The 72089-nt window shown below is 34.0% G+C and overlaps 5 protein-coding genes, 1 long non-coding RNA gene and 1 pseudogene across 6 annotated transcripts; 4 read left to right on the top strand and 3 right to left on the bottom strand.

Annotated features, from left to right (window-relative positions):
- The first annotated feature begins 4947 nt into the window (after window positions 1-4947).
- On the top strand, window positions 4948-5921 carry LOC122587814 (annotated as a pseudogene).
- Window positions 5922-6836: 915 nt separating this feature from the next.
- LOC122587813 (CSC1-like protein RXW8) lies at window positions 6837-12240 on the top strand. The gene is made up of 11 exons (XM_043759979.1): window positions 6837-7119; window positions 7236-7379; window positions 7870-7933; window positions 8128-8337; window positions 8802-8984; window positions 9652-9950; window positions 10038-10317; window positions 10973-11248; window positions 11334-11567; window positions 11635-11801; window positions 12228-12240. Exons 1-11 carry the CDS (start codon window positions 6839-6841, stop codon window positions 12238-12240), a joined length of 2151 nt encoding a protein of 716 aa, XP_043615914.1. The 5' UTR covers window positions 6837-6838.
- Window positions 12241-23511: 11271 nt separating this feature from the next.
- On the bottom strand, window positions 23512-24231 carry LOC122587812. Its single transcript, XM_043759977.1, has 2 exons — window positions 24045-24231; window positions 23512-23783 (listed from the first exon to the last, which is right to left on the bottom strand). The coding sequence occupies exons 1-2, from the start codon at window positions 24229-24231 to the stop codon at window positions 23512-23514; spliced, it is 459 nt and encodes a 152-aa protein (XP_043615912.1).
- Window positions 24232-26146: 1915 nt separating this feature from the next.
- Window positions 26147-28056, bottom strand: LOC122589690 (transcription factor RAX3-like). The gene is made up of 3 exons (XM_043762013.1): window positions 27762-28056; window positions 27305-27434; window positions 26147-27161 (listed from the first exon to the last, which is right to left on the bottom strand). Exons 1-3 carry the CDS (start codon window positions 27895-27897, stop codon window positions 26303-26305), a joined length of 1125 nt encoding a protein of 374 aa, XP_043617948.1. The 5' UTR covers window positions 27898-28056; the 3' UTR covers window positions 26147-26302.
- A 7885-nt stretch (window positions 28057-35941) lies between these two features.
- Window positions 35942-41831, bottom strand: LOC122589409 (endo-1,4-beta-xylanase 1-like). Its single transcript, XM_043761703.1, has 8 exons — window positions 41766-41831; window positions 41614-41700; window positions 39839-40197; window positions 39179-39320; window positions 38732-39084; window positions 38128-38305; window positions 37366-37905; window positions 35942-37191 (listed from the first exon to the last, which is right to left on the bottom strand). The coding sequence occupies exons 1-8, from the start codon at window positions 41829-41831 to the stop codon at window positions 36076-36078; spliced, it is 2841 nt and encodes a 946-aa protein (XP_043617638.1). The 3' UTR covers window positions 35942-36075.
- Window positions 41832-42705: 874 nt separating this feature from the next.
- Window positions 42706-46035, top strand: LOC122588895. Its single transcript, XR_006322194.1, has 2 exons — window positions 42706-43283; window positions 45713-46035. It is a non-coding gene; the product is annotated as an uncharacterized LOC122588895 (long non-coding RNA).
- Window positions 46036-58026: 11991 nt separating this feature from the next.
- LOC122587811 lies at window positions 58027-61202 on the top strand. The gene is made up of 7 exons (XM_043759976.1): window positions 58027-58139; window positions 58252-58541; window positions 58674-58762; window positions 59133-59867; window positions 60025-60075; window positions 60406-60659; window positions 60818-61202. Exons 1-7 carry the CDS (start codon window positions 58027-58029, stop codon window positions 61200-61202), a joined length of 1917 nt encoding a protein of 638 aa, XP_043615911.1.
- Window positions 61203-72089: the final 10887 nt, after the last annotated feature.

The following is a 72089-nucleotide window of genomic DNA, read 5'->3' as shown; positions in this document are numbered from 1 at the left end:
GTATTTGACAAGGTAAGTTGAATTCAACATAAGAGGTTGATAAGTGAGTCGAACTAAATATATAAATTAAGGTTCGATAAATAAGTCGAACTTCAATAAAGTAAATCAATTTCGACATTTTATGGCATGTAAGGTCTAGTTAGACATGCTTCGGGTCAAAATAGACTAGCTTAAGGTCTAACTCAATTTTGAAGAAATGTCGAATTCAATAAAGACTAAATCAAATTCAACTTAACATAATGTTGAATTCAATAAAGATTAAATCAAAATTAACTTAAAATAAGGTCGAATTTAATAAGGATTAAATCAAAATCAACTTAAAATAATGTTGAATTCAATATAGACTAAACCAAAATCTTAAAATAAGGTGGAATTCAATAATGAAATAAGGTCGAATTCAATAAAGACTAAATCAAAATTGACAATTATGGTCGAATGCAATAACGAAATAAAGTCGAATTCAATAAAGAAATAAGGTTGAATTCAATAAAGACTAAATCAAAATCGACTTAAAATAATGTCGAATTTAATAAATAGTAAATCAAAATCAACTTAAAATAATGACAAATTCAATAAAGACTAAATCAAAATCGACTTAAAATAATGCCGAATTCAATAAAGACTAAATCAAAGTTCAACTTATAATAACGTCGAATTCAATAAAAACTAAATCAAAATCTTAAAAGAAGGTCCAATTCAATAATGAAATAAGGTCGAATTCAATAGAGACTAAATCAAAATAATCGACTTAGTTGAATTCAATAAAGACTAAATCAAAATTGACTTGAAATAATGTCGAATTCAATAAAATTTAAATCAAAATCAATTTAAAATAATATCGAATTCAATAACGAATAAATTAGAAAACAACAATTAAAAAATAAGATTATCTAAACCCGACGATTAGAATTCGACATATATGGTGAACAATATATTGAACCAAAATTGAAGATTCTCTTGTTTTGCATCTATATATGTACTTCGCATAAATTAAATATGAAGTTGCCGACATATCAATGAAACAAATAAAAAAAAAACAAATTAAGTTGATTTAGGTCAGAGAACCGAACCTCAAAAAACATTAAAAAAAACTTTTCTGACGGTTGCTAAATCATATTTTCGTTTCAAAGTTCCAAACATTTACGGAACAAATAAGATGCAAATACGAATCAATAGATCGATTATGAACCATTGGTTCATGATATCACATATTGGAATAATTATGATTCATATTGTAAACATAATGAAAATATGATGATAATAATGTGTACCTGACGATCTAGAGGACCTTATGACAACAAGAATTATTGTAACTCCCCTAACTTACTGAACGTACAAAATGATAACAAATGGAACTTATTCAAAAGTCAAACCAAATTCAAACCGAAGTCAAGCTAAAGTCAACTTCACAAAATATAAAAGGTCTTTATATAACAAATATAAAGTGCTTATTCATAAATTAAACTCTAAGGCAAAGGTGCTAGATCCACTCTAGTCTACGCTCTTCTCTCACTCCCAACGCCCCCTTGATCACCTGCCGTATAAGAAAAAGGAATACGGCTGAGCAAAAAGCCAAGTGAAACGGATATGACAGAAGCTGAATAATATAATATGACATGAAAATATATATATATTTCAAAGAGAAACTTATTTTCAAAACAAACTTATTACTTAATTCAAATCAAAATACAAATTTCGTATACTTAACAAACAAAAATATTATAAATCCAAATTTCATAAAATAATGCACTAAGAGACTTAACAAATAACTTATCAAAAGGGTCGAATGAATTCATAGGGTAGCTACTCCACTAATCATTCATTTTATGGTGCCAAACGTTTTGTATGACACTACGAGAAACGTCCACCTCAAACTTATCACTCATATAGCTAGGACCGATCCATACGCCTCCTATCTTAATACAATAATAATGAGCTCTAACCACTCCTAGGTTATCAAAAGGAGACGCCGTAGATATCACTTAATACACCGCTACGGTTAATGCCACGTCATCGGTGTCACAATGACGCGCCCATTGGACCTCCATGGATAGGTTTCTCTTAGGCACATTTTAAGAAACCGTTTTGACTACTTATACGCTTATATATATAAGATAAATTTTCAAATGACAAGATTAATTTTCGTACAAAAATATATATTTTAAAGGTATATATATTTTGAGACAATTAAAAATATATCGACTTAAAACCACATCTCCGTCCACCCGATATGATTATCTTATACTTTCGGGGACAATACTCGAGGGATATATGAGTGTACAAATTTGGGAAACACTTGTACGAATCACCGCATCAAATGTAACCCAAACGTACCTCTTTCGGAACAATTTTTAAATTGGGTTTCGAGAGATGGTTTTGACACACTTATAGATAACAATATTATGATTCCCCAATCCACAATTATGAAGGTAACCTTGTTGATACATCAAAAATAGAGAAATCATAAACTTATACAAAGGCTGACAAACAAATAATATTTCAAATAATATATATATACTTATACAAATAATACGAAGTTTTGAGAAGAAAGATTTTACTGGAAGAAATCCTAATACCACCTAGAATACCGTACCTTAACTTGATCACAAGAATCGCAAAAACTGAAGAACCGTCAAAGGAATGCGATCACCGAATTGAATATAATTTATACTATATTATAAAGCAGATTTTCCCTAAATTTTCAACATTGAACTTGAAATTTTCAATATTGATTTTAAGTACATTCCCAAAATGCCCCTCCTATTTATTCTATATTTATCTAAAATAACTATAATACTCTTTCTCTCTCCTCAAATCTCAACCAATCATCTTTTTTCTCTCTCCTCCATAAATCATGTATTCTTTCAATTCATTCAAAATCTTTTATCTCAAAAATCGTATATCGATAAATTATAAAAGTTGTATGGGTGTTCTTAAAATTTCATGTTCTTTCATTAGAGATGTCATTCGATTTACTTTCGACAAATTTTTAAATCCGAGGGCGGAGCCCGTACGGCTAAGGCATTTGACTATCATACTCTATGACATATCAACTCCTATAACCTATTATACTCTATGACCTAGGTATCACCCACCATCTCACCGCCACAACGTGCGGGTACTTGCTCTCGGAAATACAAATGTATAAGCACAAAAGACATTTAAATAGAGAGTATGTAATATCTTTAATTTTATTTTATTGTTCTTATTTTTAGGAAATATTAAGACATACTATTCGATCTTCTGTACCCCGAAATCTTTATGTTTTAAGACGACAATTTAGTTTACGAATCATGCTATAATATGTTAGTGACTTACATTAATTATTGAAATTGTGATATCTACATATTAAGTTAAAGTATATATAAAAATGGAAAATGTTATATACAGTCTTTAGAGCTGTATTTAACGTACATAAAAAAATTTGTACCTTCTATATTAAAAGTCCGCCCCCTAATTTTCATGGTAAATGTACAAACAATTTATGCACCTTAAACACAGCCCTAAAAGCTGTATTTAGCTAATTCAAAATAAGAATTATAAATTTTGGTTTAAACAAATCCATATTTTTGATCTTTATTGGTCTTAACATAATAACACACTGATAGTTTACACCTCTACGTATTATAAAAATCGAATGGAATTTTGATGTTTAAAGAAAATCATTGTTACAAAATAAGCAACCTACCTCAAAGTATACTTTTATTCTTTTATTCGATTGATGTACGAGAACCGATTTCTCCTTCACTGCATCAATTGTATACTAAATCTCTCTTTAATATTTTATCTCTAGTCTCTTTAATATTTGGGAAATGTTAAATACAGCCCTACAGCCCTAAAGGGCTGTATTTAACGTGCATAAGAAAACTAGTATTTTCCATATTAAAAGTCTGTCCCCTGATTTTAATGGTAAATATACAAATAATTTGTGCACCTTAAACATAGCCCTAAGGGTTTCCCTTAATATTTTATCTCAGTATTTGCAGAAGATGGATTTAACTTGTCTGTATTTATATAGGCTAATTATATGTAAGATTGTTTCTAACTTGTCATGTTGATCCTAGTTAAATTCTTATCTTTTCTTTTTGTTCCTATCCGTAAATTACTACAACTCAGCAAGACTCATGTGGTTAATTATAGATGTTAAGTCTAGTCATTTTATTTATTGTTCTCTTACCCACCATAATCCTATTTCATACAAGTTTTTATTGTTAATTATCATTTTATCATTGTCATATACAATTACTAAATAATCACGTTACTAATTTTGATTCACTTTTTATTGTTATCCAATTCTGAATACAATATATATCCATTGTATTACCATCATTAATTTATAATTAAATAATTAGTAATTAGACCACGAGTACAACCATTTATATAAACGTGGTGATTGAACTATTTATTATATTATTAGTTATCTAATTATCACGTAGTTATTATTATTATCACTATTTCTTTAAAGAGTTTTATTATGTCAAATTCACATAGTTTTACTGACAAAACGAATAGGCCGTAATATTAGATAATATTATTTTTAACTTAACATTATATTTTAAGTTATGTTTTATATTTAGATGCATATTAATTTAGGGTATTATAATTATTGTCAATGATGTCGGGTTCTCAAAACGAGATGATTGTTTAGAGATGGGTATAAGTATGGAGAGAAAAAATACACACAAAGAGGGTGCAAGATTAGCTTTAGAAATATTGTACATGTCTCTCTATTTATAAAGAGAGCATTTACAACTTTAGCCCCTGGTGTTTAGTATGTGCAATATAAGTCCTATAGTTTCAATCATCTACTGGAAAACCCTATAATATATCTTTAAGAGTAAAGATATTTACTAGACATAGGGATTTCAGTTATTGTCAATTATCATATCACGAATGGTAAACGATAAGTGACGGTCACATTTAAGGTGGTTCCAACATAGATATGATAAAGATTTACAATGGCGAACCGGAGTACAAATCGTTCCAATCCAATGCTCAAGTTCAAATCATTTTAGGATCACTAAAAGTGCATTAAAAGAAGCATACAAACATGCCCAGAAGCTTAATAATGTCAAAGGGGTTTTGATCACAAACTCTTCAAACCCTTTGGGCACAACCATGAGTCAAGAAGAAATCGATATTATTATGAACTTCATCATGGAGAAATTAATCGATCCACATAGTGAGCGACGAAATATTTTCAGCGTCCGTTTTTGGTTCCCCAAGCTTCATAAGTATACTTGAAGCATCACATAAAAGAAATCTCAACGATTCGGTGGTTAAGAATCTTGTACATGTTGTTTATAGCCTCTCAAAAGACTTGGGCGTCTCAGGGATTCAGAGTAGGAATGATTTACTCAAATAACGAAATGGTCATATCCGTGAATGTCTAGTTTTGGGCTCATGTCATCTCAAACTCAACATCTTGTCTCCAACATCCTTGGAGACAAAAAGTTCATTAAGAATTACTTGGAAGAAAATGCAATAAGATTGAAGAAAAGACATCTAATGCTTGTTTCTAAGTTAAAAAGTATAGGCATCCAATGTCTCAAAAGCAATGCAGGATTGTTTTGTAGTTCGACATGAGACATTTGTTAACTTCCAACACATTTGAAGCTGAAGTTGAGTTATGGAACAAGATCCTTTCCAGTACTAAAATAAATATTTCTCCAGGATCATCGTGTCATTGTAGCGAACCCGGATGGTTTAGAATTTGTTTCGCGAATCTTTCAGAGGAAACATTACATGTTTCAATGCAAAGGATGAAGCTCTTTACACAGACTTTTCATTCTGATCATCACTATAACCCGAACCATCATCATCAAAATTCGATTTCAGTTTCACGAAAGTTTTCTGTGCTGAAATGGGTGCTTGGATCATCAATATTCGATTGCCAAACATACCACGAAACAGACTGCTAGACGTGTAACGTTTTATATATGTAACTATAGCTACATGTTATATGTCTTTCTTATGGTATTTATCCGTAAGGTCTTGTACATATAGATGTAACTATAGTTGGATGGTTATGTATTTTGTTATTTAATTTATTACGAGTATGAAGGTTTTCTAATAATTACTTTTTATTGGTTTAATGTGTTAATGGACAGCCAACTATATTCGAACGTTATTATGATTTCCCCGCGATTATCTTGCTTAATTACAAAAAAAAATAAAATAAAATAAAAATAATAGAATAACAAAATCCACCCAATAAAACCATTATTTCTGTTTTTTTTTTTCCTTGTAAATTAACAAAAACAATTGTCCCTCAATCTCATTTTCCAACCCATAATTCTGTTTGTGCATGTTCTCCTTTGATTTCTTTCACAATTTTGCTCTCAATGTTTTCGAATTAATGATATTATCTGGTTTACAAAGTTCAGAATCACCAGGTTTGTTTATTTGAATCGTCTGCACACTTTATTTCTGCAATTATAAGATCAGGTTACGGGTTTGAGCTTTTCTAATCCTTTTTCACGTATTTTTATGGATATTTAACGTTAAAATAACAAGAACATAAGAACACGTTGTAGGAAATATTGCTTGCATCGGGTTATAATTATATTGTAAAAATAATTTGAATGACTAATTTTTAGAATCATAATATATGCCTTGACATTTTGTATTTGTATTTGTAATTGTATTTGAGTATTTCAAAGATTCTGATGATTAAAGAAATGAGTACTAATTAGACTCAGATTATTATCTCTCGTTACTAATGCAGGTTTTAGCCTTTTATATTAGAAGAAGCAGAATCTTGTAATAATTAGTAAGAGCTTCAAAGCATTGCCTTTGATATTACATATCGGTTCAGTAACGTAAATAGGAGTCAGAAATGATCCTACCAGCATTACTCACTTCTGCCGGTTTCAATATTGTGATATGCGTGGGGTTTATGTCACTATATTCGATATTGAGGAAGCAACCCATTAATTTGAAAGTGTATTTCGGGCAGAGGCTAGCTCAATTGCAGCCGGGCCAAAAGAATCATTATTTCTTTGATAGACTTATCCCCTCTGCTGGATGGTTAGTCAAGGCTTGGGAAGCAACAGATGATGATATCTATACTTGCGGGGGTTTAGATGGACTTGTATTCATCAGAATGATTGTTTTCTGGTGAGAAAGAAACTTTAATAAGTTTTTGTCATTCAATATCCTTTAACATTGTGAAATGCCGTATGTTTAATCTATTATAATAGAGTCATTTTAATTTATATTTGTTATTTGTGCAGCATACGCATTTTTTCTGTTGCTGCTGTTCTTTGCATATTTATTGTGCTTCCTGTTAATTTGTTTGGGCAAGGTGTAGAACAGAGGACTCCAGAGTCACAAATGGACATATTCACTATTGCAAATGTTCAAGAAGGATCAACAGGGTATGGTTTGTGGTTGTGGATGTATGTACCTAAATATATACGTATATATGTTGTCTCCTTGACTATAAGAGGAGTTATATCGTTCTCCTATATATAGAGGTGGCAGATAACCGGGCCTGTCTGGTTTGGTAATGGTTAAAAACGTGTTTGGTAAAGTGATTTACGAGGTTGTATGCACTAATTATAAACTTTGGGTAGCTTTCAGCCTTTTTTTATTCGTTCCTTTTTAATAGCTAACTTCTTTATATGACCCATTGAAGTAAAAACACAAGGAAAATTAAGGCATTTATTGAGGTCGAAATTTCCCCCTCTTGTGTCAATTCAATGATCTTTTCGACCATAGTTCTTCATATGACCAACTTGAGATAAAAACACAAGGCAAAATCAATACATTTGTACGGGTGGATATTGTCATGTCCTCTGCTGAATTGAATGTTTGAAATCATTTCCCCATTAACTCGTATCCTTATTATTCGTCTTTTTCATTCAGGCTATGGGCTCACTTCTTCGCCCTGTATATGATATCTATATGTGCTTATGCTCTTCTATACATTGTAAGGATATAAACCCTATACTATTGTTGAACAAATGGATGATTAACTTTTGAAACCATGTTGTATTGATTTCATTGCAAACAAATTTCTCTGTTTCACAAAGAAAAGCAATCGGTACTTTTAAAGAATAGTTAAATTTGGGACGGTTTCCACTGCTATTTTTCTATTCATAAATAGCCTTGTGTAAAACTCAGGAGTTCAAGAATGTCGCAAGGATGAGGCTAGAGCAAGTAATCAGGTATCCAACAAAGCCAAGCCATTTCACAGTTCTTGTTCGGGGTATCCCATGGGCTGAAGGAGAATCATATAGTGAAGCTGTCAAAAAGCACTTCAGCGATTATTATAATTCAAGCTACCTTGCACACCAAATGGTTTATCGATCTGGTGCAGTTCAGAGATTAATGGTATGCATTTCTTTTTTGTCCTGATATTTTTCCACTCTAACATATGGTTCAGATGCATCTTTTTTTTTCTTTAAAATTTAGTTGTTCTATCAAATTTGTTTGACATATGTTGCATAATATTCAATTTAGTCCCATTAAGTTTTATTTATTTATTTTGATTTCTTTTAACAAATCCAACCTCTGAAATAACTTGAAAGGAAATTGTTGAAATGGGCCGTATGGGTGAAAGTTAACCAAAGTGTTCTCTTAAAGCCAAAAAAGTTTGTAATCACTATGTTATCTTAGACGATCTTATTTCTTTAATGTATATGCTATCATTCATGGGACAATTGTATTTTTTAATTTTTTATTTTCCAAAATAAAGAAGTTAGCCAGCAAAGTGTTACAGCGTAACCTAGCCTGGATTGGCCCGATATTGATCATCGTTTTTTACTCTTAGCTTTGGTATTGACTTTGTCACTCAGATGGAAACAGAGAAGATGTATAAGGTGCTCACAGAGACTCCTATAAATGAATATGTCCAACCAATTACTCAACCAATTACAGTGGGGTGTAGCCATATTGGAGGGATACCGGTTCCTTTTAAAACGCCAGAAGGTTCTACCAAAAAACGTAAACATGATGATAAACAAGACATGAAAGATCAGGTTAGAAGTTTTTCATCTAAATCATTCCCATCGTTGTTAACTTCGAACTATGCTTCATTTTTTATTTGACTTTGTTAACTAATAACTTTGCTTCTTGCATCTAGATATTGCAATGTTGATCCATTTACTGATTAGTTCATCTAATTGGAGGAATATTCTATCTCTAACAGGTCCAACAGATCCAATGAAAACAAACTTCAAATGAAATCAATCAGTGGAGTGGGTTGATTGGGTCAAATAAAATGTTGAAAGTGTATTTCCTATTTCCTAAATCATTTTTGTGAAAATTCTGATTTTTTCATTCTCACAGTTTTGAATGGGAAACTCACACATCGTTAGCTAATCTATATATTTTTCTCAGATGGTACTTGTACCTTCAGGGCACCTTAACTGCACCTTGATACAGCCAGGTCAAAGGCCTCATTTTGTGATCACATGTAGACAGTTTACTTGAACTTTAAAAAAGTCTGTGTTAGAGATGCATCTAACCCTTTTTTGACCCATACCAAAAGTTACCCTTTTTGGCTTTTATCCATCCTGCCCAACCTCTAACATAAGTTATTGTGATGTCAAGCTATTTGTGGTATACATATCTGTCTTTCGCTTGCGAATGGTGTATGCTTCTAGTGATATAGTCATCCTTGTCTGATTTCTTATGTTAATACAGGAAGTCGCAGCTGCATTTGTATTTTTTAGGACCCGATACGCTGCTATGGTGGCTTCACACTCCATCCAATCAAAAGATCCTATGTTATGGGTCATAGACTTTGCACCAGAACCACATGATGTTTTCTGGGCAAATCTTTGTGTTCCTCATAGATTGCTTTGGATCCGTAAAACATTAGTTTTTATTGGCTCTATTCTCTTTAGCCTGTGGTTTCTCTTGCCTACGACATTAGTTCAAGGTCTCGTCAATATCGAAAAGCTAGAGAACATGTTCCCAGTCCTCAGGGGGATATCAGAAACGTTAGGATCATCTGATTATTTTTTATGGCTGTAATATATTAAGAAAACTATGATACCATCAATAACTTAGTTTCTTGAATGTTGCAGACAGTACGCAAATATTATTTCGGGGTACCTACCGAGTCTGGTACTGATGTGTTTTGTTCTACTCGTTCCGCCTGTGATGATGATGTTTGCTACACTCGAAGGAGCTGTGTCTCGCAGTGGGAGGAAAAAGAGTGCTTGTTGCAAAGCTATAATATTCTTCTTTTGGAATATCTTCTTCTACAACCTTTTTACAGGAACTTGGTGGGATCGTATGAGTAAACTTACTGTTACCGGTCTCAAAGATATGGCTACCCTACTTGGAAACTTGATTCCAGGCCAGGTAAGGTTTTTTCTTAATCATTTTCAAATCTTCTTTCGTTGCTATAGTTAGCGATTGTGGCAGTTGTACAGTTTTATTAAATGATAAAAACATATAGTTTCACAAGTACGTTTTCTTCATTACGCAACATTCTGTCACATGTTCTTCCAAGTTACAAGATTAATGGCATATATATAGTACAAGTCATTCAGCATTTCTGAATCCTTCTATCAAATGATGAGAATCAAATTAGACTTTATGCCCTGTCATGGAGCATCATTTCCTTTGAATACAAGACTAATAATGTTATCAAACCGACTTTACAACAGACGCTCCACAGGCAATATTGTAACGAGTGACAGTAATGGATTTCACCATCTTCTTCATCTTACATTTTGTATATTAGAACTTAGAAGCATCACACCTCAACGAACTGGCATCATTCAACCAACCTTGTTGGATGAAAATTCCAAGTTCCAACCTTAGCTTATATACTGGATACCTAGTTTCCCAATTCTGAATACTATTTGTTAATGGGATGAAAAATGTGATATAACAACATCCCTCCAAAGATATGCTAGTTTTAAAAGTATATATCAAACTGTATACACACTTTGTATTGTTAACTGGTGGATACAATCTCTTACCCAAATCGTTATTTCAAACTTTTTTGCAGGCACCCTTCTTTATGACTTACATTATGACTTCAGGTTGGGCAAGTTTGGCGTATGAACTGATGCAACCATTTGTACTTATTGTTAATTGGATCTTTCAAGTCATTTTAATGCGGAAAGAAGGCTTTGGTGATCTCTACACTTTCCCATACCACACTGAAGTTCCAAGGGTTCTTTTATTTAGTCTCCTTGGATTCACATTCTCCATTTTAGCACCCTTGATATTACCTTTCCTGCTTGTCTACTATTTCTTCGCCTATTTTGTATACAGAAATCAGGTTCGTATTACATTTTGTGGTTATATCTCATTACCTTGTTTCACCTACATGGATGACAAGAAGATGACGTTTTTGATACTAACAGATGCTGAATGTATATATTACGAGATACAATACAAATGGAAGTTATTGGCCTGTTGCACATAATGCTGCAATTTTTGGTTTAATAGTGATGCAAAGTGTAGCTTCAATAATCTTTGGAATGAAAAACTTTGGAACTGGATCGTCACTGGCATTCATATTGATCATTTTCACGTCGCTTTTCAACCTATATTGCCGCCATAAGTTCTTACCACTTTTTTCAAATAAAGCTGCACAGGTATTTGCTCAAAACGCCTCACCCTCTTTATTACTTTCTCAACTTTTGATATGGTGATCTTTTGTAGGATCTTATTGAGATGGACCGACATGATGAGCATTCTGGAAAGCTTGAAGAGATTCTTTCTCGATTATTATCATCATATAATAAGTTTGGACCACGCTCTGGTAATCATCCGAATGATCTACTATCAGCCGAGTACAAAGTCACAGGAAGTAAAGACTCAGAAACAAGGTTCGGAATAGTTTTTTTTTTTTTCTTTTTTTCTGCGCTTTACTAACTAGAAATGGAAAGGTGGTGGGGTGGTTGAAGGGGAAGAGGGATAGTTGGGCGGATTTGGCAATAGAACTTCGATATATTTTATACTTGATCTTGGCCCAAATAGACGAACGAGCCCAGCCCTGAGAAGAATTAAACATTCGACAATGATTTTTTTTTTTCGGCACCACTACCCAAAATGTCTTAATCCGCCCCTGAGGTCAATTATTATCAAACTCTTGAATTCGTTTTACCCGTTCAACCCATTCTGCCCAATTTCCCTTTTAGCCAATTTATGATCCAATGATATCATTCATGAGTAGCTGGGTCAAAATCGCTACTCTCAGCTTATTGAAGTGCCATTAAGTACTATTCTCATGTTCTTTGATGTTCAATTTTCAGCCGAAAACGCTGAGCAGGGATCGGCACACCTGTGGCTTAAAGCTGTGATGCAGAGAATAATTAAACCAATGCATTAGGTAAAAGTGTTCATATCTAATTAGTCAAATATACGTTTTAGTTTCATATCCGGAGAACAAAACCAAAAAAGAAATCCATGTACAGAAAATGGTACGCCAGCGACTTTTGAACGGAATAGACAATCCTTAGTTTGCAACACAAAGATAGAATAGGTAACTTGTTACTTGAATGTCAGATTATGTACAAAGTTCTTTTTTTTGATCCGGGTGATTCTTTTTTATAGATACGACTTACTACTCTATTTGATAACTTGTAGATTCTGTACGATAAAACACATTGGATGATTTGTCTTGATTTTTCTGGTTATGAAATTCAAATTATAGCTCAAAGTCACTTGGGTTTTTTGCATTGTCGATGAGAAAAGGTGTTCTTTATTGTGTGGATTGGCCGGGGTATCAACCAAATGGGTTGTGTGTTCTTTTATTGTGTGGATTGGTCGTTAGATAATTACCTTAAACCGTTAACACATGTTATGCGGAATCATATTAGATCACTCATCGCTTTAGTTGTATTCTTTAGGGATAATGTCACCGGAGTGTAACCAACTATGACCAAAAGGTTATGTAATGTAACCAACTACTCGATTAGCTATCTAGTGTAACCACCTTTGATTTTTGAGTTATGTCATGTAAGTTAACGGCTACTTCAAGTTTCCATCCGGTTAAGCCAAGAATAAAGTTAGGGATAATGGCACCAGAGTGTAATTAACTATGAAAAAAATGTTATGTTGTGTAACCAACTATGACTAAAAGGTTATGTAATGTAGTGTAACCACCTTTGTAATTCCACTAACAAAAATAAAGTTATAGAATTATTCATTTCTTTTGCTTCATTAACCTTCTTCATTTCATCATACGGACTATGAAACACAACCCAAAATGGGAATGTAAAACCAAATATATTAACCCACCCGATTTATTATATCATCAATCAATATATCCTTCTATCTATCACTATATGTCTATATCTATATAAATCTCTCCTTCGTCGTCGTAGACAAATGGTTTCACCACGCCGATTCATTCTATAATATTAATCACCGCACTATACCATGATTAGATACCTCAATGGGTTTGCTTTATTAGATTTCACAACTATTGTTAAAATCTGAATGGCAATGGCTCAACAAAGGATGCAAAAGCTAAAAAAAAAGTCTGATCATGTCGCCAGAATCTGCTGCTGTTCTTTACTGTCGCCAAAATCTGTTGATGTTCTTCAAAAATGAAAATGATAACCGACAACTTGTTTTCCATCCGGTTGCTTACATTACATAACCCAACAAACAAAGGTGGTTACACTACATAGCTAGTTGAGTAACTGGTTACATTACATAACCTTTTGGTCATAGTTGGTTACACTCCGATGCCATTATCCCATAAAAATAAGGAAAATGATAATGACAGCCCTAAGGGTTGTCATTAACAGCTTATTACATGCATAAAAAGTAGTATTTTATATATCAATAGCCGCCCCCCTGAATTTTCGCAAGACAAAGTACAAATTTTAATGCATCAAATTAACTAATACTGACAGCCCTTAGGGTTGTCATTAACAAAACTCTACAAATAAAAGTGGTAACCGGCAACTTGTTTTGTATCCGGTTGCTTACATTACATAACCTAAAAAACAAAGTTGGTTACACTACATAACTAGTCGAGTAGTTAGTTACATTACATAACCTTTTAGTCATAGTTGGTTACATTCCCGTTCCATTATCCCTATACTTTACCAACTTTCATCTAAAACGGTTGTTTTGCGCAAGACTCAACACGGCTGTTCATACTATTATTGTTGTCTTTCATGACGTCATATATGTGTTATTTTGCAAAGATCTTTTTGCTTGATATGTTGGGATCTAAATCCTACTCAATTAGTCTTGGGCAATGGTATTGAGAGACAAATACATTACTTAAATTTGCTCCATTAGTGCTAGAAATGCATCACGATGCAGAATTGTATAGCTATTAAAAACACTTAAATACACAAAGCAAAACATATCAAGTTTATTAACACTCAATGAAAAGGAAGCAGCGTGGTGGTTTTAATCAGTGGTAAACATCCTGTACTCTTGACAAAGGCCAGATAAAAAGGCTGGAGGTCTTTTTCTTGGCAGTTCCTTTCTCTTTTTCTTTTGCTATCAGTTAAGATGCCAATATATGATGAATTAGTCCCAAAAATATGTTTGAATTTGAATGATTTTAGCGATTGAACTATTCGTGGAGCATTTAGTGATACAAAGAATAAGTGTAGCTCAATTGATAGATATGCTTATTACAATAAAAATTTTAAATTGATATCACACAAATAAATTAATAAATACTGTAACTCAATAGAACATGCCTCCCATTGCAAAAAGATCCAACTTACTAAACCCTCTACAGAGACAAAATCTGAAGGAATTTATGGTACTAGTGTACTTATTTTAATGAATAAAACCATTTTTATATTCTATGATAATAAGTTAATTAATTGATTACAATAAAAAAGAATCATAGATTATGTAACACCTGGGTTATTATCTTAATAATTAATTAGTACCATATTAGACAATTATACATTATGTAGAGCCGTTTGATCGATCCGAGTGACAAGGGAGGGTTTACAGGCTCGTCCGTTCTTGACTAATTGTGTTCTTGAATTTCCGTGTTAAATGATTCGAACTCTAGATAGTTGACAGGTCAAAAATAATGATCAAAGTTTCTACACATTATTAAGCCAATTGGACATTAAAAAAATATATATTTTAGTACCACGTATAGAAACAAAAAGTGAATAGTAACCTTAGTTTTATATATATTTTTGGTGGATGTAGAGGGGCTCTATCTAGTTTGCCTTCTTCAGAAGGGTATATTCTTCATGATTTTGACAGAGAATTTATGTTTGATGCTAATTAACTTTTTATTTAGTCATTAGTTTCAGCGTTATTGTTGTAATCTGTCTCTGATTATGCCCTTCTCTATCTGACATGCTTTTTGGTCAGCTTTCAACTCTTAATTCTGAAAAGCTGATTTTAGGTACGGTTTAGATTTATTTAATTTTATCTCTATCTAAAGTTAAAAACACTTGACAAAATAAGTAAGTAAGTAACTCTTAATGTCGTCTTTTACGGGTTTTGGGTCCCAATACCGTCTTCGACGGTGTATGGGGGAGGTTGATATATAGACAGCCTTACCCCTACCAAAGGTAGAGAGGCTGCTTCCAAGTTTCACCATAGGTAGAAAAGGACCTCCAGCCTTGCTGGGCATGAGGATCGAACTCATGACCTCTGTTTCCAGAGGCCAGAGGCATGAGCTCTAACCACTGATCCAACCCAGTTGGTTATTAAAAGAAGCACACAACTTAAAAACACTTAGACAAACTTAAAAGGGTTTAATGGCATACAAATGTAACCACATATGACCGAATGGTTATGTAATGTAGTGACCTATTCATTTGGCTATGTAATGTATGCACTTATGTTTTCTTGGATATACTATGTAAAATATGTACGGACTTTACATAGTATAGCCAAAAAAAATACATAGGTTCTTACATTGATTGACCCAAATAAAAAGAACCTTACATAGTATAGCCAAAAAAACATAAGTGCATACATTACATAGCCACCTGAATAGGTCACTACATTACATAACCATTTGGTCATAGGTGGTTACATTCGCATGCCATTATCCCAACTTAAAATGAAATATACACTAGTAGGCCATCGATCTTGAGTTAGTTTAGACACATGCATCCACTTAAACGTACCCAACTGAAATTGATAAATACGTACATACTGCTAGTAATCGTACACAAAGATTGATTGTTTAACAAAATAGCACCATATAAGAATGATCCGGCGAATACGGTTAGTGACTTGCTAATGGTACTTTCAGAGTAGTGGTAACTATTCAATGCATTCACTAAGACAAACATTCTAAGTTTCTAACAAAGCGTATAGTTATGTTTGATCACACTACTAAAAAACTAACTTTCAGCGACGACAAAATTCGTCGAAAATTCGTAGAAAAACGGCTTTACCGATGAATTTCCGACGACAATGGTCCGTTTGAAAAACCCTCATCGGAAACAACCACTGACCAAATTTTTCGACGAAAGTTTTATTTTCCGACGATTTTTTTCGTCGGAAATCCCTCACTTTAGACATTTAAAATAAGGGATAATGGCACCGGAGTGTAACCAACTATGACCAAAAGGTTATGTAATGTAACCAATTACTCGAGTAGCTATGTACCGTAACCACCTTTGTTTTATGGATTATATCATGTAAGTTACCGGCTACTTCAAGTTTCCATCCGGTTAAGCAAAAAATAAAGTTAGGGATAATGGCACGGGAGTGTAACCAACTATGACCAAAAGGTTATGTAGTGTAACCAACTATGACCAAAAGGTTATATAATATAGTGAACTACTCGACTAGCTATGTAGTGTAACCACCTTAAATTCCACTAACAAAAATAAAGTTATAGAATTATTCATTTCTTTTGCTTCTTTTATCTTCTTTATTTTATCACACGGACTATGCAACACAACCCAAAATGAGAATCTAAACCCAAATATATTAACCCACCTCATTTATCATGTCATCTTCAATCAATATATCTTCTTCTATCTATCACTATATATTTATATCTATGTATCTATATAAATTTCTCCTTCGTCATCGTAGACAAATGGTTTCACTATGCCGATTCATTCTATAATATTAATCACCACACTATACCATGATCAGATACACGGGTTTTGCTTTATTGGATTCCACAACTATTGTTAAAGATTTGAATGGCAATGGCTCAACGAAGGATGCAAAAGCTAAAAAAAAGTCTGATCATGTCGCCGGAATCTGCTGATGTTCTTCGCTGATATAATATATAGTGACCAATATATAAAGATAAAAGTGGTGTATTTGATAGAGAAAAGAGGTGCATATATATATATAATTGTTTATATATGAATAATTAGAAAAATATATATATTCTTAATATATGTGACACGTGGCTTTTTTTTTAATAAAAAAATAATAAAAATAAAAGTGGTAACCGACAACTTGTTTCCCATCCAGTTGCTTACATTACATAACGAAACAAACAAAGCTGGTTACACTACATAGCTAGTCGAGTAGTTGGTTACATTACATAACCTTTTGGTTATATTTGGTCACACCCCGATGCCATTATTCCATAAAAATAAAAAAGGTAACCGACAACTTGTTTCGTATCCGGTTGCTTACATTACATAACCCAAAAAACAAAGTTGGTTACACTACATAACTAGTCGAGTAATTGGTTACATTACATAACCTTTTGGTCATAGTTGGTTACACTCCCGTGCCATTATCCCTTAAAATAACTAACAAAATGTCCAAAAATGAGCTATTTAGCAATGCATTTCCGACAAAAATTCTATTGCTAATTCATTGGAATTATATTTAACATTTCCGATAACTTTCTATCAAACACTTGTATCGGATATTCGTCGGTAATGTATCTTATCTTTCGATGAATTTCCAAAGAACTTGATACGATGAATTTCCGACGATATTAATACCGTTGAATTTCCGATGAAATTAATACCGATAACTTTCCGAAGAAATTAACCCATAACTTTCCGGCGAAGTTAATCGGAAACCACATCGGTCGTAATATATTTTGAATCCAAAAGTGAAAAAAAGTGTCATCCAACATATAATTAGCAGAGATCGAAATACTAGGCATTTATTAAAAGATCAACAAACAAAAACTTTCCATTTCATAGCATATTGCAGGAGATTACAAAAAAAAAAAGATACGTTTAATCTAAAATGGATAGCTCTTCTAGATCTACAATTAGAATATATAAACTCCCGAGCTTCATGTAACTGCTTGTAATCTTGGTGACACTTCTTGCTCCTCGATGATGTAGATCCTGTATGTTTCCACCCTCCACAAACTTCTTGTGTCTCGTTGATCTTTTTTGCATCCTTAAGGAGTTTGTTTTCAAATAATGTCTCTTGGTTTTAGGGGTCTTCTCCGTAAATAGAGATGGAGTTGTAAAAAGGAACTTTAGAGTTTGAATGAGTAATGTGATTGTGGTGGTCAGATTTCAATTTCAGGGAAGTTCGCTTCAATTGTATAGGATGTTGGTAAGAAGTTTTCATTGGCTGTTTTTGAGGCACAAGGATCGTAATGATCAACCATTGATTGTGATGAGACTATATATTTTAACGGTGTAGATTGAGTGTAAAAGACTACTTTTATTGCCTTCTAGAACCAATGTTTATCACTTAAGTCCTTATTTGTTAATAATGAATAATTGATAAATATAAATAATAGTAAGTTAAAACTTTATCGACTAACTATAAATAATAATAATAATAATTTTAACATTTGCCAATATTCATATAATGTATATAAAGTATTGCAAAAATAACATACATATGACTTACACCTAAACATACTCAAATTATACACATGTATATTAACGTAATGTATAAGAACACCAATACGTATACATATGATTGTGTATATTACTATTTTAATAACTAGTAAAGCATATAGTAATGTATTTGCTTTAAACTATTTGAGATACATTAAATTTAATTTTTTTTATTTTTTGGAAGGATATCTGTAGGAAACTATTTATGTTTCCGACGAATTACCTAGAAATAATCTTATCTTTTTATAAACACAAATTTTCGTCAGAAATTAGTTGGAAATATTTATGTTTTCCTATGAATTTCCAATAAAAATTATAAAACATGTTCGATTTTCATTGTAAATAAAGAAAAAAGACTTCGTCGGAAATTCATTAACACATTAATTCCGGTTTCGACACTTTTTTTTACTTTTTGAAAATACATATATTTCGTCGTATATTCCTTAGAAACTTAATTTTTTCCTACAAATTTCTGAGGAAATCTTTTATTTGAAATTGTTGTTTTTTTAAACTAAATGATTCTAAGGTATTTCCAACGAAATAATTTTTTGACATTAATTCCTCTATATTTTGTCGCTACTGTGTGTATTTTAGTGTCGAATTTCCGATGAAAATTAGTTTGTGGTAAATTCGTAGGAAATTTGTCACAAATGAGACAGTTTTCTCTTCATGTTTTGTTTGTTTGAAATTCGTCGGTAAATCCTTGGAAAATTTCCGACCAAAAATATTCATCGGAAATTTCGTCGGTGATACCCAGTTTTCTAGTAGTGAGGAACAAGGCAACTATTCGTGCTTCTTTTGTTGTCCTTTCTATCATCATACGTGTACTATGCTGCAGTAGCCTTTAATTAGTCATCCCATCTGCATTTTAAGTTCTCTCGTCTTTATGTGATTAGCACACACCTAAATGTTGATTTGTAAGGCTATTAGGAATAAGGGGTTCCAAGAACCCCATCCCTTCCATCTTTTTTGGCCACGTGGATGAACATCAAAATTGAGGGGTTCCCTTGTAGCAAGGGGTTTCCACATGAGGGGTTCTTGGCTTTTTTTTTTTTATTTTTTTATTTTTTCTAGGTTTGACTTTCATTATTTTTATTAAAATTTATAATTAAACATACAATTTTTAATCCAAACTCAAATAAAACTTATAAAATACATACCAAACTTATTAAAAATCACATAATACATCATTATTTAAATAAAAAACAAACAAGCTACTCATCGTCGTAACTAACGTACTCGTTGAGATCCGGGAGAACCACGTTATCGGGATCAAAGTCATGTGCTTGGGTCAACCAAAGATGATCAATCAAATCCACCGTAAGCATGTTGTGTGCTTCTCGGCTTTTAATGGCATGACGATTTTGAATTCGTTGTTCGAGCGGTGTCATTTGTTCCCAATAACCCAGTACTAGAGAAGGTTCATCCAGATTGTAGTCCTGACATATGACCTTGCCCTCGTCCTCCAAAATCATGTTATGCAAGATGATACAACCATAAATCACATATTGCATGAGTACTTTGTCCCAATAATGAGCCGGATAATTAAGGACCTTCCATCTCTTTTTTAACACACCGAAAGCCCTTTCTATACCCTTACGTGCCGACTCTTGCTTTTTCTTAAAAAGCTTTCTCTTCTCGTCAATTGGATCGGTAAAAGTCTTGATGAATGATGTGCAAAATCGAGTCTTAAAAATATAAAACTGGTTTCACCTAAAAACTAACTACTACACACTCACGGGCAATGGACCCGATCATTTGTAATATAGTTAAGAGGTAAGACCGTGTTCGTTCGCGGGGATTGGTTTGAATCAATTGTTTAGTAAAGTAGTTTGGAAAACCGGGTGTTACTCAAATCTCCTTTTTGACAAAAAATAAAATTTGTTTTGAACAAGAACATAAAATGAAGTGAACTTCAGACAATATAATTAAAAGTCATCCACCTTAACTTTCCTCGACTTCAAATGTGATTGTATTTAATTAAGATCAAATTCACAAGAACTGACAAGATAATCATGACTAGTTAAATACTCATGTGGTACCACCAACCATGAACACATCACCAAATCACCTAGATTACTAGATAAATTACCCCAAACCGGTACCACCAGTTCCAAGACAACTTTTTCCAATAACTAGTTTGACTGAATATCAAATTACCAATTGAACCTATGTAAAAATAACGTGGTACCACCAACCATTACAAATTACGTTGACAAAATTAATTCTTTTATTAAAATAATATTCACTGTCATATCATGAACTAGTGACAATTGCTTATAGACAAACAACTCTTTTCAAATCATATATCAATTCAACTAGTACCACTAACGAAGAATTAATACATAACCAATATTATAATAATTATTTAAAAGAATCAAATCACCAAGATCTCATAACAACAGTAAATAAAGATCAATCCTTTGGATTAAAATATTGCAATCACATCATCTGTCTCGTTTCATCAAGGTGGATGATTAAACGTTTAGCCACTCATGATCAATCCAAAATAATAATTAAAATAAAAGAGAAACATGATGTACCAATCATTTGAAGAAAATAAATTGCAAGACAGTAAGTAGATACGATCTAGATGGGTGCCCGTGAATCTTCAATGAATCCGCCTAAGAAATTATCTTGATTGGAGAGTGAAGAAACCTTGTAAACAGCTCCTAGAAAGACTTTTGACAGCCCTATTTTCGACCTAAGCTCGTGTATCCACCACTGCGGCGCAGTTCAAATCCATGTCCTAGTTTCTTCCTTTAGTGACTGCGGCGCAGTCACTTCATGCCTTCCCGACTGCGGCGCAGTCGGATGATTTCAATTAATCTCCGTGGATCTGGGCTGCGGCGCAGTGGACTAGGTACATCTCCACTGTGGCGCAGTCATATACTTGTGTGGAAATTCCGCTTTCGATCATGAACTTGCTTAATTCACCGTCACTTCTACTCTAATCAACTCTCGTTATCATGAATCACTTCTTGGGCCAATAAGTCTTCCGAACATGCACCAAATGAACGTGTAACCTGTTTAGAGCCTGAAAACACTAACAAACACCATAAACGCTCCAAATGCATACGAAAACGACTTAAAACATATATAAAAAATGGCCAATAATGATGTGGGTAATGGGTATAAATTAGTCACATCAATGAATGTAGCATACTCAGGGTATATCCCGTCACCTAGGTAGTACCCCCTCTGATAGAAGTTACCGTTTGCATAAAAGGAAGCTACACATTAGTAAATGATGTGTGAAATCTAGCTTTAAATTTATAAATACGATTTACCAAAAGACTGACTACTACACACTCACAGGAAGTGTACCCGTTCGTATGCAGTATAGTTAAAACTGGTAAGCCAAGATCGTTCGCAAGGACTTAAATAAGCAATTGTAAACATTCAATGATTCAAGTAAAATATGGGGGGTTTTGTGGCCGAATTGCCACGTTGCAAGCAGTTAGTTTGAAAAGTTAGTAATCCCAAAGGATTAATCGAAAGAGAAGTTTGTTGTTAAAAACAATAATTTAAAAGGTCACCCATCTTGATTTCGCTCGACAAAATGTTAAGATTGCACGTTTGATGAAGTTCAAATTCAATTTAGTGATTAAATGACTGAGACTCAAATTAATCGCCAACCCCGTACCCGTCAAGTTAACAACTTATTTGACTCTCTTGTATAAACTGGTTTCATTATTAAGACCGGTACCCCGAGACGCCTTTTTATAACCTTCCTAGTTTTACAATGGTTTTGGTCATTTCAGATAACAATTTTGCCTATTGATTGTACCCAACCATCAACCCGTTAATTCTTATCAAATATTAATTACCCTCTACCGTACCCGTCATAGAACCAATTGCTTCTAACCAAGCAATCAAAATAACTTATACCCAAATCCTAGTTGTCACTAGGCAATGAATACAAATTATCCGCAATCAATAATTGAATAACAAAGAATTAATAGATTAAGTTCGTGACAAAACGTTAAATCAAATCACTTGAATTAATAAAAATTGTGTAACCCCTACATAATGTCTCACTTCATCAAGATGGATGAAAAGACGATTAGCCACTCATATTAAATATGAAATAACAAATCAAAATGAAGGAATTCATTGTTACCGAATGATGATAAATGAAAACAATGAACGAAATAAATCCAATCGTAATCTTGATCTTCAAAGGTAGAAGAACTGATGAAAAGTCTCCTTTTTGATCTTCAAAAACGGCTGGAAAAATAGAATAGGGTTTTGGAATGAAAAAAAAACTATTTATATGTTTCCAAAAAATCTTATGCAGAATCGTCCTTAAGCTGCGTGGCAACTTAGTAGCTGCGGCGCACCTCACTTTTGACCGCTGTTGACTCTTTGACTCTCCTTGACTTCGCATGGGACAAAACTGGACGAGCTGTTGCGCAGCTTAGACCTTCTGTTTCACAGCTGCGGCGCACCTTATAAGCTGCTGCGCAGCTTACTTGACTCCAGGTTTGACTTTTGTTGACTTTCACCAAACTTCATCCAAACGACCCGGTAATCATCCGTAAGCACTTATTTCACTTCAAGAATGTCGTTTTCTTCAGAAATACGCTCAAGTATCTGCTATTAACCTGAAACACTAACAAATACCATAAACGCAACAAATGTATACGAAAACGACTCATTAACATGCTAACTTAACTATATAAACCGTGAGAAATGGGTATAAAATACGACATATCAGTAAATAAAAACGTATTAGTAAATAACAATATAAATGAAATAAATTGGCAAATAACTATATAAATTAAACGTACTAGTAAATAACTATACTTAAGGGCGCCAAACCAGATATAAGATCTTCAAGCACAGGAGATGACTCGAATACGTTGATGTCATTATGAGACCCTTGTGGCCCAAAGTAAGCATTCCAAATCCATAGATCATACGATGCAACTGCTTGAAGAATCAACGAAGGCCTACCTATGTCACCACGTGTGTGGGTGCCTCGCCAAGCCGTCGGACACATCTCCCACGACCAATACATACAGTCAATACTACCAATCATACCGGGAAAACCATGAACTCCTTCATGCACATCGTATATACGTTGAAGATTAGTTCATGTTGATCTACGTAGGTATGTACGTCCATACAATTGAATTACACCTAAAAAGATATATACTAACATATACGTAAAGTGATATATACAAAGTAAAATATATATATATATATATATAGTATACAAACTAATATGTACAAACTAATACGTAAACTAATATATACAAAATAAAAAATATATATATATAATAAAAAACGTAATATATATATAAAAAAATAACAACGTACCACTACAAAAATGGCCAAGCGCCTCTCGTGCGGTCCTCTCCGACATTTGCAAGTACTCGTCTAGCAAATCGCTCGCCACGTTGTATGCTAGTTGTCGAATTGCGGCTGTACACTTTTGAAGTGCGGTACAACCCAACTTTCCCGCGGCGTTCACTCGTTGTTGAAAATATCTATACTCCACTTCCATGTCGCCTACAATCTTTAAAAATAAACCCTTATGCATTCTAAACCGTCGTCTAAATTGTCTCGGGGTGTAAGTCGGTTGATCCACGAAGTAGTCTCACATCAAGTTCTCTTGTGCCTCTGCCCGATTACGTACAAGAACCACCCTTCTTCTAAAACATGGTCTTTCTTCTTCTTCTTCCCCCTCCTCCTCTTCCGCGATCCTCACAGCCAAAGTAATGGCGGCAACAACCGCACTTTCGACTGCATCATCGTAATCATGGGAACCGAATGAATCAAAAGACGATGATGATGATGATGAAGACGACCTCATTCTAATATATGTATTTTAGTATGTATATATGATGTAGTATGTTTTGTGTGTGTGTTATGTATATATATAATGTGTGTATATATAGAGAGGAAGGAAGAAAAGAAAAAAAAAATTAAAAAAAAAAAAATTTTTGGTCAAAGATGCCGTTGGGATAGCCGTTACTCACATCTTCCAAGTTCTTTGTCTCCTGTCATTACGCGGCTAGGGTTCCCTCTTTTTTCTCCAAAAACGCCGGCCGGGGCAATGTTCACGGGGTTTCGCCGGGGTTCTCAGGCGTCCCCAACCACTTTTTGGCCGAGGAACGCTCTGTTCCGTTTAGTCTAAGGGATCGCCAATACCATTATTTAGCTTTCATATTGCTTGAACCTTTTATCAAGATATAAATTAGAAGATCAACAATAATATACTCTTTGAACTACATATATACACGGGGAACAATTATTCATATTTTTTGATCCAATCTTAATATATACTATAAGACAGTTGAACTAATTACTAATTAACCAATCACATCGTTCGATTTCATCAAATTGACTTTTGATGATGTCATTATTTAGATAAACTACAAATTAAAAATCCTAATAATCATTATCCAAATATATTATTATATTAATATTTATATTAATTTGCAGAAAGAGTCTTATTAATTTACACTTTTTTGTTTTCCATCAATAATTTACATTTTTTAGCCCTGATACTTAATTTATATTTATTTTTAGCCATCAACTTGAGAGAATTTTTTAAAATTTACAATCATTTAATTAAATAAAAAAAATTTAACATGTGAAATATTTTCTACAAAAAATTATTTAAAAACCTAATAACTTATTAACAAATATTTGAAGAGTCCTAATTGTTATCAAAAATATAAAAATAATCCTAATTGTTATCATATTATCATAGAACAAGTGATTGAAAATAAACATATGCGTGTTATGAACGCGTATCATAATTAAATACATATACTTGAATGTCAAGTTCGGGATCACACATATGTTTATATTTTAATTCTTAATTATTTTTCCTAATAATATCACATTATGAGTAAATTTGTTTCAAAATATATTATAATGGAGAAATTATTATATATAGCATGTGTCTTGTGGAATGACTACGACAAACAATTCCATCAATATGTCTAGGCTAATAATGACAGTGAGTAACCTATGATTATTATACTACAACTTGCAAAATATAACACTTAAAACCGTGTTTTTTTTTTTAAATTGTAAGCTTTTATGATTTAAATATATGAAGATCTAATATTGTTAATATCGTAAATCTCGTGTCTAGTGTTGGACACGGGTATAAAATCTAGTATAAGCTATAAGATGTAAAGAATTTTTTTTATATATGTATTTTTTATTTATTTTTTTGTAAGGAGAAAAGGTGTAGAATTTTGAAGTGATACGTTTACTATTGCTATATTTTGATTACGTTTTTTACATGCATCTCTACTTTATGTACTAAATTTATGTACTAGTATATATCGAACACATTATTGTGGTACTCTTTGTCGCAAAAAGAGCTTATTACTTAATCTCATCGTTAATTGATTCTTAATGACATGACAAATGTACCAATTCAAACAGCACTACAAATCAAATAGATGTAACTGTTACTGTGACAAACAATATAAACACACTCAAATACACTTGGTTATGTTCTCACACATTTTTGTGTGTGGAATAACTCGCTCCGTACAAGTTTGCAAAAGTAAAAGTAGCAATTTAAACTAAAGGAATATTGTCCTTACAATGAATCATAGAGTAAATGTTTCTTTGATCATAACCTCTTCACACGTATCTGCAGCATGCGTCACTGTATTGATATCTTCATTATAAGCACAATCTTGCAATAAAACTCCTTGTTGAATGGATCCTTGATATGCGGATGAGTTCATAAGATTACTAGCCGCGGTGTTGCTAATTAGTGAATTCATCTCAACCCAATCCATGCTATCTCCGCATGTAACAATGCTACTGCTTCCACTTCTGTTTACATCACACATTTCACCATATAGGAACTCCAATCCATCCAACTTTTGAGTGTTGGTATACGTTTCATGAAACATGGATGGAAAAGTATCACTAGGTCCCTCGTGCGTAGGGAATATGTTGTAGTGGCTATTTAACAATATTGAAGAAGAAGAAGAAGAAACGGGCGTTGTACTAGCAATAAACTTGTGATTGTTGTACGATGATGTCAGAAGATCATTTGAAACATCAATATTGGGAATGTGTGAGACCATGTTCATGGATTGGTTTCCATTATTATGATCAGAAGCAAACTTTCCTCCAAGCTTGATGAGTAGTTTCCGTATGGATGTATGATCATTGACAAAACATGGGTGTTGAATCGAGGGGCGCATAGGTGGCATTACTGGCAACTCTGGCCAATAAGGATCTTGGGAATGATTGTTGTGGTTGCCACTAACAACTATGGATGATGGAATTTCTGATGGTGATGATCTCCCTTTCCTCATTAGCAACTCTCCTTTTCTACGACAAATTTGTTCCTTTCGCTGCTTACCCAAGAGTTTCTTCTTCAGCTTTGTATTCCAATAGTTTTTAATATCATTATCGGTTCGTCCAGGCAATTGTGCTGCTATTATAGACCACCTGATCATGGAATTAATATGTATATAATATACATATTAATTATGACATCAAAAGAGAAGTTGAAACTAACTAATAATCATCTTCAGGTTCATGTGTATTATATTTAATATATTCTTCTAATAAAGGTGTTAAAGTATAGATACCTGCTCCCTATGCTAACATATAGGCTGCAAATTATACGATCTTCTTCTTCCGAAAATCCTCCATGCTTGATATTTGGCCGGAGATAATTTAGCCAACGGAGACGACAACTTTTCCCACATCTCTTAAGCCCTAATTGTTAAATCATATATATATAAAGTGATCAATTCATCACATGAATACATAAACTTCTTCATATCCTCTAAGAGTTCTTTCTAAAACAACTATTGTTATATCTAATATAGTCAAAGTGTTTCAAACACTATATATATTAAATGATTATAACCAAATAAACAAAATTAGTGAACAAGCATTAGCAGAAATTTGAACGCTTTAGGAAGCCAAACATGTAAAAAAACAAATTATATCCATAACTACTAATCAAAACTTACACTAATATCTCAAACCTTTTGAGGGTAAACAGGTAAGTACACATATATAATCACAAACACAATTTACCGATTTTCAGAGGCAAAGCTATCCAGTTACCACCTGTTCCATGTTCGTCGATATACGCTTTAAGCTTGGCATCTTCTTCAGGCGCCCATGGACCTTTTTTCACATTGGCTTTGTCACAACATGGTGCTCTTCCCATCCCTTTCCCAGAGCTAGCTAGCTCCTTAATAATTTTTAATATAGCACTAATGTCTATAATTTCTATGTATCTTTCTTTCTAAAACTTGATTTATGAATATAGAAACTAGAATCATGATAAGTGAAAGAGATCTGCAAAATAGAAAGGGATAAACATGTCTTCTTGAGCAACAGTTTAATAATAAAAAAATAAGACTTTATGTTTTATTATTATTGGGTGTGGTACGTATAAAGATTAGAGTAATTAATTGCCAGAATAGGGATAGGTTTTTTTCTGCTTGTCTTTCATTGTAAAGAATCATTTGTTAATATCTCGGGACTATGACATTTTGGAAGTTTCCAGGCTCAAATTGTGCTACATTCTCTGTAAAATCTTAAGTTGTGGAATTTTTTTATCGATGAAACGATATTTTTATATTTTAATAAGATTTCACGCTCTAAAAGTATATTAGAACATGGAATTTTCCTGATTTAATTACTTCAATACAAGGTACTACTTTAGTAGTATAATATACTAAAACTTGTTTACATTAGAATATTACTTTCTAGTCTGTTAGCCTTGTGATCTAAATTATTTTAGTCATAACTTGTCAGTTTGGTATAAGTATTGATTAGTTTTAGGGTTCGTGTTGAAATCGACCAAAAACTGATAAACATATATACACACTATATATATATATATATATACTGTTGGGGAAATTCGCGAATAACGAACAGATAACCGGATATAATTAAACTCTGAAAGGCGTGTGATCACTTTCAGATTGAATCAATTTGGCGGTTCACCCAAACTATTCAATCAGATACAATTAAGATAATTAAGAATTTTATGTGTGTTATTATTTGAGAGAAGAACCAGAAAAAGAGAAGGAAAAGGAATGATCAGATAATCCTGTTACGGGATGTTTTAATAGGCCCAATAACTGCAGTTTAGGCAGTTAATTGTCATGTTTCGAATTTGGCAAATTTAGCTTGACCCCGGCCAGGGGTTGCCGCCCCTTGGATCCCGCTCCCACAAGTGATTATTCGTGCACATGTGATCAAGAATCCAAATCTTCACATAATTGTATAACGGATGATAATCCATGCTCCACACAATTATAAACATCAAAATTACACATAAGTTATTCAGAAAACAATTAAAAAACAATTTTCATGTAAAGAACAATCATCGGTTGGGCTTAATTTGAAAAGTTCTCAAAGGTTCTCGCAAAAAAAGGGTTCTCAAAACAACTTTTCACTATATAGGGATAATATATATATATAGTTAGGACTTAGGAGTACACAAAACATGTTGAACTTTATATACAAAACTAAAATAAATTAGAAAAAGTGTAAATATCCAATTTTTATTAGTAAAACATAACATATACCCGATAGGATAACGACGGGTTGAATTTTGTTTCATTGTCGGGTATCGGGTTTTGCACGGCTCTGGCCGGGTTTTGACCCATGCTCATGCCTAACAACGCTATCGCCACCGCAGCCTTCCGTTATGACGCCACCGCTGCGACCCATTACCAATGCCGCATTGCACGGGTGCCCCGTTAGTATAATAATAACAATGCATATATGACTTAAAATATTTTTACTTTTGATTTGAAATTATATGTTTAAAACCTCATTTTATGAATCCTTCTTTCTTTCTATATGTCTCTACCGGAAATCCCACACGACAAAACTTATTCACACTTGACACAAAGATTTTTAGATGAAAAGTACTTTAAGCTTTTTTGAATTCTTTCCTTTTTATAGGTTCTTCAAATCTAACACCATTTTAATTTCATTAGCTATGTATAATATTTAAATTTAAATTGAAAACAGTAAATGCATGTCATAATTAGAAAATGTATATATATAACATTAAAAAGTTACCATGTTTAACAAAAGACTGACTTCTTAATTTTAAGGGCTAGGATTGTTTTGTGTATTATTTTAAATGACCTAGATCAAAACTTGAATTTAGTAAAATGGTGTTGATATGTTGAGTATGATGATAACAAATACAACGTTGATAATAGATCGACCCATTAACTCATTTGATCCAACAACCTACAACCCATTTGATTTAAACTTAAACTTAAGAGTAAACCTCACTTTTTACACAATGGATGACCAAATAAAAAAAGTTTATATATGTATCACACATTCGACCGGCAAACCCACATTACTCAAAACAATCCATTTGATCCAAAACCAGCCAATTTGACATGTCAACGAAAAATAACTCATTGGCCTAAAACAACTCGTTTGACGTGTCAACTCATGTATTAATTGGGTCGAACATATATCATAAATCGCTCAACATATTTAAAAACTAAAAAAAAAAAAACACAAAAATGTATTCATTCCGTTCCTCTCATGAGGGTCTTGGGCTTAGGAGATCCAAGTTCAAGTCCTGACTACTAAGTAGGCAAGATTTACTCTCATTAATCGTCGTGTTGTTTGACGAATTAATAGGCGGTTTTTCTCACTATGTGGTTACCGGAATAAAACTTAATCTGTATTTTTTATAATAAATAAAAAGTTAAAAGTTAAAGTAACATATAAGTATGTACACGAACTTTAAAAAAAATGTTTTAAATTTAGACATCATGACTATCTTGTTCAGTTAACAAAATTACCCTTAAAATGTGGGTGTAGATTAATAAAAAGTAATATGCATGGACTTTTAATTAGTTTTTCTCTATATTAATTAAATAGCATATAAAAAGTAAGTGTTCCATCTTACATTGATTAGTCTATCAATTAATTAAATTAGATTATGCATGAGAGTTTTTGTAAAAACATTACGTTCTTAGACTCCTACCCATTTTACTTCTATGTCAGTTGTAGACTTTTATGAAGTATTAATTGTAGTTTGACTTTTAATTTTAAGGGTTAAGATTGTTTTGTTTATGAATTTCAATGGTCTAGATCAATAGTTAAAATTATTTTTTTCTCTTAGTTGTGGTGGCCATATAAATATATAATTGTTTTGCTAGTTCGTATAAAACATACCAGCAGACTCCTCAAGTAGTACCCCTTATAAATAAAGATTGCCTTGGCGGTAGTCTTACATTTAGCGCAACATCTCCAGAAATAGAAAGAAATAGAAACAGTTATTAATTTTGATTATAATTTATATTTTTTTTTAATTTTCATCACAAATTTATCCTTTTTAATCAAAAATTCTAATATAATAAATAAATAAAAAATACCTAATACATATCCAATAATATAATATTTAATATATATTCAATAAAATAAAAGTTAATATATATTATAACAGTACGTTCTATTATATAAATATAAATTTGATTAATTAAAAGTTAATAAAAATTAATGTAAATATATTAAGATTTTTAAAAGTAATTGTACTATTATTTTTTTTAAAAATAATTATTTAGTAATTTTCATAACACATATAAAAAACATATAAAAATACAATATTTATAGAAAACACATAAAATATTGTCATATTCTAATTAATATATTTAAAATATGTTTCATCTAAAAATAAAATATTATTTTTAATTATGTAAACAAAAATGTAATACATCATATGTAACAATAAAACAATAATACAACTTTGATGGACATACTATAATTTTGTAAACCCGTGATCCCATTTACTATTTGGTACCCACTAATCCCCTAGTCAGGCTAGTCTCCAGGTGTTTCTCAACCACTTAATAATCCCCTGATTATCTCAAGTTTGCCTTTAATAAGACTTGAACCCAAGACCTCCCCTCAAAGATGATGGTTGGTGCCCACTGGGCTATTACCTAATGGTTCCATGGATATATTTTTAAAAAACATTTCAATATAAAACTCAAAGTTTTGATATATAGATCAATGTTTTATTACTCAAAATAGTAAATCAAATTTTAAACCATATAAAATTAAAATATAATATTGACAATGTTGTACATCCTGTGTATTGGATACGAGTCTAAAATTTAGTTGTACATTGTATGAATTTTCACGGCTTTCTTTCCATCTCTTTTTATGCTTATACATAAAATCTTTGATGCCGAGAAAAATAAAATGCGTAACTTATGTTATCAATTAACTTAACATTAATTAGCACTCTAGCATAATCCGTACTTAATGCAAAGGGTTTAATAATAGAAAGATAACGCAACTTGTGAGATGTATCATTTTTGAAAGAAAAAAAAGGATCACTTTAGTTAATTAAGTTACATCACATTTTTCTAAGTTCATTAAGATTTAAAATTTCATATGGGACAAACAAAATGTTAAATTGATATAATATTGTATATAACCTTATATGAATGATATATATGAACAAATATATTCATATATGAACGTACTAAATTATAATTGTATTAGCTAATAAGCCTGGGTTTAACTCGTGTATTTTTAATAAAACTTTTGCTAATTTTTACTTGATCTTTGTGTAATTCACATAGACTTGATAATGATTAATGGGTTACCGTTATCACCTTTATGAGACTAACCATCTTTTCTATTCTGAAAAAAAATATATTTTTTTATATACACATTATAAAGATAAATTTTCAAATTTAAAATATTAAGGTTAAAAAATAAATGAGAAATATAAAAAAAACAAATTTAAAATGCAAAATATTTCATGATGCCATGTTTTTATAAAAGGCAAATAAAAATGAATATTGAATTGACACATTGGTGTTTTTCTAAAAATAGTTTATGTAAACAATCTTGCTTTATTAATAAACTAGCTAATCACTCCGGGTGACTACCCGAGTATGAGAAGCAAAATATAAATTAACTTTTATATTTAAATACTATTAATCTAATTAAAACTTTTATATCTCACATCTTTATACTTAAGGTAATGCATCAGATTAATAAATAATAGCTCCCAATAAAATCATTACCGCATGTTTACAACTCGAAACTTGTTAGTGCGTTTATTTAGTCAACTACGACATTTATCCAAAATCAATCATAATGAAAAATTAATAGTCATGTGCAACACAATAAAAAGTACAAAAATAGCGAAATTATCTAACCATGCAATCTGGAAATCAAACTATATAAAAAAGTCTTAATCAAACATGAAAATATGAACATGACGCCTGTGGTAATGAGAAGTATTTGAAACTTCTCTAGCTTTGTGATTTTCATTTTTTGAAAATCTGGATCTAGATCATCATGTTTGGCCACTTTCTTTTAACATGCACTCGATGCAGTACTTTTCTTTGCTTGAATAACGCATCCGGTAGCCTGCCCAATTCATGTAATGGTAGCAAAATTGGATCTAAACACAACTAAATTAATTATTTGATGTAACTCTCATATGGAGAGTTTCTCATAATTTAAGTACATGGCCTATCTTAAAGTCTTGATACTCTTCGTATTTTTGGTACACCTATTACACTTAAATACAACCTTAACCATAAAGAAATTGGCCACTTAGCTAAAGAAAACATGTACTCACCTGTTTGATGTACATCAGCTCATCAATATCCTTGAATTGATATATTTTCCAATAGTCATCATTTAAGTAGACAGTGGTTGATGACAAAAACCTCCCAGCATGAATGAAATAACGTGATTAAATAGATATTATTTTGGCAATATAAAGTAAGTGTTGAACTTTTATTTAAAATTTAGCAGTTGTTTTTGTGTTTGGATACAACATGAATGGTGTTCAATTGAGTCAACACTTATTTCGGCTTTGTTTATTATCTTGATATCATTTGGCCCACTGGATAAATAACAACAAAATTCAACCCACCTGCAAGTAAATGGGTTGTAATTGTTGCTTCTATTTATCTGTTACTAATTAAGTGCCTAGTGCCTACAATGACCTCTACTTGCATAACTCAAAGGAGAATCTCATTGATAGTCAACTTTAATTGCTTATCTGAGCTATGCTATAATACACATACACTCACAATTGTAGTCCTAACACCACAGTTACTTTTTTAATATGTTTTGTAAAACGTTTTTTATAAAATGTCTAGATTCAACCGGGTTGATTAACTATTAACAATATAAACAACAAATGTTAAAAACGTTTGTAAAAAATAATGTGGGTGAGTGTACCTACTTGTCATAACCATCTCAATACTCGCCAAAATCAAAGGATTGATGCTACAATTCTTCTTCCAAAGCATGATTATCTTAACATTCGTCCTTCAGGCTTCAGTTCCCCAATGTATTTCATTGAGCAAAGATAGGTTTTCAACAGCCATTTCCGTTTGATATAGACGTAATTGATCCTGACATTGATATGAGATACAGAGATAGTAAAACGAAAGGCGTAATTGGTATGGTAATCAAGATTGGTATAAAACTGAGTGATATATATATATATATAGGTGTTAATATTAATCTTTATATATTTGATAAAAATCAGTAGGTTGATTTTAGTTAAACCTTGAAGGATATTAGTGTCAGCATTATTGATTAAGCATTATTGGGTTTTAAAAAATATATATTTATAGTTCCATTGATTAAGTTGCTTAGTGTGATCGGATTAAAACATGAACTGATGGATTTCATGGTCACATTACATATAAAATATACAGGAAAAATCAACATTCTAAAACCCTTCACTGGATATAATTTGTTAAAACTATCCTATTTATATAAAATTTAACTCACTTCACTGGAGCATTACTGAAAAAATCAGTCAAACAGTTGCTATTCATATAAACTATCACTCGTGAATTAATTCTAACCTTTTTTAAATCCATCCATACAAGCCAACACTGGAACCAAGGTTGGAGAACTCGTGACTTAGACTCGACTCAGTAAAAGGGGGAGTTGGGAGTTTTTGGAGACTCGGACTCGACTCGGGGAGAACTCGGATTGCAATTTTATATACAAACATAAGTATTTTTGAAATTATATGTAATAAAACTTTAAAAATATCTTCCAAACATCAAATTTTAACATAATTGTTTAAAAAAGGTAACATAATAATTCAAAACTTAAAAATTAAACGTAAGATTAGTTACGCTTCATCATCATTTTGTCCGTATCGAGGTAAGAGAACTCGACTCGGCGAGATGAGAAGTCAGGAGTTTATTTTGGGTATCCAGCCGACTCGGGAGAGTTTTACAACCTTGATTGTTGTTAGCAATATGGTATACCAAATCCAAATAAAAAATTGCATTAGTACAGCACAAAAAAAACCCAAATATTCCTTTTTAACTCACTTCATTTGTCGATTGATAATAGTTAAATGTATAACCTATATGTAGAATACAAAAAGGCAAAAACAATCACTTATGTTGTCTAGCCAATAGAATCTAAAAAGGAACAAATGAAATAACCTTCTTGATTGATAGTTATCATGAACAAATCTAAAATAATTAAATTTGTAAGTAATCGGTTCACAATAACAAAAATAATAATTGATTTCCCCCCAAAAATAATCCCCAAATTCATAATAAAGAAAAATTGAAAAAAAAAACCTAAATTGAATTGAAAATATACAGTAGCTGGAATGACTTTAAATCAAATCTATTCGTCAATCTATCCATCGATAAAGATGAAGAAGCTTGCAAAATCTTAGAAGGTCCGCTCAAAGAATTAACAAAGAAGAAAAATGATGAAGAAAGAGGGAAACATGAATTAGAGTATCTTGACAAGCATATATTACCTTTCTGTTTTAGAAATAAAGGTTTCAGCTACCACGTATCAAACTTTTAAAGAGAGTTTCTTTTGGGATCCTTTTTTATCATGAAAAAAAAAAAAGATATAAGATATTTGAGTAGCCCTGCCCAGATCAGATTGATGCTCCATAATGTTCGCAATGTAAATAAGGTTTTCAAGCTTGACATGGAACTCTGAGTATTTTGATAATCTAGAGTCTATCCACTAGCCGGCCAGAAATCGAATTTATCATGATCAGCTTCGAATAATTTTAAACTCGACTACAAACAGCTAGCTAGGTAGCTACATTTGATTACGTATCTTATTACGAGATGTGATAGAGGTTCATTGATCGTGCCTGATACAATAATGGCACTATTGCTCTAATCAAGACTTTTAATAAGATTAGATGGGGATTACTTTGTATTTTCTTTCTTAGAATGTGCAAATTACAATAACATAATTATTTCTTTTCTTTTTAACAAATAAATTTCGACACGGAAACCTTACACTTGAATCACCAAAAGCACACTATTCCACAACACCAACATATTTTCTTTCGTATGTGATTTATATCAATCACTTACACATCAATAGACACAACCAAAGGAATATCACCCTTTTCGACTTCAAATTTCTTGACAGTTTTCTTCGAATCTTTAAGCACAACAACCTCATATGTGCCCGGGAAGCCACGAAACTTGAACTCACCTGAATCATCAACATGTCCATGAGCATGAGACAGCCACTCTTTCTTAAGCTCAAGAAACCGCTTTCCGGTTTCATTAATATCTCCTTCTGCATTCACCAAGTGAGAATTTTCGCGACTCATAAACAACTCCCAAAATCCCCATAACATTATACCTTCAACAGCCGGATGAGCAAACGCTTCACGAAGCATAACTTCCAAGTCATCGGCTCTAACGTATTCATTGACTGAAGAAACGTCCAGCTCAGTGAACCAAATTGGGAGTCCAAGAACTCCCAGTTTGTCAAGAGCTGAACAAACAATGGGACCCACTGGACTATCAATATGCCCTTGGATCCCAATGCCCCCAACGGGGGCACCTTGTTGTTGCAAATCAAGAATTTGAGATACGTATTTCTCGGGTGTGGATCTTGTATCACACCCGTCTTCAATATGGTAATCGTTCACAAACAATGTGGCTGACGGGTCTAACTGGTTTGCGGTTTTGAACATGTTGGCTCGTGTATCTGGACCTAAGCGGCTGGGGTAAAATGAACCATGTAGCATTTCATTGTTCACGTCATAATGTTTGAACTTACCTTTGTATCGGTTTAATAAGCTAGTCATTCGGTTTTGGACAGCTGTTGCTAGATCGGTTTTACTAAGGTTCTTCACCCAATCTTGAACCGTGTTGTCTACATCCCAAAAGATGCAATGCCCACGAGCCGCTATGTTGTTATCGTCACATAATTTTAAAAGGTCATCAGCGTCTTTGTAGTTTAAGTTCCCTTTCTGTGATTCAGTCCAGTACCATTTGAGCTCGTTTCCAAAAACGGCCCAGTCAAAATTTTTCACCAAAAACGCCACGAAGTCTTCATTATCAATGTTTGAGCGGCTAATGCACGATCCTATAGGAAAACTGTTTTGAGTTTGTTTTACTATTACCATTTTCACAGGCATATTGATCGACTTTGGGACAGATAATTTCAATGTGACATCTCTTTTACGAATCTGTAGATCAAGAATACAATAAAAAGTACGTTAGGCAAGTTTTGGTTTCAAATGTAACTTAAATCGACCTGTTTACAAGTAAATGGGTCAAAACCGATACATTTCAAGTATTCTCAGCTTACGAAAACCAGATCAAAAGAAAATCAAACTAAATTAAGCCAATAATTTAATTACCTTATCCGCTTGTCGGTTTAAATGCCTAAATCTCTCCTTCCTGTCCACGGCAAAGATCTGAAGTCCAGCCACCATAAAACTAATTCCAGCAGCTGGTCCTTGAATATAAACCATAACTTTAGCAGGTTGATTTTCAATTCTAAAAGACCCACAAATTTCGTGCCAACGATAAGCATCATTGATCTCAACCTGACCACCGTTGATCCATTGGCTGTCTACCCCAAGAGCCACATTTACATTCTGTGCACCAGTGGCTCCAGGGCCAAGTCTAACCCAAGCTGATACTTGGTAAGTTACAAAGAGTTTTACTTTGTCTGTGATCATCTGGGCCGGACCCATCCAGGTCTGTGTGCGGTTAGTTGTATGTATGCAACGTCCACTTAATGGTTGGTGGGGTCCGAGGGTGTCTCTTGCAGCTGGTGGAAGTATGTGTGGTGAGCCAGTCACAACATTTAATACACAATTACCAAGAGGGAAGAATCCGTTTGTTCCATCATTAAGATTACTATTTGTGATAATGTTAACTCCATAGTCTGGATTCTGTAACCAGAAAATTATATAAACAAAAACATAACATCGGTTATAAACCTTGAAATGAACAAAACCATGTAAGGTTAAAACTTAATTGTCTGAAAGTAAAGCTATTTACTCTAACTTTGCATAATGTTAAGCTTGAGAAGTAGCTTCTAGTTATATAGCTTTGCTTCGTAGACATGACATAGAAGGATATAGAAAAAGAAAGTTCAAGGATTAATTAACAACCTCAATGATAGGTGGAGGAGATGGAGGTACTTTCTCAGCATGTTTAAGGATTAAGCCATCAAGAAGAATATCAGTGCCAGAAGGTGGACCTTCAAGATAAATCACGACCTTTGACTGCAAACCGTTTAAAAGAAACATTCCCTGCATTTGTACCCAGTCTGAATCTGTTGCTTGTGTGCTTCATGCAAAAGAAACAGAGGTACATTAGCGAAAGTAAAATGCAGACTGTTTAAATATCAACCCCTTTTCTTATGAACAGATTGGTTCAGGGTATCTTTAAGCGTTAACTTGGATAATTTAAGTGCAACGGCTCAAATGGTGCCCAAGATTAATTTTTTAAAAACATAAATAAAACCTCATAAGAACTTTATTCAAATGGTGGTATGATAACTTATTAATCAATTTTCATAATCATATTTGACACACTAACTAGTCATAAAAAACTTAGAGTTTGAGAAATAGTGTCGTGGGTTGACCCAGGTGGATTTGTTTTGACACATGCCATAATTTAGCCAATTTCACCTACTCTGTTACCCAACTCTTCTATTGCACATATGAAAGCGCAATGCATGATAAGCAATAAAGATCAGGGAAAGAAACGAACTTAGCAATGCTTATGTATTGTTCACGAGAATCCGGGGTTTGGACCCATAATGTAGCTCTAACACTTGAGCTACTAACGTTATTCCCATAGATTCTAACAAAAGCAGTAATTTCGTATGCAAGTTTTCTCTGAACTTTTCCAGTAATATCTTGTTGTATCCCGTTCCAACTTTGTGTGCGCTCTGCAGTGGACGCAAAGAACTTGCCAGATTTGGGAAGAATCTTTCCATCACCCATTGAGTCGTGTACCAGAATTTTGCATCCCCTTCCACTCCAGTTACTAACACCATCTTCAAATTCAGGGTTCAATATGATGTTCCCTTCGTCCGTATAACAACATGGTGCAAGTTTACCCTATACAACAGAAGATTGTGGGATGAATTTCAAGTAGAAAGTTTGTCGGTATAAAGGGGAGTATAAGTTAGTGTATCGGTTATGGCCCACTTACATGACAAAACATAGACACTGAATCAATTAGAATGTTTACTCCTGGGGCCGGACCTTCCAAGTAAAACACCACACGGTCAGGCTTCTCCGTCAACACAAATGTACCTTCCAAGTTCTCCCATTTATCTTTAGAGATAGCAGTTCTACATCAATGAATAGGGGTGTTAACCTCACCAATTTCACTTATGAATACGTCATTATTAGAATTACTTTTTTTAATCTTAAACATACCATATAATCGAATAAATTAAAAAGGTTAAAAGTTGTCGAAAAGACTATTTTTATAGCATAGAACTTCCTGATATACTTTATTGAATCAACATTTGTGTAGTTGACTACAACTTAGATAAAGCCCATTACAGCACTTACTAGAAACTGACCCATTTCAGTTCAAACTCATTTGAACCAGGTTAGCCAACTTGTTCATCCACAAACAAAAGAAGAATAGAATACTTAATAATGAATGAAAAGAGAAATGTATAACTTAATTTTTTTAATGCATACACTTTCTGGTATACATTTTATGGAATGACAAATGTGTGTATTTGACTGAAACCCAGCAAAGCCCATTCAGTTCATATGGACCGGGTTCACCAACATTTTCATCCACAAAAGAAAGAAATAAATAACATAAAAAATGAACAAGAAGGGAAACGTATACCTTGTGATGTTCAAATACTTGGTAGCCGAGTTTTGGTGTTCAAATTTAAGGGTAGCAATGACTTCAGCATTACCGTGGAGACACGTCCCAGAAACTCCAACACGGGCAATAACCTTGTAAGTGGAACCTGATGAAACTTTGTTTGTTATGTCCTGTTCTAAGCCTTGCCAATTTTGGGTTCTATTTGTAACAACAACATGCCCTTTGCAACATTTTAGTGAGTGTTCTTCCACTGTAGGAGAAACCAGAAAGGCATCACAGCAGTTTGCATGCCATGAATGCAAACCTTTCGAGAAGTTGTGGTTATCTATGATGTTAGATATATGGCTACTCTTTTCGCTGTTCATGTCATTTGGTTTCTGTAACTCAGCATTATAAGTGAAACCATTAAAGTAATATCATTTTTGCTATTTATATAATATGTCGAAAGAAGTAAGCAAATCATGAGATATACTGTCATGGAAAGAGCCTCGACAATTAAAAAAAAAACTTATCATATAAATTCAATCACAAGGGTAGCTTGAAAATACTTAACAATTCTACATGTTGATAAACTTTGTATATGAGTGATCTACTGTCAGACTAAGTTTGTCCAGCTTTTAGAGTTAAAGAAAAAAAAAAAAGAAGTAAAAACCCTTGCCACTAGAGACAGAGGTCGAAAGTTCAATTCTAACTCCTTGAGTGCCAGAGGTCCTTTTTGGGAAGCAACCTCTCAACCTTAACTAGAGGTAAGATTGTCTATATCTCACCTCCCTCATATTCAGTCAAAGACAGAATCGGGTCTGATTATCTATGGAATAAGACATTGGGTGTTACTTTTTCAAAATAATTGTTACTTAATTGTTAAGAATGATTACAACGATTATCGGTACTACATTAACAGAATAAATAGATTCAAGAGATTGTAAACAATTAAAATACACCTTAGGTGATTTTACTACACCTCAAGGGTGAAATACTTTTGATAAATGGTTTCCAAAGCAACTACTGCCCACCACCTAAACTGATGGTCACCTCCATAATCTCTATAACTTGAATCCCAATATTTGTAGTTACATTTTACCATCACTATTTTCTTAAAATTAAAATACATACTTATTTTGCCAATTGTTTGGATGGCCTGTTAGTATTTAAGGTCTTAGTCTCCCGGGTTTGAGACTTACTCCACACATTTGTGGGGTGGGGTACGTATACGTATTTTTATTCAAAAAGTACTAGGTTTAATTCTAGGCAGTATAGTTTAGGAATATTAGTAGGATATATAGTTTGCTAGTAATAAAAAAATAAAAGTACTTATTCTACTAACACATATAGTCATTGAAATATTGAACATTGATTTTCTTCTTGATATATTACATTCATACCAACTTGTGTACATCTAAAAGTAGTTCCTTATACTCCACCTTCTTGATTAAAGAAGAGAAACTGTTGACGTTGTAAGTCAAGATCAATTTGTCACTTCTAGATTACATATGTTGCGTGGAAACCTTTCAATGAGAATTTGATAACAAATAAAAAATATTACTATCATAAAGAATATTAAATGGAGAATGTTGGTGATTCATTATAAGTGAGAACCAAACTCAAGATGTATATATTCCAATAACACTAGCAGTTAGTTCCCCATGCACAAAATAAAAATCTGATTATTGACACTGTTATATAACTCTTTAAATATATCTTTCAGTTTCAATGTCAAACATGCATATGGACTCTAGATATCACAAACCAATTAAACACAAATTCTAAAAGTTGTCAATTAAAAGAACACAAACCTGAGAGTAAAAACTATCATTGCCATTGATCATTGATGGGGTTGGGACTTCCATTGATAAATTCTCCATACCTTCTTTCAATATTTTCTGTCAAACAATGTACTAATAAACATCAAATTTTTGCTAGAAAAAAACTTAACTATATTTATTACCTTTGAACAGTTGGGATTCTTGTGACGTTTAAAGATATTGAAAAACCATGCTGACATCTTTCCCATTTATAGACCAAGAATTCTAGCTAGTTATGAAGTGAACTTTAAGAATTCCCCTTAACAAGTCTTCTAAGTTGAAAAGACTTATAACAAATTTCCACAAAAACCCATGATTAATAAGTGATTAGCATTAAAACCCAAAATGTTTTACATATAATTTTTATGAGTGATGTTATTGATGGGTTTCCTTTGTTTTACAGTTAAGATTATAGCCTAGACTTCTATTGTATGCTTGTATTGAAATATAAGCTTTGATATTTAATATAGTATGGGGATTCTTTAACTTTTTTATTTTGTTTTACTTTTATTATTAGATTCGGAACTTGGTTTACAAGCAAACTGGCCATTGTGAGTTTAAAAGTTGAAAATTAGGTGAACGATGGGTTTTCTGATACAGCAGTATGCCTTTTGTTTAAGGTTGCATGTACATCAGGGTTTATAGATTTTTATTATCATTTTATAATTTGTTGTTTTATTTGTTAAACTAAAGAGCTTGTATGCATGGTGCCTTTCTTCTATTTGATGCAAATCTCTCAACACTTCGGCTCCCAATTGTAGTGTCACTAGTGTATTGGTTTGAGGCATCAGTTTATGACGCAGCACCAGGAGGACACGCGGGGTACGTCCCGCAACCAATCCAACAGGAAATCGAGTAAATTACCAGATTAAATAAATAACTGACGTGATGGTGTTGAGAGGCCGGGGTTCCTCTGTTACATTGTTGTGTTAGTGTAAAAATTGTTTGACGTAACATTAATGTGACAAAACTGACGTAAACGGTAACCAAGTAAATGCGAGATTTGTTATTAAAATAGTTCATTTGGTAAATTGAACTTATCTATACTCCCTTGTACCATAGTGGCTTTAAGGGAATAAGAACCTGACTAAAATGTCCATTCAACTTACTACATCTTCCTTTACCCATCTCTGTGGTCGGTTTACCCATAAGAAAACTTTAGACCCCCAAATCTCACACAAAAATTAACCCTTTCTCATCTGGTGATCGCTGAATCAAACCCCCCAAAATCATACCCTCGAATCAGACAATCACATCTCCGGCGGTGTGATGCCGTCGCCATCCAACAGATTTCAATTCACACTGGTGCAACTGATTTCAATCCATTGGTGGTGGGAGGAGAAAATCTAACAGATTTCAATATCATTGCCCCCGTTTATCCCTGAAAATCTAAATTATCTACGTCAATCCGCACTATCATCTACATCATTGCCGCCATCAAATCACCAACACCATCGGCGTCAATCGCCAACAACACCGGCGGCATCACCATCGCATAAATAAAGATTATGACCCATATTTTACTTGATCAAGGTTATGACCCATATTTTACATAACCACTGTCTCCATTAAGAGATCAGATCTTTTGGTTTTTCCTCCATCACCGTCGTTCCAGAAAACACCGCCTTGCATACCCTCCAAACGTCGTTCCTCCTCCTCAGGTTTGCAACCCATTATTATTTTTATTATTATTGTTTTTGTATTTATGATCTTAAAGATTTGATTTTTATGATTTGTTATTGAATTATTATTGATGGGCTTTTTTATTCTATATGAAATTTTGATAAGTTGTTGTGAGATAAGAAATGTGATATTATTTAATGGATTTTAATGATTTTTTTTGTAATAATCTATGAAGATTTTTGGTGGGTTATCATAATTTTGAGAAAAGTTCATAACTCTAAAATTTTGAAAAGATAATTGGTAGCTAATTTGTTGGGAATGAGCTAATATTGGTTTGTTCCTTTGCCCAATGCTATATGTAGTTTTGAAATAAGGTTTCATGGTAGTTTGAAAAAATAATTTGTATAGCCAGAAGTTGATACTTAAATTTGCAGTAGTATGATTATCATATTTAGGAGGCTAGAGATTGTTGCTATAATATTGCGGCATTGGGCTTTAACAAAACTTTAACCGCTGTGAGTTTGTGTGAGGCGATTCGGACTGTGTGCATTAGTTGGTCACCGTTGGTCACCGTCCGACAAAAAGATTAGGGAAGGTAGAAGATTACAAGGTCTTTGATAGCACACTCATTTTATGAAAAGTAATTGGATGGGTGAATCGACTGTATGACAAAAGTGACTCTTCGATACAATGCTGATGTTTATTTTGCAATTAAATTATGGAAAGTACTTTATTTGACATTGAAAGTCAAGGTGTATCCTTTTTGTTGGAACAACTATAGAGGAAAAAAGCTGCAAGTTAGGTGATTAAGTTTGTGTTTGAAAAGGTAAAATGGGACACTGATTGAGTCTCTACAGGCCATGGGCTGCAAGTTTGAATCTTTTTAAAAAAAATGGTGTGTGAAGTGTGAAAGAACAACTTTCCCATCCTAAATCGTGTATTCGTGTTTTACATAAGTAGTAAGAACAAAGTGGACAGAAAAGTGTTTTCAGATTGTGAACGAAACCATTGATTCGAGTGCCCCAATAGAAATTAAAGAGAACACTGTTGATGATCCTCATATTAGACAACGAGAATAGAATTTATAGATTCAAGGTAACTTGTGAAATTTGTCGACATGGTGAAACTTAAAGATTAAATGTTCAAACGGGTCGGTGCATGTTTTGGTCAAAATGCTTTGTTTTAATTGCCATAAAAGGTTTAGGCAGAACATATATATTTTAACTATATATGCACCATACTTTAGGGGGTTGGTAATGGATGGATGGTGGATGCATTATAGCCGCGGTGCCACGACGGAACACCGCCGCCAACGCCCCACCACGCGTGGCGGGGTGAGTTTGAGCGGTCACACCACGCGTTCCACCACTCACAAGGTCCTGGAATCGATGCATGCCAACAATTGGATTTCGAAATTGAGCCGTTTGAATATATTTTTTTTTTCTTTTCTTTTTTTATCTTTTCACCTTTCCTATATATACTACTATTACATATTTATACACACAACTCTCTAATTTCAAATACTTTCTCCTAAATATAAATCTCATTTTACCACAATCTACCTTCTTCTATGGCTAACACTCCAATGAATCTTCGTGATGTTAAAATGTCGATCCAAGTCCACCTAAATTACGACTCCAGACACCGCACTGCAGTAAACAACGTCATTCAGAGCGTGTCTGAAAACAAGGCGGCTTACCAAGCCCAGATCGACCAATTGACGGCTCCCAATCGGGTTCTTAATCTCAATGAAAGTGAGTATCTTGCGTATCTTCGTCAGAAGATGGATTGGCTGGATCAAGTTATTTGTCAGCTTACCACCGCCTCTTCGACTTTGACCACCACGCTAGGCCACTGGGAGTACTGGCAAGGTAGTGTCGGTAATGGTGAGGATGTATCTTACTACTCTGACCCGGGGGAGTACGTATCTCCTCCACCTGGCAACGTTTTCGGGTCACCCGAACCATACCATTACATTCATCGTAACAATGGTGATAGTACTCGACTCGGACTATTCCGATGCTTAGTATTTATGTATTTTAAATTTACTATGTTAGTTATGCTTTTATTTGTCATGTAATGTTTTCGTAATGTTTTTTTTTAAGTATTATGTATGTTTTATTTTGATTTATTATGTAATGTTTTTTATTTAATGAAAATTTAATGTTTAAATAAAATGAAAATTGTAAAATGAGTGGTGAAGTGAGTGGTCGGATGCCAACAAAATTTGGATGAGTGGTGAGTGAGTGAGTGGTGAAGTTGAGGTGGCATAAGGTGATTGGTTAGAAGTGAGTGGTAAAAAAAAATTTGAGTGGTGGGTTGTCAACCCTCTTATAACAAGCTATAGTGGAATGTTCAGCTTATTGGGTTTTTCTGGGTACATTTTAAGTATTTTGTTCTCTATCGATTTTGGAAAATATATTGGCCGGTGGTCCTATATACTCATTTAGGCCGATACAAAATGCAGGTTATATTTTATGAGCCGGATTAGAATCTTCAGGTGGACAAGCACGTTCTATGGTGGGCACATATAATTGGTGTAGCACACCTGAATTTCAGCATGGGCCGTCAAGGCAGGAAGTTATATACAAGTGATATGCTTTCTCTGTTTCAATATTGCTCGATTGTAAAATTCCTCTATGTATAATGCTGCAAATGTTGTCCTAATAGAGGTAAATAGAGTAGCCTCTTTTACAAATACAAGTGATCTGTCAAATTGATAACCCTGTTTCATAAAAGCATTGATCATTTTATTTGAGTTGAAAAGTGAAAATACATAATTAAATGTCATTCCCAGGCTATAGTCACTCAATATGGAGTTAACTTCATTATCTCATAAGAACTTCAATTTTTACACTTATAAAAAAGATGATGATTGTCTGAAATATTTGTGAAGTTTAGAGGATCTATCTTATTTGGAACTTTGGAAGTCTTTTTTCTTCTGTAACGGTAGACATCACTTTTAGTTTGTAATTTATAAACTTTAAAAGTAAGTCATGTAGTGAGCTCACGAGAAGACGATATATCACGAGATGGTAGATGAACTACACGAAGATGAGTATTACATCGTAACCAATTACTGATGAGTATTACATCGTAACCAATTACTGTCAAGGTATCTCGCACGATGTTAATTGTTGGTATTTTATAGGTACCGCTGCAACGCGCGGGTATCCGTCTAATATTGTTAAAATAAAGTTATTAGTACCAAGGGCATGTTATTCCATCCGAAAAAGTTTAGTACGAGTATCATACTATTTTATAGGGAAATGTTATATTAGGAACCCAAAAATTACAAAAAATCTTAAGAATTTTCTATAAATTAAAATTATTTATAATATATGATTGTTTACATATGTTCATATGACTATATAAACTTTCTTTTTTAACTGCAATATATAATATAATACTAAATCATCTAGCAAGACGCTAGAATTAAAGTACAAGAACTCTAGAATTACAAGAAAACAAAACACTATATATTTGACCAATTTTAGCGTGCACAAATTATAAGCAGAACGAAGCACTGGCATCATAATACCAATAATGGATTTTTAATCCATTCGTTCCATTGTATGAGTTTCTTTTTCTGTCTGCAAATGTACCGCTGATAAGAAATGTTTATGATCTAGTCCGCCAATGGTTTCGCCCTATTTTTGTGAGGTTGGAAGGCGGTTTCATTTCTATACCATTATTAAGCCAATTACAACCTTTTTAGTTGGACTCATTTGGGAATGATCAATGGCATACACAAGATCACATGGAGAAAGATTCTAGAACACGGGTTTCACTTAAAAAAAATGCCATTTAGTGACACATAAAAATGTGTCACTAAATATCACAAAAGTGCCACTAAAATACGGTTGGGTAATGGGTGTCAGAAAAAAAAAGTGTAACTAAGGACGGTGCCATTAAAAGGGTTTAGTGGCACTTTTCTGTCCGTTACTAAAGTTTTTATGGGTTTTAGTGGCACTTCTTTATTATGCTACTATAGACTTTTTGAGTTTTAGTGACACTTTTTAGTTGTGTCATTAAAGAGTTTACAATTTTTAGTGGCAATTAGATTGTAATCTATAAACTTAAAGTTAATCAGTGGCACTTAAATTTCTTTCATTAAAAGTAGTAATATTTTGTGGCACAAACTTTGTGTCATTAGACTTTTCTGACAAAGGAGGTGAAAATTTTAACGATAGATGCAATTTAAATAATAGAGTTATCACTATTACTAAACAAAGTTCTCTAATATTCATGAGTATTAAATCAAAAGATCACCACAAGTCAAGCAACAACACATGAGGATACCTAACAGAAAAACAAAAGAGCCTAACTAATCTTCAAATAAGAAACCTAAAGCTTTGAAACCCAATTCCCTTCATCCAATGTAGCAAGCCTCTTCTAGCTCAATCTCACATGACAACGAATCTGTGATAGAGAAGGAAATGCTAGAAGTTAAACTCTAATACAAACAAAAGTAAGTACCTTTCAAACTCTAATACAAATAAGGACTAAATAAATCAAAAACTCTAGCTATTTGTCCATTATTGAAATGTCACAACACTCAAATCAAGAAAGCTTTGTTGAGGAAACCGAGTGGAAAACAAGTAAGAGGAAACTTTAATTGACCATATATTTTTGAAGAGTAAAGTTAATAATATGTACCACTATTATTGATTCCACTTCCGGCTGAGGATCTTTGGTTTCCACTTGGCGAGTTGTTTCGGTCTGTGGAATCATTATCAGAAATCTGAAACACCGCAAAGTATATCAAATGCGAGCTACAAAAATATAGAACCCAATGGAGAATAGTATGCGTATAACAATACCTATATATTCATGTTTCTAAGGACACTAGCTAAGTTGGCATTTGGTATGTGTTCCCTAATGATGTTCACAAAAGTGCTTACAATTCCTTCTGTATGAGCCAGTCATTGTTCAACAGTTTCTTGATCCGCAGATGATGGGTACCTTTATCTTTGATAGAAGGCATTTTTCCTATGCACCGAACATAACCTCTTTTCTCTGGGCCCTTGACCTTAGAGAAAGCATCATTTCTCCAATCATCTACGGAAGATTCTGTGTTAACAGATAACCTAAGTACCGATAACCTCTTTTCAACTGCTTCTAGGGATGCCTATATATGGATATCCTAAGTACCGTTAACATTTATATACTACTAAAGTTAACGTTTAATGTCCGGAAACACCTTACCACAACTTGAGTAGCTTTCTCATTAACAATGCTTCCATTTTCACGCGTGCGGCTTTTCTTGTAAATTTCTCCCCATGTTAGTTCCACGCCATTATTTTTCAATGCCTATATAAAAAATCATTTACAAAAACTTTATTATTGACTTTGAACTTTATTCTTAACAACCAAAATTGCAGAAACTACAAATAAGCTTTTTAAATAGTTAGCTTATAGTTTACCGCCTCGTGAGCAAGTCTAGCAAATGATTTTGTCCCAGTGACATGAGGCTCTTCCATTTTTTCACGGCTATCCCATTTTTGCTCACAGAGTTCCTATAAAATAAATAATAATGAACTAGTTGATAAATACTTATTAGCAGGTGAGATATCACTGACTAATGTTGGTACCTGATATGTTGGATCCATCCAGCGGGTCACCGGATCCTTAAACTGTTCCGGGTTCACCCTTTTATCAGCTTGTCTTGCCACAATTTGATCAACCGTAAGACTTGAATCGTAATTTCGTGATAAATACTTATTAGCAGGTGAGATATCACTGACTCAAATTTGATTCAAACTTTTTCCAAATCTCAAAAAATCAAACCAAAACACCAAAAAGAGTAAAATCACATATTACAACATAAATGATACATCTTAAACCTTAACAATTGAAATTTACATTAAAACGACCAAACAGGTCGCATTACCTAAGTTGTCATTATCCAAGACTTTTCCATACTTTGAGTTATAAAAACCATGACTCCAAACTAAGTTTTTGCAGAAATATAGATTACCAAATATGACAAAACATCCCAAAAAAGTAGCGTGAGCCATAATGAGGTAGGATGACTAAGTATCTATACAAAAAGTTACATTCTTCCGCAAATGGACAATTACCTTCCAAAACACCTAGATCAACTTCTTATCAACACTTCAAATCAACAAGGGCTTAGTTCCTTCTTTCGGAATCATCTATAAGAATGGTAAACAACTAAAAATATAAGCGAATGCTTAGTGAATAAACTTGCATACAAATATATACACGGAGGAAGGCAAAAACACAAAAGACTATTGCATGCAGCCAATGATATCGTCATACCATCACTTGCATACTCACTTTTGCACTAATAACACATACATGGATCCATATATGCTAAACAATAATCAAAAAGGTTCTTAGGCCTCATCTCAATACACAAGAGGTTCTTAGACCTCATCTCAATATAACTATGGGGTTCTTAGGCCCCGACCTAAAAATTAGGCCCCAACGCTGAATCGATTACCACACACGGAATCCACCATCATATGGTAATCAACCCAACGCACATATAAGAGTATGCAAATTTACTCGTCTCGTTCGCGACAACCAACAATCAAATATAGCCACAACAATTGCAAAGCTTTCAACCTAGCAAATAATCACAATATTCATATAAGACTATATTTACAATCTTGGCTAACTCAATTTAGCCATACTAACAATTCACTAGCATTCCTAATCCATCAATTCTCAAAAAGGCTATTGAGTTGGTTCATGTCATACAAAATCTCATTTCACATTTCTCACCATATAGCCATGCCCTCATTTTCTTGCTCCATCAATTTTCACAATATTGACAATAATTAGTCACTACCATTTCTTTAAGAAAATCATGAACCTAATTTAATAACACTTAAATCACAAAACTGAAAATTGGAAAAATTATAACAATCTTGCATGACCCTATATGATGAGTTGATGACAAACAATAAAGGAATTTAAAGCAAAAATGGCCATTTCTCGAAATTCTCAATTCTTCCCATATCAAAAACCCTAATTCTTGAAACTAAAAAAATTTAAAATAAGTCAAAGGAAATTCTTACCTTAAAAGATAAATACTAAGATGGAAAATCTCAAATTTCTCCTTCTTCTCTCTTGTGTGTTGTGACCCACACACATATATACCCATAAATTCTCCCAAAAGAATTCTTCAATTGAAAGCTAAAGTTATTATTATGTACTTAGATGATTTGATTAATTTACTTGGATAATGAAAATTCTTGAATGAATATTTTAGATGGAAGAATAGAATGAGATTATGGATTTAGAGATGAAAAGAATTAGTGTGATTGATGAGTCAAAAGAAAAGGGATGTTGGACATCCTCCCATCAAGCCACATTTTTTACTAAATTAAGTGGGTATAATACCCACTATCCACTAAAGTTTCAACTAAATTAACCCCATAACTCAAATTTAAATACTAGGAAATTATTTTAATGTCAAAACTACAAAAGGGTTAATTTATATATCTTCAAAATCTTGGGGTGTTACTGATATGTCGTATTTTATACTCATTTCTCACGGATTAGTAAGTTGTTGTTATATGGTTTAGGAGTCGTTTTCATATATATTTGGTGCGGTTTATGGTATTTGTTAGTGTTTCAGGGTATTAACATGTACTTAAGTGTTAATCTGGAGAAAAACGATAATTCTGGAGTGAAATTAGTGCTTACGGACGTTTTACAAGGCACAAAACTGAAGTTGGAAGCAAGTCAAAGCTGGTCAACGAAAGTCAACTGCAACTTGCGACGCAGTGTTACACTGCGACGCAGTGGGACCAGACACAAGCCAGCCAAAAGTCAACAATTGTCAAAGTCAACGCAAGTCAAACAGCACTGGGACGCAGTGTGAAGACTGCGACGTAGTTTTATGCGGTTTCGATTCATTTTTAGGAAACTTATAAATAGAGAGCTGAATTATTCCTTAACCCTAACTTTGACTTTTCCGGACGATTTGAGGAGCTTTTGAAGCAGTTTTTCATAGGATTAATTATTTTCGAAGATCTTCATTACAATTGGATCAATTCCCTTATTCGTTTTCATTCCTTTCTACTCGGTAACGATGAATTCTCTTTATATGATTTGTTATTCGTATTTTAATATGAGTGGCTAATCGCCTTTTCATCCATCTTGATGGAGTAAGACAATATGTAAGGATTGCACACTTTTAATAATCCAATGTTGATTTCATTTAACGTTACATCATGATCTTAGTGTCTAATCTAGGAAAGGTTAGACCTCGCTTGGTGCGGAACAACAACACGGAGCCCTCTACAACCAACAGGATAGATCCAGAAACTGAAAACCCAGTCCAACCGAAAGTTGACTTGGACCAGTACTATTCAAAGAAAGCTTCATCGTCCGAAAGTCAACTAAGTGCCAGATTTATTGAAGCAAGTGGTCTGTTCAAAACAGGTGTAGATTCGGAACCAGAATTCGAAGAAAAAATCAAAACACCTGAACCGAACCGTTCAGCAGTAATTCCTCGAGTCAATCAACCGGTTCAAGTAGGAGGAATGGATGAAAGCCAACCAGTTGACCCGAACAACCGTCTTTACGGTGACCAAAGAAGGAATATACCGGCTAACCGGGGCACTGCTATTCACCCACCGGCCATCAGGGTAGATTTCTCCCTTAAAGGAAACCACCTGAAGAGTGTCGAAGAACATAAGTTCGATGGAGTTACAAACAGTGATCCTTATAGCCATCTTGAAAGGTTTGAAAAGATATGCAGGATGTATCAGTATGGCCAAGGACAAGCTGACAATGTGAAACTTGAACTCTTTCCACTTACTCTTTGTGGAGATGCAAAAGCATGGCTTAAGGAACAACCAGATGACTTGTACTCTACTTGGGGTGAACTTAGGGAAGGCTTCATTGATGAGTTCTATTCTATAAGAACTCAAAGACAGCTAGAGAACAAGATCAAAACATTCACTCAAGATTCAGGTGAAGATGTTATTGATGCTTGGAAGAGGTACAAGGAGATGCGCAGAAACTGTCCGGGGCATAAAATGACTACTGAGGCAATTGTTGAGATTTTTTATGATGGTCTATAGAGGAAAACTAAAAGGGAGCTAGCGGGTGCATTTGGGGGTAGTTTGAATAATGTTTCTCCAAGTGAAGGGTATAAGATCCTTGATGATATGACCAAGGAGTTCTCAACCCGTGAAGAGACCCAAGGTAGGAGATCTGAAAACAAGACGGTGGCTTAGGTAAAGAGGGGAGAAGATTCAAGGCTTGTGTAAGACCCGTCGTTTAAAAATATGAATTTCCAAAAACTTTCGCCAAACGGCGTTAAAGGAGAGCGGAATTAAACTTTAAAAGTCCAAACCAGCAAAATCTGTTTGGTTTATTCATCAAATGATGTTACTAGCCATATAATCAAAACAAGTTTAAATGGAAATCCATCAGTTGTCCAACATTAAACAACTGACATTATAGTAAGTACAAGTCATAAATATCTAAACATAAATCAACGTCTAATGCGAGCAGCCAATATGGGTGAACTACAGCCAGCTTCAAGATCATCTATCCATGCCTCACATCTTCTCACATCAACCTGCTCACTATTGTTGGACTTGAGGGCACAACACATTTTTAAAAGAGCAAATGTTAGCTAACGAATTAGCTAAGTAAGATAACACAAAGTTTATAAAACATTGTCCATTTAAAACATTATAGAAAAGTCATATTTCGTCTTGAAGGCACATATCATCACAAGTCATCACATATATCCTATCACATCTTGCATTACACATCTTTCATATAGGATGGGTCATTCTAAATGTGCATAGTCATCTTTGCATCTCACCTATAACATCTGAACATCTTTGTAGTGGTGACATAAGTCACGCTTCACATATAACATATACATCTTTGTATGTGTAACATAAGTCACACCCGGCTAGATGGACAAAGTTGATCCAACTGAGTATACCATTTACCTTTGCGCGTGTAGTGGTTAGTTACTCCACCTGGATACACTCAAACATAACTATGCCACGGGGAGGTATCTAGATTCCCTCACCACGTACACACTAGCTCCGAAGAACTAGTATGGGTTAAGCTTAACACAAGACTTTACATATGTTTGAGACTTCTTTATTATATTAACTTAGGCTACACTTTCACCTAAACCAGTGACATACATCTTTCTTTACTTTAGGGCCCTTAATCGTGCACGTGTCATGGCAAACCTATAGAAATCTAGTGACTAGGTGTTCAAGCCATGCAATCAATCATAAGACATATAAGCATCAACATATCGTCATCACATATTAACATCACATCGTCAAATCATAAAAATCCGTATCAACATGTCACTCATATCATCATATCGTTATAACATAATTACATCGTATCATCATATCCGTATCATCTTGACTGATTAACGTGGCAATACCTTATGGATTAATAACATTGCTAGCGCGCTTATAACACCAAAACACCCAAATTTTGAGATTATTGTTTCATTGCTAGTTATGATAGGTGTTACGGTTTTGGAATTATTAGCCTTGTAAATTTGTCCCTCTCTTAGGCTTTTGGATTTATCCGGAAGTAAGGGTCTCTTTTAGAGCTCTGAACTATAACGTGCAAGTTTGAGGTTGGTTTTTCCATTTCCGGATTATTTCATTTGCTATGAGTGTGCCGGTGATTGTGGTGATTCTAGAACTTGTCCTGGTTGATCGTTCCGTGGTTTTCTAGATGAAGAAGAGGCAATTTAGGAATAAAACCTTTGTTCATTGTATGTTCACCATTTGTTTCGTAAAATTTGTTATATGTGCATGTTTTGTAATATGCTTAGTAGCTAACTACACTGGTTAGTGAACCAACCGTTTAAAACCCTTATATTGAACTCACTTTTAGTTCAAGAAATAATAGAAAACATGTTGTTATTAGCCTGTTCTTTGTTATCAAATCCACCCAAATATACACCTTTCCTAGACTTACTGATAGTCGAAGTCCTGGTGGGTCATTGGTTGCCTATGCTAGTGGATGGTTTGGGTTTTGTCTTATTATGTCGGGTTGAGATATTCTCATTTTATGGGGTAGTTTGATTTCGTCATGATTTGGATTGAGTCTGGATTATTCAGCTTAGCATTTTGTTAAATGATTTGTCACTGTTTCATAATTATTAAGAGAATACCAATCAGTCAGAGTAAAAGTAGTTCACAAAAAAATGAATAAAAAGAATAAAAGAATTGAAAAACAGAAAAAAGGAAAAAAATAGAAAAAATAAGCTTGGTCTGTCAGTTGGTATTTCTCCTTTTTTGTCAAATCATTTTTTGTTAGTTGGTTCATCAATAACACCATTAAAAGCTTCAATGTTTCTACAAATTTTAAGAGTTGATGTGGTACATCATAATAACCAACGGGAAAAGGATCTTGCAATACTATATCCTTTGAGTTATTCTTCTTTAGTTGGCACATTCGTTTAGGCCAACATGGGTAGTTAGGTGGAAGAATTTGTTTGATTGTCATACACCACAATGGTGTCGGTTTTGGATTGTTCTATTGGGGGTATTGACGGGAGAACTTCTTGGGATTTGGACTGTTGGCAACTAATGACATGGGTTTGTTTATGGACTAGACTATATGTGAAAACTCTGTTAAATGTTGTGTTAGTTCTTTGTTAACACTATTTGTTTACCCAAATTTTCATACCATGTTTAAATACCTTGTTAAGCCTTAGATATGTTACAACCCTTAAAGTCCTCTTCTGATAGACGTTAAAAGATTATGCATCTCGACTTGGCATTGAGTGATTATTCAAATATTCAACCCCAAGAGTAAGTTAGTTGAAGTAGGATAGGCGAGATATCACTTATTAGTTTCATTTGTGCTCAGTCGTGTTATTAAGGCTTATGTGCCGGTCAAATATTGTCAAACATTCCGGTTTTCATTTAAGATTAAAACTGCCTAACCATTTATTCTTATTTTTGATTATGGTTGAGCTTCTTTTTGATTACTGAAATGTGGTTCCATAATGTGCCAAGGTATTTTATGATTTTCAGCTTGGATTTGCTTGAGGACAAGCAAAGCTTAAGTGTTATGGGATTTGATGTGCCCTATTTTATACCATTTCCCACGTGACTTTAGAACCAATTATTCGTTAATTTTATAGTTTTATATCCAACTTTCGATGCTTTGAGGTTGTGTTAAGTGTTTTCAGGTTGGAAAATTATTAGACTAATGAATTGGTTGATTTTGATGACATATGGAAGAAACGAGAGAAGGATTCGGTCGAAATCAAGTGAAAGACGAAGAAAACGAGTTCTGGAGCTTGTAACTCCCGTTACGTCCATGACACCCGTTACATGGAGATTTCCCAAAATCCCAGTAACGGGGTGTTAAGAGACATAACGGCCGTGAAGATTTCGAAGGCGTGTAACGCCCGTTACCTAGGTAACGACCGTTAGGCGGAAGGCAGAGGTGTAACGGGCGTGACAAGCTGAACTGACGTTACACGCGGTTTTTGTATAAATACACGATTAGGGTTCTACATTGTGTACGAATTTTGGCATTATTTTCTCTAGTATTCTCATAGTTATAGCACTTAGGAGCAAACGAGTTGTTAGGGTTTTACATCTTTTCAGCTTTGGATTGTAATCATCATTGCTACCGGATTATCTTCAATCGTTTGGTATAATATGATTTCTTCTCTATTTGTTTGTTCTTGTCTTTTTAATATGAGTAGCTAAATCTCTTGAACCTGCTTGGTTAGTAAGCATGTCATAGGGTCGGTTTAATGTTACTTGCAATTGTTGAATAAGGTTTTTATGTTTAATCATAGATCCACATTTATTTGGGTTTAAATATTGTTTTATATCTTTTATATTAATTGATTGATAATTGTAATTAGAAGTTCGGGAGAAATCAATGTCATTGTTAATTGGTTTATGAAACGGTTAATCGGTCTATAATTAACCTAAAGTCGTTAGAGTTCGGGAGAAACTAGCGATAAAGATTTTAAACAATTAAATCCATTTTGAGTGTGTAAACGCTTATGGTAGAGGGATCTGATTAGGCGAATAAGCAGTTTGGGAGAAAGCTTTTTGAAGATTAAATCATAAAATCAACTTACGTTCTTAATGCTTAATTGTTTTGAGTAGAAGTTATTTGCTGGAGCAATAATCATATTTAGAGCAATTAAAGTTTCAAGTATAACGGGAGTTCATCTTGGTTACCTTTTAAGTCGTTCAACAAATGCAAGTAATGTTTAGAACCGATGATTGGCATGTGAGCTGATCCAAGTAGGTGTTCCTTTTAAATCTTTGTTAAGATTCAACAAAAAAAAATTCTCTTTGCGTTTAATCCTACGGGATTACTAACTTTTTCTTCTAACATTTGCAACGTGGCAATTCGGCTATACCAAACCCCCTTTTAATTTCAATTATTTTATTTTACAATTGCTTAATAAGTCCTTGTGATCGACCTCGGATTTACCGGTTTACTATACTGCATACGAATGGGTATACTGCCCGTAAGTGTGTTGTAGTCAGTTTTCCAGTGACTCGTGTTTATAAATTTTATAACTAGATTTCACACATCATCAAGATAACAGGTTCAAGAGCCTTGAGATAGATGTGAAGGTCATGGCAGATGGTTTTGACTACTGTGGAAATTTGCACTACTCGGAGGATTGCCCGGATAAGCCAACTCATGAAGTTAGTTATGTTCAGAATCAGCCGCAGGGAAACTTCAATCAGATACCGGTTATCAAAATTGACAAATAGGTACTTCTTATCCCTCGTCTTCTTTTAATACTAACAATTATGGGTATGCTGGCAATAGGTTCAGTAGGTTTAATAGTCAGCAGAGTGCAACCGCTGAATTGAGAGATATCATGAAGGACTTCATCAGTGCTCAGAGAACAACAAACGAGCAAGTAACAGAAGAATCTAAAAAGATGTATTCCGCATTGGATGTCGTGACTACTCGTTTGGATGGTTTAAGTCATAAGCTGGATCAAAATTCAAAGAGTCATCAAGCTACCTTCAAGGATTTGGAAATGAAGCTCGAAAGGCTAGGAAACTCCAACCGGCAGCCCGGTACACTACCGAGAAATACTCAGCAGAATCCTAAGCCTCTACAGAATAATCAAGGATCTGGACAGAGATGTATACCCCTCAGAATACTCGAAATGAGCAAGTGAATGCTATCACTACGAGGGCAAGTAAGACTTATGATTCTGCGAATCCTTTACCTAATGATACTTCTCCTCTTGTGTAGGTTGAAGCTTATGAAACTATGGATGATGAGATTGAGATGGAGCCGAACCCAGCCGTGCAAACACCGGCCATTCCATCAAAGACTGTTGAGAAGCCGACTGTGAAACCTTATCAGCCAAAAATTCCATTTCCTCAGCGGTTGAAGAAGGCGAAGATCAAGGAAAACTATAAGAAATTTGTTGATCTTATTTAGTCTGTTAATATAACCAATCCTTTAGTTGATCTTCTTGTAGGTATGCCTAACTATGCGAAGTTTCTTAAAGATCTAGTCAGTGACAAGAAGAAGCTTGAAGAAGCAAAGACGATAGTGATGAGTGTCGAATGTTCCGCCATCATCAATAACAAGATTGCTCCCAAGTTGGAAGATCTAGGGAGTTTTCTAATTTCTTGTTCTCTTGGTGCATATTTGTGTAAGGCATTGGCCGATCTTGGGGCCAACATTAATTTAATGCCTTATTTTGTGTATAGAAAGTTGTCTTTAAGAGATTTGACCCCTACTCGCATGAGCATTAGGCTAGCGGATCGTTCATTCCAATAGCCCATGGGGATAGCGGAAAATTTGCAGATTAGGGTAGGTCATATGATATTTTTGGTCGATTTTGTTGTTCTTGAAATGGAGGCGGATGTTAATGTGCCTATAATTCTTGGTCGACTGTTCCTTATGACAGCGGACACTATAATCCGGGTTAAGGCTAAGGAGATTTCCTTAGGTGTCGGAGATGACCTGGTAGTCGGAGATGACCTCGTGTGATGAGTCTTGTTTCAGGATTGATGTTATTGAAGAGGAAGGTGCTTTGGAAAAGGAGCTCATGGATTTCTTGGATATGGAAGAAGGTGAGGCATTGCTAGCTTGCAGTGAAGAAGAACAAGAATTGATTGGTGAGATGGTGCAAGAGATCATGGCATTAAGTGTTGATGAAATGCCTCCGGAAGATGAAACTTTTGAGGAGATCCCCACTAGTGATAGCACACGGGTGCTAACCTCAGTAGAAAATCCTCCTACCGATTTGGAACTCAAACCGCTTCCAGACCATCTTGAGTATATATATTTGGAAGGTACATCTTTCTTACCCGTTGTCATTTTGTCCTCATTGTTAGAGGATGGAAAATCTAGACTTATGACCGTCTTAAAGGCCCATAAAAAGGACTTTGCATGGAAAATTTCCGATATTCCGGGTATAAGTCCAGAATTTTGCAAGCACACTATAAACTTTCTTGATAATGTTATTAAGTTACTTGACGCGGGAATCATATTCCTAATTTCGGATAGTTCATGGGTAAGTCAGATACATTGTGTACCTAAAAAGGGTGGGATGATCGTAGTTTTAAATGATAAAAATGAATTGATTCCCACTAGAACTGTCACGGGGTGGAGGGTATGTATTGATTATCAGAAATTGAATGATGCTACCCGCAAAGATCACTTTCCCTTGCCCTTTATTGATCAAATGCTCGAACGGTTAGCCGGAAACGAGTATTTTTGCTTTTTAGATGGGTTCTCCGGGTACTTTCAAATACCCATTGACCCTAAAGACCAAGAAAACACCACGTTTACTTGTCCCTATGGCACTTATGCCTATAGGAGGATGTCATTTGGTCTTTGCAATGCCCCTGTTACCTTTCAACGATGTATTTGCTATTTTTCAGGACATGATTGAAACTTCGATGGAAGTTTTCATGGATGACTTTTCTATATTTGGTAGTTCTTTTGAAAACTGTCTTGTGAGTCTTGATAAAATGCTTGAAAGATGTGAAATGGCACATTTGGTCTTCAATTGGGAAAAATGTCACTTTATGGTGAAAGAAGGGATAGTTTTGGGACATAAGGTTTCTAAAGCGGTTCTAGAGGTTGATAAAGCGAAAATTGATGTAATAACAAAATTACCTCCACCCACAAATGTCAAGTCAATTAGAAGCTTTTTTGGTCATGCCGGTTTTTATCGTTGGTTTATAAAAGATTTTTTCAAAATCACCCGGCCAATGACCAAGTTGTTGGAGAAAGATGTCCTGTTTGTTTTTGATAAAGAGTGTCGACTTGCATTCAACTTGCTTAAGGAAAATTTGACCAATGCACCTATTATGACTCAACCTAATTGGACACTACCATTTGAGTTGATATGTGATGCTAGCAATTTTGCCTTAGGGGCCGTTTTAGGCCAACGGAAAGATAAACATTTCCGCCTCATTTCTTATGCTAGCAAGACTTTGAATCTGGCCCAACAAAATTATACCGTGACTGAAAAAGAGTTGTTGGTCGTAGTGTATGCTTTTGATAAATTTCGTCCCTACTTGGTCCTTAACAAGACTATTGTTTACACAGATCATTGTGCCTTAAGGTACTTGTTCTTGAAACAAGATGCCAAGCCCCGTCTTATCCGTTGGGTCTTGCTTTTGCAAAAATTCGACAATGAAATAAAAGACAAAAAGGGGGGCTGAAAATGTGGCAGTTGACCATTTAAGTAGGCTCGAAAACCCTCATCTTGAGGAGTTGCAAGAGCATGAGGTTGATGATGCTTTTCCCCATGAGTATTTGATGCAGGTTGAAGTAGAGGAAGAGCATTGTTTTGCCGATATTGCTAACTATCTTAGTGTAGGTGTGATTCCTGAGGAAATGTCATCCCAAGAAAAGAAGAAATTCTTTTCTGAGATTAAACATTATTTTTGGGACAATCCATTTTTGTTTAGAGTTTGTGCAGATGGTATGATAAGGAGGTGTGTGTGACAAATTCTTGATGATTGTCACCATGGGCCAACCGGTGGTCATTATGGACCATCTATCACCGGCAAGAAGGTGCATGATGCTGGATTATATTGGCCAACCATTTTCAAGGAGGCGCAAACCTTAGTTGCGGTTTGTGATGTGTGTCAAAGACAAGGTAACATTTCTAAATGTGATTAAATGCCTCAAAACTTTATTCAGGTATGTGAAGTTTTCGATGTGTGGGGTATAGATTTCATGGGATCTTTTCTCCCATCGAATAAGAATTTGTATATCCATGTTGTTGTTGATTATGTTTCTAAGTGGGCCGAGGCTAAAGCCTTGCCAACGAATGATGCACATGTTGTCATTCACTTTTTGAAACAGCTTTTCTGTAGGTTTGGTGTGCCCAAGGCCTTAATAAGTGACCGCGGAAGCCATTTTGCGAATCACGAACTCGCTAAGGTGCTTAAGAGGTACGATGTAAATCATTTTTTTCAACCTCCTACCACCCGCAAACGAGTGGCCAAGTTGAAAATACGAACCGGGCATTGAAAAGGATTCTTGAGAAAACCGTAGGAGATAACCCAAAGTCTTGGTCCACCAAGCTTGATGATGCTCTATGGGCATTTAGGACCGCCTATAAGACACCGATTGGGACTACCCCATTCCGGTTGTTGTATGGCAAGACTTGTCATCTTCCTATTGAAATTGAGCATAAAGTCTTTTGGGCACTCAAGAATTGTAATATGGATCTAGTTAAGGCCGGTGAATTGAGATCGTTTCAATTAAATGAACTAGATGAACTTAGGTTGAATGCTTCTGATAACTCTAGACTTTACAAGGAACGAACTAAAGTGTGGTATGACCGTAGGCTTAGAAAGAAAGATTTTAAAGAAGGTGATAAAGTTTTGTTTTTCCTTTCCAAGTATAAGTTCAAGCAACCCAAGTTGACATCTAGGTGGACTGGCCCTTTTGTGATCAAGCATGTTTCCGTGATCATGGTTGTAACATCCTGAATTTGTTTTCACATAACCGTGATCATGTTGTTAGTCGGTATATGCTTTTCTATTAAATTGTTACGGGGTCTAGGGTAGGTGAAAAATATGTCGTCATTTGATGTTCAATAATGTTTCCCTTATAATTGTACCTTATTTTAGGTGGCTGAGCTTATCTTTTAGTAATAGTTATTTGTTAAAGATTGTGAAGGCCTTAGTTACTAGTTGTAGTATTACACATTATATTAGACAAATTAGAGGGACTAATTAGGTGAATTTAGGAAAGCCTTTAACGAGCCTTAAGGCCTAACAAGCAACAAGTTTTGGGCCTTTTCTTTTACTACGTGAGCCGCTAGAGGGAGAAGTGAAAATAAACCCTAACACAAAAAAAAGGCTGCATTTACAACAAGAAATTTGTGAGAGTTTTATGTGGTGAATAACGTATTGGAATATATATCTATTAGATCAACGTTTGACTCGTGAACGTGGTAATTATTCTTGTTTCTCATAATTGTGATTCACTGATCGTGATGTGTCTGTGTACAGTTGATATCTTAGGCTTTGTTATAAAATAAGATTTAAACTGATCGACTTTATATATGTATTGCATTATTGCTAAAAGAATTAAATATAAGATATAGAGTTTAAAAGTGAAAGAAATAGTAGATATATTAAGGACTTCGTTTCAAGCAAGTAAGAAACTGGAAATTGTTATATCTATTATTTATGGTTATGGTGATCCTCATGACATTGATGCATTCATCCTTGTATGGAATAACTATGTATAAGGTTGTGAAAATTAAAAGAGTTATATATATGCAATGAATCAATGAGGTGTACGAGTAATGTAATATTTAGACTTTACATTCATAATAGACCTTATATGTATGGGATTGTAATCTGGGTTTATGAGATAACATGTCGAAAGAAAAAAAAAACAGTAGTAATCCTGGTTGATATTGTGTCGCCTATAGGTGAGCCTAAAAAGCCCGATTCTTGACATGGTATATTCTATTTGGACATTAAAAGTCTTATGTAATGGAAGCTGACTAATGAGAGAGCTAATATGTAAATTCCCACCATGTATTGTTGTAACAAGATACTAGCTAGTTACAAGTGAAAATAGAACAATACTTTACTTTACTTTGATATTATTTTATATCATGTATATGGGATTCTATGGAAAAATAGATAGAACATAATTAGGACCAATATTTTAAAGTCCTAAGTTGTTAGTAGCTTTAACCAATCGGAACTTTTATTGTCGAGATCATGGTTCGGTTTGAAGGTCGGTTCGAAGTTTTTAATTTTGGTGTCATGACATGCATGTGTAAATAATTGTAGATAAATACTACATAAAGCTTAAAGTTACATGGATGTATATCCATTTTAGTTGCACGTTAGTTTTAAGAATGATTAAGATATTTCATACATGACTAGCTAGTCCACTGATGCATGTATTTTTTAGACAAGTTAAGTAATTTACATTAATGTCGGTGTCTTTATATTATTTACCTGTTTAGATATCTGGATAGTGAAGAAGTAACAAGTTTGTTTTGTTATTATTCTACTCAAGGTAAGATAACTTATTTTTGACACGTGAGGACACAACAAAACTTAGTTTTATTAATTACTTCCCATTTTATGAAGTTATAATATCTCATGCTTATATTGGGTATAGGTTGCATGTGGGAGGTTTATTGGGGCATTGTTTATGCATGCTTTAGTAAATATGAGCTTATTGTTGTATTGTTGTTTAATGTAGCTTGTGATTGAGTTTTTTTGGTAGATACGAAATTATTTGTGACTTGTACACATAGACACTAAACTTCATTAAGTTGTCATGTCACGTGCACGTTAGGGGCCCTAATGTTGATATGTGGAAATGAGTAGTTTCCTTAATGGAGAATTTTCAAAGTACCTAATGTTGATTGGCAGAAATGTAGTAGAATTTAATGAGTGCATAAAGTCTCGAGCATTAAGCAGATTTCAGCAGCAAGTGTTAAGCTTGACCCGTATTTAGTCTATTTAGACTAAATGCGTTTAGCAGCTCATTTGGGGGTAATGTACATGCCACCAGTGAGAACCAATCTAGCAGAAGAGTAACTCCGGGTGGCGTGATTGACCATTAGTAGTTAACGGATTACTAATGGACTGGTTATGCCTTTCCCTAACGATGCCGATGGACCTTCGAAAGGTTTACCCATCAAGTCGGGTGTGAAGTTCCCTATGAGGTCATATGACTGCTTACACACAAAACCTTTATTGTTGATTTAAAATGGCATAACCTTAAGTAGCTAAGCAGTTAAGGAGCTAAAGAGTTAAGTAACTATATTGTTAAGGAGCTAAAGTAGAAATTGATAATTGCTAGGCACATTGTAGCTAGGATAGATAATCCTATTTAAGTAGATATGGTTGTTTTATTGTTGTGCCTTATGTATGCATGAGATATCTTTTATTGAAATGTTTTAATTGACAATCTTTTTATTTATACTAACTTGTTATCTTACTCAGCTTATTAAGCTGACACTTGTTTTGTGGAAATTGTGTTATGCCCCTCAGGTTAGACGTTGATCAGTAGCTTGGTAGCTTGCTTGTGAGATGGGTTGCTTTTACTGGAGCATATGGACGTTGGCTTTAGTTACCCATAGTTTCATTTATTTAAGTAGACATTATTTAGCGGTTTGGCATTTGTTATGTTGATTGTGGATTTCATGAGAATTATTGTGATGATACTGTTGGTAACACCTTTTTGAAACATTTAACGTGTTTTATTGATTCTGATGTGTAAAAACTAGTTAAATTAAAATCTAGAAATACTTCGTACTGATTACTACACACAATCGGGCAGTGGATCCGTCCGTATGCAATATAGTTCAAGGTAAGTCCAGAATCGTTCCATAGAGACTAGTAAGAGCAAACGAGTTTTAAGTAGTTAAGAAAATGTTGGATTTTTGGACTCTTGTCACTTGAATTTTTGAAAAGTTAGTTGATTGAAAAAGAGTTAGAAATTCCGTAGAATTTATTGAAAAGAAAATTGTCTTATATCAAGAAGAGTTAAAAGATCATCCACTTCGACTTCATGACACAACTTATTTAGGTTGCATTTAAATTAAACCCAATTCAACTATGTTGATTTTATAACGAGTCTAGACAAAGAACTCACTAGTTGCGCACCTAGCTTATTACCCTATCCGACCCATTAACAAATCTTTCGATCCCTAAGTTCCGGTGACCACCTTCCCTATCAAGACCTACTAAATTGACGAATTGGTATTATTATTGTAAACAATCTTGTCTATCGATTTTACCAAACCGTTAACACTTTGAATTCTATTATCTATTGTTGTATATTATCTTGTTACCACAAGTTAACACCTATCAATTGTACCCAATCGACTAGAACAATGTACTCCTAAACTTAGATACCTCTAAATCATTCATACATTATCAACAAATCAATAGATAAAAGCACACGAACTCAAAACATTAAGATCTCAACAAAACGTTTAACAATCAACTTGAATTCAAAAGATTATGCAACCATTATTCATTGTTGTAAGGTACCCTATTGTTGTATGGGTCGTAATAAAACGTGATTCATTATGTCAAGAGTGCAAAATCCTCTTGAGATAACTAGAATGCTATTGTCTTTTGTCAATTAACGAGTAGTTAATCGACTTAAGGAGACACACGAAGTACAAATTCGTGTAGGAGTATTCAGGAGCAACAATTCGATGTAATTCGTTAATTATCCCTTTTATTGGTAAAGTTCGATCACTAATTTCGTCAATTAGTGTTGTATTTATACTATTAGGGTTATGGTTCGTGTGGTCTTCGGCTTCACACAAAGTTAATCGAGCCCGATCCACCAAAACGTGATCTGCCTCTGTGCTGACATCAGCACGAGGACAACACAACGTGCTGATGATGTCAGCACAAGGTGTGTAGTCTTGGATCCTTTATTTCGCCCGTACATAACGTTCAACCACCATTTAAGTATTCTAAGACACTTATAACCTTGGCTCTACGTCCTTGTACCTGCAAAACAATAATATAACACACAAACATATCAATAATCATAAACAAATATTATATTGAAGTTCAAACGTAATCTTTAAATACAAACGTAAGTCCAAACGACTTATTATTTAAACGATTACACACATATTCCTAAAACAAAAACTTTAATCAAATCTATGTTGCTATTGTCACAGAAATCTGCATCTACAGACTCCCCCTTGACATTAACGACTAGATTTCTTTAAAGCGTCTTTAACTAGAACTTCAAAGTTATCCGTTAAACAGAAGTCTTGTGCTATTCGCATGAATTCTTTCTTGTAAATAATGTGCGAGAATGTTGCGATAGCGCCTTTCTTTAACTCTCCAAAATCTCACTGCTGAACAAGGTGTCTCTAAGAGTCTTCTTTGATCACCTCTTGACAAATTGACTACTTGCATTGGATCATACATGCGTAGCAACATCTGTTCCTTTGAATTATCAACAAACATCTGTGCTTTGCCTGACTTGATATCTATCTGCGTATATGTCATAGTTGTCAGCATATCTTGATCCCATTTGATAGCGGAAACCTCTTCAACACATTTAATCTTTCTCTGGACAAACCGAAATGTGCCATCTGGATTCTTAATCTTCTTATTTGGCGTGGGTTTAATCAACCTATCTTCAGGCTTCAAACCTCTATCATTGAAATTCCAAATTCTTTCCTTTTGAAATCTCTGCAATAGAAATCTGCAGTTCCATTTTTCTGAAGATTAACAAACCATCTTCTTCCCAAATCTATCATATCAGAATCACTGAGAAAGTAGAAATGTCTTTGACTGATTGACATGTACTGGCATCCTTCTTTTCTCTTGATAACGAACAAATTGATTCTATGATTATAAAACCAACTTTGTATCAATGAGAAGTATTTTGGTGCATCCTTGTCTGAGATAAATTCCCAAAACATCGATGGCTTATACGTATCACGTATTACCAAACTAGTATGTCCTCTATAGCCTGAAATCAATCTGTTAATAACAAACTGATTATCTTGCTCCGCCGGTGGTATATTAAACCTTCCAATATCAAACCTGCGCGTAGCATCAACCTTCCAACGTATATTCACAACATATTCATGTTCTTCAAATGTTAAGTTTGCATAAACCCTATGTTAGAATATGATCACGTAAAATGAACGTATCTCCGGAAAGTATTTAAGCCTACGGAGTCACACTTCAATATGAATGTAACTATAATTAATTAATATATTAAATGTAATTTATTGATTAATTATATCATGAAAAACTAACGGTTACTAGTTAACAACGTTAGTTAAAGGAGGACTTGATTTGTAATTAGGAGATTCTAGAAGTTTCCTAATTAAGGGGGCCGGTTTTGAAAGGGCTTTTGGGGCCTTGATTAACTTGGTCACCAAGATATTAAACCCTAATTAATTCCCTATATATAGTGGGTTAATTCTATAGGGTTTATTCATTCCAATGCACATAAGAAAATATCCTCTTCTCTTCCTTGTTTTGTTCGGCCATAAGATACAATCAAAAAGGGTTTTAATTGTTTGGTTTGTAACAATTCAAAATCCATGTACATATTTAATGCTTGGAATTATTTATGGGATTTTGGTTTGGTCGACTTTTATAGATTTCGACTAATGGGTTTTCGTATGAAGGAAATTATACAAAGGGTTGTGAAGTTCGTGATCAAGTACTAGCATACATACATTCCAACGTTGTGTGTGCGATCGTAGAGAGGTTTAATTTAAACCTTATTATAAGGGTTTCTTGCTTTATTCTCTCCAATTTAAGGTACACGTTTTCTCTCTTGGTTAATTAATTAACTACATAGAATTAATATTCTGCTGCGTGCTTTGTGATTTGATTTGATAATAGTTATATAACCTAACACCCTGAACATTAACTTTGCAGTATTCCTTGGATCATCTGGACTGTGTCTGATTGGATTAAGTCTGAGATGTTCTTCTACAACGACTGGTTCAACTTGAATGTCTTAATCATCATTAAAGACACGATCAAAGTCATAAGGTTCATCAAGTAACCTTTTTCTTTCAGCTTCAGAAACAAATTCTCCTTCTTCCCGATCTTCATCATTGATACTATCTAAATCATCATCAACAGCATCAATACCGTCCAATGCGCCTATTTGAATTTCATCTGCAATTTAATAGTTTAAATATACGAAGACAAAGAACATAAAACATATAAGTCAAGACATAAATAAGAAACAAGTATAAATACATAAAAAAAAAGCATTTAAAATAAATAATACTATACCATAAATATAATGTAACAATTACATCAATATTTATCTTATAATCTTTATCTACTTTAAAGAACAAAAATAATATTATATCGTAAATATAATGTAACTACTTAATACATTAATATTTATCTTATAAATTATCTTAATTACAGAAATCATTAACATTAAGGTATATAATCTGAATCTTCAGGATCATCAAAACTAGAGTTAGAGCTAGACGACATATTATTCAAAATCCTTAGTCATCTTCTCTCTCTCCAATGACGATCTGAATCTGACCATTGATCACTATCAAGGTCTATATTCGCTTGATTAACCTCTATGCCAGGTTTTCCCCATACTTTAGATTCTTCATCAACAAGATTATGAGGATCATTCGCAAACTTTTCTACAATCTCCCTTTCTATTCTATTTTGTTCTGAATTCACTCTTCGTGGATTGTGATAATTAGGACTCTTAGAATCAGAATCGGATTTACCTGAATTGGAATCTTCCTCATCTTCTGTTGATTTTGGACCATCATCAGGATCTGCATCTGGAGCAACCACTACAGCTTTTCCTTTATCTTGAGTCCCAGAAGTACTAGCACCAGCTATACCAGCATTCTCTAACTCTCTCTGTCTTGGTGACTCCCCCTGAATATCTCTAGTCTCTGAAGTAATCACAGCAGCATCATCAACATCTTGACCTTGATCTCTATTCTCTGGCTCACCAGCATTTGGTTGTCCTTTGTTTGGATCTTGAGCTGGATCTTGAACTTCATGATCATCATCTCTTGTCTTCTTAGCTAGCTTATCATCCTTACAACCATCTTTATCTCCCCCTTGAGCCAAGAATTGGTTAAGTCTAGAACCAAGAGAATGAACAAGTGTTGTCGTTAAGTCTATCTCTTCTTGATGCTTGGCAGCTTGGAGCTTAAGCTGACTTTCCAAAGCTGTAACTTTCATCTCTAACATCTTCTTCTCAGAAAATATACGACTCAGCTGAACTTGCACTGGCAAAGGAGCTGAACATGAAGTAGAAGCAACATTAGATGTAGAGGCATGTGGTGGCATCGCAGCTTCAAACAAAGGCATATGAGCACTGAAAGTTCCTGAGGGAGGCATCTGAGGTCTTTCCAAAGGCATCCTCAAACGTCCCATAACAGTAGAAACAGAAACTGTGGCCTGAACAGGAGTAGATGGCCTAGGAGCAACAATTGTCGGCTCTGGCTCTTGACGAACTGTCGATTCAGGAGCAGAAGGAATCGTAACAGTCGTAGCCTCAGTAACAACAGTAGGTTGAGAACCAATTCCTCTTATAACAAACCTGGTTCTCAGCCTTTCTCTCCAACAGAAACACTAGCAGAAGTAGTAGACACCGAAACTAGAACAACAGAAACTGAAGCTCTTAGAGCAGCAACTGATGGAGTATCACCCGAAGTAGGTGCATGAGACCTCTCCATAGCAGTTTGATATTCTTCAAAATCTCTATCAACTTCAGACTGAGATCACTGAGAAGTATACAGTCTTTCTACAGCGTCAATCCCTTTTCCTTGTCTTCTTCTTCTTTTTGCTAACCTTTCTTCTTCGTCTTCATCTTCTGAATCATCACCAGCATTAACAGTAACTTGCAATCCAGAAGAACCAACATTATCACCAACTGGAGCAGAGGTAGAAGTAGAAACTCCGGAAGTTGGTGGCATAAGATTTGCGGGATCATCAACATCCTGCATAAGAGCATCCATATCTGGATCATTCTCCATATTCCCATCATAAAGAGGAACTTCATTCAATCCCTCAAACTGATCAGCTCGCTCTTCTTGAGGATCGTCTTGATCTTGAGCATCATCATCATCAGCAGCAGCAACGGGTACATCATCTTCCCAACCTTGTCGAGGAGTAAGATAGTCAGGAATGATCAAGTGTCTGAATAATGGTGGATTATCAACATTAGCAGGAATACCATCACCCGATACGTGTTTCATACTCTCAACAAACACTTTATTAGTAAGACGACCTAAATTAAACGTACGACCATCAAACGGTAAATCAGCTACAAAATTCCGAATGATTATCATCACAAATCTTGGAAACAAGAAGAATTTCTTGTCGCTTCCAAACCCTCTCAACTGCTTAATGGAATTATCATATATGTACTGAGAAAAGCTGTAAGGCTTGTTCAGTACAAGAGCAACCATCTATGAAGCAGTAAAGATATTCATATGATCATGACCTGCACTCCAATGACTAATGGACCTCAATAAATAGTAGGCAAGCAATCTCCATTTGCCTCTGATATGATTCTTACGATATGGATGTGTGAAATCACCCACATAACCCATACGTTTGAGAGCACCATCACAAAAAGACTCTATAAAGTCTGTCGGACGTTGCTCCATATCAATATCACCTAAATGCTATATAGTCTGAAAGTCTCCAGCAGAAAACTGAAACGTACGATCAGGAACAGTGGTGCGAATAACAGTATGAGCACCCGTCTCTACTGGTCTGGCTGAATGAGACTAATAACCAACGGAGGGTTCTCGGTCAAAGTGAAGCGAATACGAGAGCGTGTCAGATACTGAAGGACACCGTAAAACTCTGGTGTGCATCCCAGCTGAGTAATGCTGAGATCAATAGCAACATTATGTTTCTTGACGAACACGCGAGCATTAGCACCTTGTCCTGCCATACCTGCAAAAAAACAGACAAAAACGACAAGAAAAAACAAAAATTAGAAATAAAAATTACAAAATATTCTAAGTCCCATGACATAGCTTCATGGTGACGTCAGTACGAGGAGAATCCTCTTCGTGTGACGTCAGAACGAGCTGACCTTCGTGAACCCAAAAAATTCATCAAAAACATCTCCATTTGATGTTAAAATCGATGGAAATCAATGAGCACCATCAACTTGGACTTGTTTTTATGAATATCATCGAATAAATGCCCAGAAATCCAATAAAAATTCGATATAATGAACACGAAGTGGCATGTTCTTCGTGTTCTTCGTCTGCTTCGTGTGAATAGTAACCGAACCATAATTTCTTTAAGTAATCTTGATTTTAGACATGTTAATTCAAACTTTTGTTAGATTTAAGGTGTATAAACATCAATTAGTCCAATTTTAAGTCCAATTTTAGTCCAAATAACCAGAAATCAAAGATCCAATTTGTAGTTCGTCCTTGTTACTGTTTACGCGAAGAACAAGTCAAAATTTGGGCATTATAACGACTTGTAATGAGCGAATATCATAGTCAAAACATCAATAAACTAATCTAGATTGGAATTATACCAACAAAACTGGATAATTAACACGAAAAGTAGATGAAAAGATCGAAAAGTGGATCGAATGAACAGTGCGCGCGAAGGAGATTAGTTCTTGTGGTAACTTTTAGGGTTTAATAACAATTAAAGGTAAATAATCTAGGTCAAAACCCATATTTATATCTAAGCTCGTGAACCGGGCCGAAGACACACTTTGTGGGCTTCTTGCTGACGAACCATCTCTGAATCTATATCAAAATCACTAAGAGAGTGGAAATGTCTTTGACTCATCGACATGTACTGGCATCCCTCCTTTCTCTTGATAACAAATAAATCGATTCTCTGATCATAAAACCAACTTTGTATCACTGAGAAGTACTTAGGTGCATCCTTGTCTGAGATAAACTCCCAAAACATCGATGGTTTATACGTATCACATATTACTAAACCAGTATGTCCTCTATAACCTGGAATCAGTCTATTAATAATAAACTCAGGATCTTGCTGCACCGGAGGTATATTAAATCTTCCAAGATCAACCACTCGTGTAGCATCTATGTTCCAGAATAGATCAAAAATATTATCATGTCCTTCATCTATTATATTTGCATATACAGCAAACCTCAAACTTTCAGCATTCTTAGGTTCATCTGGACATTCTCTGATTGGATTGAGATTGAGATGTTCCACTTCAGCTATTAGTTCAACTTGAATGACTTCATCTTCATTAAAGACACGATCAAAATCATAAGGTATATCAAGCAACCTTTTTCTATCAGCTTCTGAAGTAATGAACTCTCCTTCTTCCATATCTTCATCATTGATACTTTCTAAGTCTTCTTCAGCATTAAGATCGTCCAATGCACCTATCCTTTGAAGCTTATCTGCAATTCAAACGATTTACATATACAAAGATAAAGAACATAAATCATATGTCAAGACATAATAGTATAAATACATAAAAGAAATTAAAATAAATAATACTATATCATAAATATAATGCAACAATTACATTAATATTTATCTTATAATCTTTATCTATTTTAACTTACAACAATAATATTATATCATAAATATAATGTAACAAATACATTCATATTTATCTTATAATTATTACAAAAACAAAAACAAAAATCATTACTAAGGTTCATAATCCGAATCTGACTCTGACTCTGAAGATGTATGAGTTAACCCTGACTGTTCTTTCATTTGATCCCTAAGTGATCCTGGATCATAATAATTATCATAATCCATAATCTCTGCTCTAGCTCTCATATGAGCTTGTGGATCATAACCTAATCTCTTTTCTAGTCTATGCACAATTAACAGGTGCAAATCTAACTCTGTAGAGGCATT

The sequence above is a fragment of the Erigeron canadensis genome, chromosome 2, assembly GCF_010389155.1.
Source record: "Erigeron canadensis isolate Cc75 chromosome 2, C_canadensis_v1, whole genome shotgun sequence".
Lineage (NCBI taxonomy): Eukaryota > Viridiplantae > Streptophyta > Magnoliopsida > Asterales > Asteraceae > Erigeron > Erigeron canadensis.
This window is presented reverse-complemented; position numbering and strand designations above follow the sequence as displayed.

Bases quoted from the DNA above. Each gene is read 5' to 3' on its own strand.
- LOC122587811 (XM_043759976.1), top strand. From the start codon at position 58,027: ATGGGGATAGCGGAAAATTTGCAGATTAGGGTAGGTCATATGATATTT. The intron at 58,140-58,251 runs GTTCCTTATGAC...GTCTTGTTTCAG, and splicing joins CCTATAATTCTTGGTCGACT to GATTGATGTTATTGAAGAGG. The intron at 58,542-58,673 runs GTACATCTTTCT...GTATAAGTCCAG, and splicing joins TGAGTATATATATTTGGAAG to AATTTTGCAAGCACACTATA.
- LOC122589409 (XM_043761703.1), bottom strand. From the start codon at position 41,831: ATGGGAAAGATGTCAGCATGGTTTTTCAATATCTTTAAACGTCACAAG. The intron at 39,321-39,838 runs GTATACGTTTCC...TCATTGATGTAG, and splicing joins AAGTATTTGAACATCACAAG to AACTGCTATCTCTAAAGATA. The intron at 38,306-38,731 runs GTTCGTTTCTTT...TTTTGCATGAAG, and splicing joins CAATACATAAGCATTGCTAA to CACACAAGCAACAGATTCAG.
- LOC122587812 (XM_043759977.1), bottom strand. From the start codon at position 24,231: ATGGAAGTGGAGTATAGATATTTTCAACAACGAGTGAACGCCGCGGGA. The intron at 23,784-24,044 runs GTACGTTGTTAT...ATGTGCATGAAG, and splicing joins GCTTGGCCATTTTTGTAGTG to GAGTTCATGGTTTTCCCGGT.
- LOC122589690 (XM_043762013.1), bottom strand. From the start codon at position 27,897: ATGGGAAGAGCACCATGTTGTGACAAAGCCAATGTGAAAAAAGGTCCA. The intron at 27,435-27,761 runs GTAAATTGTGTT...TTTAACAATTAG, and splicing joins AGCTTTGCCTCTGAAAATCG to GGCTTAAGAGATGTGGGAAA. The intron at 27,162-27,304 runs GTATCTATACTT...TTCCATGATCAG, and splicing joins TATGTTAGCATAGGGAGCAG to GTGGTCTATAATAGCAGCAC.
- LOC122587813 (XM_043759979.1), top strand. From the start codon at position 6,839: ATGATCCTACCAGCATTACTCACTTCTGCCGGTTTCAATATTGTGATA. The intron at 7,380-7,869 runs GTATGGTTTGTG...TTTTTCATTCAG, and splicing joins GTTCAAGAAGGATCAACAGG to GCTATGGGCTCACTTCTTCG. The intron at 9,951-10,037 runs GTTAGGATCATC...TGAATGTTGCAG, and splicing joins CTCAGGGGGATATCAGAAAC to ACAGTACGCAAATATTATTT.